Source organism: Lynx canadensis, chromosome F1, assembly GCF_007474595.2.
Source record: "Lynx canadensis isolate LIC74 chromosome F1, mLynCan4.pri.v2, whole genome shotgun sequence".
NCBI lineage: Eukaryota > Metazoa > Chordata > Mammalia > Carnivora > Felidae > Lynx > Lynx canadensis.
The window spans coordinates 13,461,242-13,532,298 of record NC_044319.2 but is presented as its reverse complement, the minus strand read 5'-3'; the positions used below and the strand labels follow the sequence as shown (position 1 = coordinate 13,532,298).

General features: G+C 42.5%; 2 protein-coding genes across 4 annotated transcripts; both read right to left on the bottom strand.

Annotated features, from left to right (window-relative positions):
* Window positions 1-11,112: 11,112 nt before the first annotated feature.
* FMO4 (flavin containing dimethylaniline monoxygenase 4) lies at window positions 11,113-34,003 on the bottom strand. Of its 2 annotated transcripts, none has more exons than XM_030303007.2 (10): window positions 33,690-34,003; window positions 31,760-31,899; window positions 29,596-29,733; window positions 26,211-26,399; window positions 24,913-25,075; window positions 20,666-20,808; window positions 19,234-19,433; window positions 17,546-17,898; window positions 15,066-15,135; window positions 11,113-13,160 (listed from the first exon to the last, which is right to left on the bottom strand). In XM_030303007.2, exons 3-10 carry the CDS (start codon window positions 29,725-29,727, stop codon window positions 12,713-12,715), a joined length of 1,698 nt encoding a protein of 565 aa, XP_030158867.1. In that variant the 5' UTR covers window positions 29,728-29,733; window positions 31,760-31,899; window positions 33,690-34,003; the 3' UTR covers window positions 11,113-12,712. The 2 variants fall into 2 exon arrangements, with proteins under 2 accessions (XP_030158867.1, XP_030158868.1); XM_030303008.1 differs by having other exon boundaries at window positions 11,165-13,160; window positions 31,760-31,895; window positions 33,690-33,905.
* Window positions 34,004-43,145: 9,142 nt separating this feature from the next.
* Window positions 43,146-69,051, bottom strand: FMO1 (flavin containing dimethylaniline monoxygenase 1). Of its 2 annotated transcripts, XM_030303004.1 has the most exons (8): window positions 68,911-69,051; window positions 59,289-59,477; window positions 55,810-55,972; window positions 50,935-51,077; window positions 48,214-48,413; window positions 47,015-47,370; window positions 46,424-46,496; window positions 43,146-43,914 (listed from the first exon to the last, which is right to left on the bottom strand). In XM_030303004.1, exons 1-8 carry the CDS (start codon window positions 69,040-69,042, stop codon window positions 43,572-43,574), a joined length of 1,599 nt encoding a protein of 532 aa, XP_030158864.1. In that variant the 5' UTR covers window positions 69,043-69,051; the 3' UTR covers window positions 43,146-43,571. The 2 variants fall into 2 exon arrangements, with proteins under 2 accessions (XP_030158864.1, XP_030158866.1); XM_030303006.1 differs by lacking the exon at window positions 59,289-59,477.
* Between the last annotated feature and the right edge of the window lie 2,006 nt (window positions 69,052-71,057).

The following is a 71,057-nucleotide window of genomic DNA, read 5'->3' as shown; positions in this document are numbered from 1 at the left end:
TGAATACATGCAAGCGGGGGAGAGGGGCAGAGGGGGAGAGAGAGAGAGAGAGAGAGAGAGAGAGAGAGAGAGAGAATCTTAAGCAGGATCCTCGCTCAGCTTGGGGCCTGATGTGGGGCTTGATCCCACGATCCTGGGGTCATGACCCGAGCTGGAATCAAGAGTCGGATGCTTAATTGACTGAGCTGTGTGGGTGCCCCTGAATTGCCTTTCAATCAGTCTACTTTCTGTTCAAAGAGTGCATAACTCGGAAGGATGTGAAGACATAATCACAAGTCTTTTCTTGTCTGGGGATTTGTTATCTGAATCTCGGAAGTTACAAGACTATGTAGGAAAGTGACATTGTCATAGTACAAAAATATTCACTGAATGTTTTCCTACTGGTGTGCATTTCCTTTCACTCTCTTTCCCCATCGCTTCCACTTTGCCACGTTTTCTCCTTGTGGGTATGCTAAATACAAAGCTTCCGCCCACTATGCTGAAGAAATTGATCTCATCAGCCACCCCACCCCCCGCCCCCCGTTTGGCCAGGTGAGACAGGGGCAACCGGAGTGCCTGTGCAGGACCCTGAGACGGAGAGCGGCCTGTCTGACAGCATGCTCTGCCTTGTCCCCCTCTAGTGGCAAGTGTGATGCGAGGGTGCTACGTTTGAGCTGAACGTCAGGCGTTTACTTTAGCAGGGCCTGTAGAGTTTGCCATTGCTCACCGTGGACAAGCGACTGTGGACTTGCTAGTGAAGTTGGTGGGGTGAACGATCAAAGTGGTGATGGTGGATGAGGTGTTGAGGGGGGTGGGGGTTCCTGGCAGGTGCAGCTCCCAACCGAGGGCTGAAATTCCTACTTTTACATGCAACAGCTAATTCTGTGCATTTGTGGCCAAATGTGCTCTTTTAGCTTAGCCTCCAAACTGCCTGTGGGGTGAATGCTCTTATCAAGCATGCCCCTTCTACTAATTTGAGCTATGGTTTTTTTTTTTTAATGTATTTTTTAAGTAATCTCTACACGCAACATGGGGCTCGGGCTGACAACCCTGAGATCAAGAGTCGGATACTCTACCAACTGAGCCAATCAGGTACCCCAATTTGAGCTGTCTTTTTTCGAATTATTTGTTTTGAAAAAGTTGGAATGGACTCGCATCTATTCGTATAATACAAAAACCTTTCAATGTTACGATTATCAGTGAAAGAAAAAAAGGAGGTGTTAATCTTTAAATATTTCAACTGTAGGGGCGCCTGGGTGGCTCAGCCAGTTAAGCATCTGACTTTGGCTCAGGTAGATCTCATGGTTTGTGGGTTTGAGCCCTGTGTCAGGCTCTGTGATGACAGCTCAGAGCCTGGAACCGGCTTCCGATTCTGTGTCTCCCTCTCTCTGCCCCTCCCCCACTCATGCTCTGTCTCTGTCTCTCAAAATAAAATGTTAAAAAAAAATAAATATTTCAAAATATTCACATGGGTGGTATCCTTACTTTTTGCAGGTATTACTAAGGACATTTCAAGAGTGACTTCTTCAAAGAGGTCTTGTCTGAGCACCCAGTTTAACCCCCCCATCACTCTCTGTCTCTTAAACTTACTCTATTTTTCTTCATGGCACACCTGTCACTATCCACCACTTTCTTGTTCATTTTCTGCCTCTCATACTTGATTATAAGTTCCATGAAGCCAAGGGTTTTCTTTCTCGTTAGTCAATTCCGTAGTAGCATCATGGTCTAGAATAGTGTTTGGAACATAGTAGGTGCTCAATAAATGTTTGTTGAATGAATTCATGAATCAGCTGACCACTTACAAGTTTATTTTCTCTCAAACACATGTACTTACTCAATAGGAGAGTCTACCCTGGGTATCATTTTCACGAATGTCTTTGTGGTCAGTCACTAATGATCATCTGATATCGCATACCAGACAAATGCAAAATATGTAACAGCAAGTGAAGTGACAGAACCTTCAAAACAAGAAGGACTTCATGTAGTTGATAAAGACAATATGGGAGAACTGCTAAGCCATTGGCAAATCTAGCAGAGTTATGTCAGGTAAAACAATTTGAGATTGAAATAGAGGTAACTCACAAGCATAATGACAAGACAGGAGTTTCAAAAGGGAATGATTTAAATGCCAAAGAATTAAGAGTTACATGGTAAAAAATTAAAAAAAAGATAGGGGCATCTGGGTGGTTTAGTCGGTTAAGCGTCGGACTTCAGATCAGGTCATGGTCTTGCAGTTCGTGGGTTCTAGCCCCGCATCAGGCTCTATGCTGACAGCTTAGAGTCTGGAGTCTGCTTCAGATTTTGTGTCTCCCTCTCTCTCTGCCCCCTCCCCCACGCGTGTTCTGTTTCTCTTTCTTGGAAAGATAGATAAACATTAAAAAAGTAAGGAAAAAAAGAGTTACTTGGTAAAATCAATGAAAACTTTGGAAATTTTTACAAAATGACCAGTCTTGTAATTTTGCTTTGGAAGTCAAACATGAAGTAAAAAATGTTAAGAGAACGAATGAGGTGGAAGATGTTCTAGCTTGCTCTTTTAAATTTTTTTTTTTCAACGTTTATTTATTTTTGGGACAGAGAGAGACAGAGCATGAACGGGGGAGGCACAGAGAGAGAGGGAGACACAGAATCAGAAGCAGGCTCCAGGCTCTGAGCCATCAGCCCAGAGCCTGACGCGGGGCTCGAACTCACGGACCGCGAGATCGTGACCTGGCTGAAGTCGGACGCTTAACCGACTGCGCCACCCAGGCGCCCCTAGCTTGCTCTTTTATAAATTGTCAGATAACTAGGCAATTCTTATTAGTACATAGTTACAATTATAATAAAATTTGGTTAAATACAAGGCTAAGAAATTTATTTCTCTAATTTCTGGTTTTATTTCTCAAATTTACCTCTTGATAAAACCTAAATTCTTACCTCCCCCAACTATTTACTATGACATTTCAATTCCTGTTTAAAATGATTCACTTGCAGTGGCCTTTTATTTCTTAATTTTTTTTTACTTTTTAAATTTGTATTTACTTATTTATTTTTAATTTTAAATTATTTATTTATTTATTATTTATTTATTTACTTAATTTTTAAAATTAACATCCAAATTAGTTAGCATATAGTGCAACAATGATTTCAGGAGTAGATTCCTTAATGCCCCTTAGCCATCTAGCCCATCCCCAACCCCTCCAGCAACCCTCTGTTTGTTCTCCATATTTAAGTCTCTTCTATTTTGTCCCCCTCCCTGTTTTTATATTATTTTTGTTTCCCTTCCCTTATGTTCATTTCTGTGTCTTAAAGTCCTCATATGAGTGAAGTCATATGATATTTGTCTTTCTCTGACTGACTAGTTTCACTTAGCATAATACCCTCCAGTTCCATCCACATAGTTGCAAATGGCAAGCTTTCATTCTTTTTGATTGCTGCATAATATTCCATTGTATACATATACCACATTTTCTTTATCCATTCATCCATCGATGGACATTTGGGCTCTTTCCATACTTTGGCTATTGTTGATAGTGCTGCTATAAACATGGGGGTGCATGTGTCCCTTTGAAACAGCATACCTGTATCCCTTGGATAAATCCTTGGATAAATTTTGGATACTAACCCTTTATCTGATATGTTGTTTGCAGATATCTTCTCCATTTCCATTGGTTGCCTTTTAGTTTTGCTGATTGTTTCCTTTGCTGTGCAGAAGCTTTTTATTTTGATGAGGTCCCAAGAGTTCATTTTTGCTTTTCTTTCCCTTGCCTCCGGAGACATATTGAGTAAGAAGTTGCTGCGGCTAAGGTCAAAGGGGTTTTGCCTGCTTTCTCCTCGAGGATTTTGATGGCTTCCTGTCTTACGTTGAGGTCTTTCATCCATTTTGAGTTTATTTTTGTGTATGGTGTAAGAAAGTGGTCCAGGTTCATTTTTCTGCATGTCCAGTTTCCCCAGCACCACTTGCTGAAGAGACTGTCTTTATTCCATTGGATATTCTTTCCTGCTTTGTCCAAGATTAGTCACACGTTTGTGGGTTCATTTCTGGGTTCTCTATTCTGTTCCATTAATCTGAATGTCTGTTTTTGTGCCAGTACCATACTCTCTTGATGATCACAGCTTTGTAATACAGCTGGAAGTCCGGGATTGTGATGCCTCCAGTTTTGGTTTTCTTTTTCAAGATTGCTTTGGCTATTCAGGGTCTTTTCTGGTTCCATACAAATTTTAGGATTGTTTGTTCTAGCTCTCTGAAGAATGCTGGTGTTATTTTGATAGGAATTGCATTGAATATGTAGATTGCTTTGGATAGTATTGACATTTTAACAATATTTGTTCTTCCTATCCAGGAGCATGGAATCTTTTTCCATTTTTTGGTGTTGTCTTCAATGTCTTTCATAAGCTTTCTATAGTTTTCAGTGTACAGATTTTTCACCTCTTTGGTTAGATTTATTCCTGGGTATTTTATGGTTTTTGGCACAATTATAAATGGGATGGATTCCTTGATTTCTCTTTCTGTTGCTTCATTGTTGGTGTATAGGAATGCAATCGATTTCTGTGCGTTGATTTTACATTTTGCAACTTTGCTGAATTCATGAATCAGTTCTAGCAGTTTTTTGGCGGAATCTTTTGGGTTTTCCGTATAGAGTATCATGTCATTTGCCAAAAGTGAAAGTTTGATCTCCTCCTGGCTGATTTGGATGCCTTTTATTTCTTTGTGTTGTCTGATTGCAGAGGCTAAGAGTTCCAATACTATGTTGAATAACAGTGGCAAGGGTGGACATCCCTGTCTTGTTCCTGACCTTAGGGGGAAAGCTTTCAGTTTTTCCCCATTGAGGATGATATTAGCATTGGGTCTTTCGTATATGGCTTTTATGAGCTCGAGGTATGATCCTTCTATCCCTACTTTCTGGAGGGTTTTTATCAAGAAAAGATGCTGTATTTTGTCAAATGCCTTCTCTGCATCTATTGAGAGGATCATATGGTTCTTGTCCTTTCCTTTACTGATGTGATGAATCACGTTACTTGTTTTGTGGATATTGAACCAGCCCTGCATCCCAGGTATAAATCCCACTTGGTCATGGTGAATAATTTTTTTAATGTATTGTTGGATCCAGTTGGCTGATATCTTGTTGAGGATTTTTGCATCCATGTTCATCAGGGAAATCGGTCTATAGTTCTCCTTTTTAGTGGGGTTTCTGTATGGGTTTGGAACCAAGGTAATGCTGGCCTCATAGAAAGAGTTTGGAAGTTTTCCTTCCATTTCTATTTTTTGGAACAGCTTCAAGAGAGTAGGTGTTAACTCTTCCTTAAATGTTTGGGAGAATTCCTCTGGAAAGCCATCTGGTGCTGGACTCTTGTTTTTTGGGAGATTTTTGATTACTAATTCGATTTCTTTACTGGTTATGGGTCTGTTCAAATTTTCTATTTCTTCCTGTTTTAGTTGTGATAGTGTACATGTGTCTAGGAATTTTTCCATTTCTTCCAGATTGCCCATTTTATTGGTGTATAATTGCTCCTAATATTCTGTTATTATTGTTTTTATTTCTGCAGTGTTGGTTGTGATCTCTCCTCTTTCATTCTTGATTTTATTTATATGGGTCCTTTGCTTTTTCTTTTTGATCAAACTGGCTAGTGGTTTATCAATTCTGTCAATCCTTTCAACGAACCAGCTTCTGGTTTCATTGATGTGTTCTACAGTTATTTTGGTTTTGATAGCATTGATTTCTGCTCGAATCTTTATTATTTCCTGTCTTCTGCTGGTTTGGGGCTTTATTTGCTGTTCTTTTTCCATCTCTTTAAGGTGTAAGGTTAGGTTGTGTATCTGAGACCTTTCTTCCTTCTTTACTAAGGTCTGGATTGTTATATATTTTCCTCTTATGACCACCTTTGCTGCATCCCGGAGGTTTTGGGCTGTGGTGTTATATTCATTGGCTTCCATGTACTTTTTAATTTCCTCTTTAACTTCTTGGTTAGCCCATTCATACTTCAGTAGGATGTTCTTCAGTCTCCAAATATTTGTTACCTTTCTAAATTTTTTCTTGTGGTTGAGTTTGAGTTTCATAGCATTGTGGTCTGAAAATATGCACGGTATGATCTCGATCTTTTTGTTCTTGTTAAGGGCTGATTTGTGTCCCAGTATGTGGTCTATTCTGGAGAACATTCCATGTGCACTGGAGAAGAATGTATATTCTGCTGCTTTAGGATGAAATGTTCTGAATTTATGTGTTAAGTCCATCTGGTCCAGTGTGTCATTTAAAACCATTGTTTCCCTGTTGATGTTTTGATTAGATGATCTGTCCATTGCTGTGTGGTGTTGAACTTCTCTACTATTATGGTATTATTATCAATGAGTTTCTTTATGTTTGTGATTAATTGATTTATATATTTGGATGCTATCACATTTGGTACATGAATGTTTACAATTGTTAAGTCTTCTTGGTGGATAGACCTCTTGATTATGATATAATGCCCTTCTTCATCACTTGATACAGTCTTTATTTTAAAGTCTAGATTGTCTGATATAAGTATGGCTACTCCGGCTTTCTTTTGTTGACCATTAGCATGATAGTTGGTTCTCCACCCGCTTCCTTTCAATCTGAAGGTGTCTTTAGGTCTAAAGTGGGTCTCTTGTAAACAGCATATAGATGGATATTGTTTTCTTATCCATTCTGTTACCCTATGTCTTTTGATTGGAGCATTGAGTCCATTGACATTTAGAGTGAGTACAGAAAGATATGAATTTATTGCCATTATGTTGCTTGTAGAGTTGGAGATTCTGGTAGTGTTCTATGGTCCTTTCTAGTCTTTGTTGCTTTTGGTCTTTATTTATTTGTTTTTTTTTTTTTTTTTTTTTTTTTTTGTCTTTTCTCCCCTCAGAGAGTCCCCCTTAAAATCTCTTGCAGGGTTGGTTTAGTGGTTACAAACTCATTTAATTTTTGTTTGGGAAACTTTTCATCTCTCCTTCTATTTTGAATGACAGCCTTTCTGGGTAAAGAATTCTTGGCTGCATATTTTTCTGATTCAGCACATTGAATATATCCTGCCACTCCTTTCTGGCCTGCCAAGTTTCTGTGGATAAGTCTGCTGCAAACCTGATCTGTCTTCCCTTGTAGGTTAAGGACTTTTTTTCCCTTTCTGCTTTCATGATTCTCTCCTTGCCTGAGTATTTTGTGAATTTGACTATGAGATGCCTTGTTGATGGTCGGTTTTTGTTGAATCTAATGGGGGTCCTCTGTGCTTCCTGGATTTTGATGTCTGTGTCTTTCCCCAGGTTAGTAAAGTTTTCTGCTATGATTTGCTCACATAACCCTTCTACCCCTATTTCTCTCTCTTCCTCTTCTGGGACCCCTATCATTCTGATGTTCCTTTTTAATGAGTCACTGATTTCTCTAATTCTTAAATTGTGCTTTTATGCCTTAGTCTCCCTCTTTTTTTTTTCTGCTTAATTATTCTCCATAAGTTTGTCCTTTATAACATTGATTCTCTGCTCTGCCTCATTCATCCTTGCTGCCATGGCATCCATTCAATATTGCAGCTCAGTTACAGCATTTTTTATTTCATCTGGACTAGTTTTTACTTTTTTATCTCCACAGAAAGGGATTCAAATCTATTTCCAACTCCAGCTAGTATTCTTATTATCATGATTCTAAATTCTGGTCAGACATCTTGCTTGTATCTATTGGTTAAGTCCCTGGCTGTCGTTTCTTTTTGCTCTTTTTTGGGGGGTGAATTCCTTCATTTTGTCATTTTGAAGGGAGGAAAGAAATTAATGAGGTAAAAAAATTAAAATTAAAAAATTAAATTAAAAAATATTAAAATTTAAAAAATTAAACAACACACACACAGACACACACACACAAAATAGAGTAAATGATGCTAGATCTTAGGTGTGTTTTGGTTTGGGTGTTGAAAGAGATTTGATAGATTAGAGAAAAAAGGGGAATAAAAAAAACAAAAAGAAAAAAAAGGAAATCATTTGAAAATTTGAAAAAATGAATGCAGTGAAGTAGAATAAAATGAAATGATGGAAGTAAAATAGAATTTGAAAAAATTTACACAAAAGTAAAAAATATGGTAGAAAAAAATTCAAGAAAAATATTTTTAATAAAAATGAAAATAAAAATAAAAATTTTTCTCTTTCTGTATTCAAGAAAAAGAAAAGAAACGAAAAAGAGGAAAGAAGAAAAAAAAAGAAAATTGAATAGATAGACCGGCGAACATACCGAAAGACAACTGAAATTACTTCAATTTCCCCCAGAAATCAAACTATGAAGCACTTTATAGTCCATAAAGTAAGCAGGCGGAGAAACTTGTGTTCCTGAAGAGCGAGGTTGGCCCAGTTGGCGGGGCTTAGTGTAACGGCTCCATTCTCCACTAGATGGCGCTGCTTAGCTTACTGGGGTGGGTTGTCGTGCCGCTTGTAGGTACGTATGCGCATGCGCGGGAGTGGTGAAAATGGTGTCGCCCAGATACCTGGTCTCTAGTATGGAACTCCCTTCTCCGGGATTAGCTTAGCAATTGTGCACCTGTCCTTTGTCTTCAGCTTCCCTCCACTCCCCGCTTTTACACAATCTGCAACCGAACCCCAGGCAGCACCTCCCTCCTGAGTTTTATCTCAGATGCGGCTGTTTTTCCCGACCCCTTACTTCTGAGGGACTGCGGCCTTGACCCGTTCTGCTCCTCTGCGGGAGGGTCTCACTGAGCGGTGGCCGGGTGCCGGCTGCACCCAGGAACGTTTGCTGGTTGCTGCTGCCGATGCCCAGATACTGCAGCCGGGTGCCAGCCTGCCCCAGAGAAAGTTCATGCAGTTGTGTAGCAGCGGCGTTTCAGGGATTATGGAAAATCACAACACGCATCTGGCACCGGGCTCCGCCCCCAGCGACCTTGTTCCAGCACCAGGTTGGTCTCCCGGGTCCACTGGGGCCTTGCCTTTGGGGGATCCACACAGCCTCTACCAGGTGTCCTGGGAACCACCTCTCCCATTCAGTCTGAAGACCCCCGGACTCCTCTCTGCTCCTGGAGATTCGCCCTTCCCACCCGAGCTCCGCCAGGTATGGTGCTGCAGAGTTTCAGCCTCTGAGCTCCCCCTGTTTATAGTCTTAATGGAATTTAAGCCCTCTCCTTTCTCCCTTTTTAGTTAAGTCCCTGCGGCTGTTTCCACTTTTCCACCTTCTCTCCAGCTGCTTTGGGAGGGGTGCTTTTCCCGTATTTCCCCCTCCCCCCGTCTCTGTCCTCTCCACACGGAAAAACAGCATCCTGCCCTCCCGGCTTCTCTCTCCCCCAGTTCACCTCTCCGCGCCGTGTACCTGCTGAGTTCTGTGGTTCAGGTGGTGCAGATTGTTGTGTTAAACCTCAGATCAGTTTTCTAGGTGTGCAGGATGGTTTAGTGTTCATCTGGCTGTATTTCATCAAAAAATTTTCGTTTAAATGTTTGTTTATTTTTGAGAGAGAGACGGAGCACAAATGGGGGAGGGGCAGAGAGAGAGAGAAACCCCAAATCTGAAGCAGGCTCCAGCCTCCGTGCCTGGATGGTCCGATGTGGGGCATGAACTCATGAACCATGAGATCATGACCTGAGCCAAAGTAGGATGCATAACCAACTGCCCCTGCAGTGGCCTTTTCATGATACATTTTTTTTTTTTTTTTTTCGGGAACTAGGGTCATGGCATGTGATAAGTAGAATATTCAGAAGTCTATTCAAGGTTCAGGGAGGAAATGTCCAGCTTGGAACGTCATCCATAAGCAAATCAAGGTGGTAAGGGGTGATTTGGAGGAGTTATCTCTCAAGGCAACTCAATCTCAAGGCCTTAGGGTTGCATATGTTTGGATTCAAATCTCTGTTCTGTCTCTCCCTTGCTCTGTGAATCGGGGCAAATTACTTCTCGGAGTTTGCTTTCTCATCTAAAAATTAATACATGGAAAAATAAATCGCAACATTACATGTAATGAGATAATAAAGACATCTCAGTTCTGCTTTCTTCTTCAAGAACTTGGGCATAGATAAATATGACATTGCTCTTGTTGGTCAGCTTTGAAGATTTGGAATTAGGTGTCCCTTCTACTAGGTGATGTTGTTAGTAAAAATCCAGACATATCAACAAGTTATGTCAGGGGCTCCACTCCTAATGATTGAGAATGATTCCTCCTTTGCTGACGTTTCCCTCTGCATTCTGGGGGGGGGGCACCGGAGTGGGGTGTGTGTGGTGATGACGGCAGCCATGATGGTGGCAAGGGGCCTCAGTGATTTGGTGGGGGTCACGAAGACAAAAGAGTGATCTTAGCTGGAAAGTGCTACCAGGGGATTCATGGAGAGCAAAGGCCATGCTTTCTGATTAGGCAAGAGGGAAAGGAGCCGGGCAACAGGTTTCAAATCCTTTAAGTCAGAGAATTGAAAATGTCCTCGGGCTCATCAGCTATTGATAGTTAATTTACTGGGTAGCTAACATCCTGTATTGTCTCACTGTTTGCTTTTAAGGTAGATGCCATTATTACCTTTCTCCTCATTTTCCAGATGAGGATACTGAGGCTTAGCCAGGCTAAGTCACTTGGCCAAACCCTCACAGCTCATGGCAGAACTGGGATTATAATCCAAGTCAGAGAGAGTGCTTTCAACCAGGACACATGGTTGCTAGTTATTGTATAGCCATATTGACTGTATTTGCCATATGGATTTCTTGCTGTTGGTGAACTGTTCTTGTTCGTTTGCATGGCTGAGGGAACCTGAGGATGTTTATCATGTTGGCAGGAGAAAGAATCTGGGTAGGAGAACACAGACAAGAAATGTCAGCTGGTGAGGCAACTGGTAAGCCACCAAATATTTATTTAGCAATATTTTGGATCAGGCAGTGTTTTAGCTGAACAAGACACAACTCCCCTCAGTAACTTCTCATTTGTTAGGAGACAGACACAAAAAGAATGTTACAGTTGATCCTTAAACAACACAGCACTGCCCAGTAAAACATCTGTATAACTTCTCATTCCCCCCAAAATCTAACTCTACTAGTACACTAATCACCTACTGTTGACTGGAAGCCATCCTGATAACATAAAGTCAATCAACATATATTTTGTGTGTTATTTGCATGATAGACTGTATTCCTATAAAGTAATAGAGAAAAGAAAATGTTATGAAGAAAATCGTAAGGAAGAGAAAACATACTTATAGGACTGAACTGTATTTATTGAAAATAATTTGCATATAAGTAGACCCATGCAGTTCAAACCTGCATGGTTCAAGGGTCAACTGTACATGACAGTAAGAAAAGGGCAATGACAAAGCAGTACATGAAGGGCAGTCATTACGAATGGGAGGTCGACTCTGCTTTAAGGATCCAGGGAAGGCTTCACAGAGGGAGATAATCGATCTGTCTCTCGAAAGAGAGTTGGGGTGGATTCGAGTTCCCAGTGGAGGCAATGCCTTGTGCCAAAGAGAGGAGGTATGGCGCAGCTGACAGTTTGGTAGTGTTGGATGGTAGGTCCAGAGTGGAGTAGGGGAAGCTGTAGGACAGGACTCTGGCGACCTGGGCAAATGCGGTCAGATCACGAAGGGTCTCCTCTTCCAGGTTCAGTAATTTGGACGATTATCTCTAATCAAAGGAGAAATTTTGAAGGATAGTAAACAGTCTGCACTGGGTCCTTTCTGTCTGCCCTTCCATATATGCTCTCCATTGTCTTTGCTCCGTCTGTACTTTAGGAGGCCGACTTCCGTGGATGGCATCAGTCGGTACGTTAGTTTCCTAGGATTGCCACCACAAAATACCACAAACCAGGTGGCTTGTTCATTCACCGTTCTGGAGGCTGGAAGTCTGGAACCCAGGTGTTAGCGGGATTGATTTCCTCGGGAGGTTCTGGGGGAGAGTCTGTTCATGTTTCTCTCCTAGCTTCCAGTGTTTGGGCCATCCTTAGCTTGTGGATGCATCACTCCGACCTCTGCTCATCTTCACACAACATTTTCCCCCGTGTCTATGTTGGTGTGTCTTATCCTCATTGATAAGGACACCAATCATATTGCATTTAGCTCACCCTACTTCAGTATGATCTCATCTTAAATTGATTACATTCACAAAGATCCTATTTTCAAACAAGGTATAGGTACCAGGGGTTAGGACTTGCATATAACTTTTTGAGGGGCACAATTCAATCCACAATAGTTGGTAACCTTGCCCTTTGAGTTTTGGCTGGGTTAGGCCATTGGGGAGCATGGGCAGGGGATCAAAGGGAGGGAAGAAAATAAACTTAGGGAACGTATTCCCAAGCTTTGCACTTTTGGGGTCACCATGGACTGCCTTCATCTGTCAGCTGAAGGCTGTAACTCTTGAGGTGTAGCCCTCTCCACAAAGAAGTCTCTCTGTCTCATTTATAATTGTTTTCTCCTCTTGCCTCATTAGGCCTCAGAATGGTAAAAATATCTCATTGTTACTAGTCTGGGAGTATTTCATTATCCCTATGATTTCCTTACAGTCTGCCCAAACCTTTTGTAGTAATCTCTATATTAAAATTTCCACCAAATTAACTAATTTGAGTGTCATCTTATTCCAATCAGCATTTTTATGGAAACAATGACAATATTTTTATTTCACATAATTGCTTAGGTAGCAGAGTAGAGTATGGATTGGAAAGGGAGGCAAGAAAGGAGGCACTGAGACTAGAGAGGAAGGCAGTAAGTATAATAATTCAGGTAAGAGATGACTGGACTTGAACTTGAAAGATAGCGGTTATGATGGAGAGGAGAGGAGGGATGCACAAATATTTGGAGATAGAATTAATATGGCTCGGGACAACCCTTGTAACCAATCAGATTCATCCTCACCAAATACTTACTGGTAAGAGGAAATTCTTGCACGAACTTCAGAAAAAGTGAAGATTTACAGATCAGCAGAAGAGAGGCAAGTAGGATAGGTACCCCCCAAACTTTTAAATAATGTGACATGGAGGCAGGCTTGGTGGAATCAGGGGCGATTCGAGTTTTTAAGGGTTTCAGTGTCCTGTCCCATTGGGTCAGGATGGCATTTCTGGCTCCATCCCACTTCCCAGGTCCCTTTAGGCGGTACTGGTAAGGAGTACACGGTCCAAAGAAAACTTCCCAAGCGAGTCTGGGATCCTGGAGGAACAGAAATGGGACACTGGGCTTTGTGCCTATGCATGCGGCAATGTCATCCATGTAGGTGATGTACTCAAGTTTGTCTTTACTGATGTCTTTCATCACACCCCTGCAGGGGAAAAAGATGGATCATTTTTCAGTTTCAAGTTATAAGTCACCCTTCCTCCCGCCATTTTGTTTCTTTTTATCACAGTCAAGCCATGTTTGGGAATGTTTTTCTATGTTGCAAAGCAAAAAAAATAAGAGTTTATCTACAGAAGGTATTTGGGAAGGTAATTTTGTTAAAGGAGCTGGTAAAAGGAGGCAATTGGAAGAGCAGTTCTAGATAATGTTTTAGGTTCTTGAATTTGATATAAGGGTAAAATCTCATCCAGTCTCAATACAGCACTTGTTGAACGAATGAACATGATCAGAAAGCATCACATATATGGCCACCTAAATTATTATTATTGACATTAATTGTGAGTTGAGAGAGCCATACATGGGGCCCTGAACATGACACAGATGTGGGTATCATGTATATGAAAGCTTTATTCCTACCTATTTCTGTGGTTAGTAAACTTTCATGATGTCCTAATGACATTCATTCATTCATTCATTCCTTCAATAAATATCACATGAGGCATCATGCTAGCTGCCAGGAGTCTAACAATGAATAAAACAAAGTCTATGTTGTCAAGAAACTTACCTTCTAGTGAGGAAATTAACAGGCTATAAAAACCCTCAGCCAAGCAGATATATAATAAATCAGGTGGTAATAGGTATTATGAAGAGATATAAAGGAAGTGGGGGATGCAATGAAGGGATTGAGTAGGCCGCCATATTTATACAGTGTTGTCAGAGAAGGCTTCTCTTAGAAGGCGATATTTGACAGAGTGAGTCTGTAGGTATGGGGGGAGGGGAGGGGAGAACATTCCAGGCAGAGGTTAGAGTAAGTGTAAAGGTTCTAAGGGGGCTAGGTTTGGGGTGTTTGAGGACCAGGGAGGAGGCTGCCTCGGACTGGAGCAGTATGGGTGAGGTGGGAGGACAGCAGGCAGTGAGGGCACAGAGATAGCTGGTTGCTCTGGAACACTGGGGAGCCCCAGGGAAATTTCTGGGAGTGAAATGGGAAGCAATCAGAGTGTTTTGACCAGAAGGACAATGTGGCGCTCCTCACTTCTGCCGCAGTGTCAAGACTTGACACTCTCTGTAGAAGAGCAGAGAGGAGGCCAGGAGACCAGATAAGTGGTGACAGTCAGTGTCCTAGTGAGAGGTGACAGTGGCCTGGTCTGGGGTGGCTGTGGGGGTAGCTAGAAGGGTCTGGATTTCTACCTTCTGTTCGAAGGTAGGAGCTGACAGTATTTGCTGATGTGCGGTATGGAGAGAAAAAGAGGAGAAAAGGATCACTCAGGGGTTCTGGCTGATCACCCAGAGTGAGTAGCCAGTGACTGAGAAGGGGAAGAAAAGTCTCAGAGCAGCCCGGGTGCAGGATGAGTGGGCAGGTGTTAGAGGGCTAGAGTTCATTCTTAGCTGTATTAAATTTGAGATATCTAAGTGGTATCCAAGTGGAGATATCTAGAGGGACTTGGATTAGGAGTTGGAATTCGAGGGAGAGACTTGGGAGTCATGACTATGTGATGGAATTGAGAGCCACAGGCCTGGGTGAGGCTGCCTAGGAGTGGGTGTTCGTAGAAGTGAGAAAGGATCTGAGGATTAAGGTTGGGGTTCACCAATTTTTAGGAGCGAGGAAGAGGTGACACCAGGAATTGCAGAGAAAGAGCAGCCTAAGAGACACAAGAACAAAGACACAAGGGGGTTCTGGGGGCCAAGTGAGCTCAAGGTTGCCACCTGTTGGGGCCCTGGCTCTGTATTCTGCTGAGAGGAGCTGGTACCCCCACCTAACACATCCGAGACCACACATCTAGTTGGTGGAACAGTTGGGATTAAAAGCATATTCTTCTGGCTCCGATGCAGGTTTGTGGATACGGAAATACATTGGTAGGTTTTCCCGAAGAAGCTGCATGTCGTGTCATACCTTTCTATGAGCTGCTCCTTTTTCGTAGCCTCAGCCATCAATTTGGGAGACGGAGGTATCTTACAGAGTCCTGTGAGAAACATTGGAAAGAACATTAACGTCACATGTGCCTTTTCCTTTGCGTTCTCTTCTCCCTCGTTTCTGGTCCCCCACTGCTCTATCCTTAGGACGTGTAATAGTCAAAGCTTAGACTGGAACTAGAGGTAATTTCTGGAAGCATAATGCGCCTCCAAACCCACTTAACCAGGGTTCGTGGCATTCTACTGCCAGAATTATGAGGAGGGACGCCCCTGTCATCCAGCCCTCAGCCTGCGCTGACCCATCGGTCATTGGTACCTGCTCCAGCTCATTTACCCGCTTGCACATTACATATATTCATATATACTGTTTGTATTGTATTGTTTGTATACCCCTGTTTGTATTTGTATGTGTGTGTTAAAGCTATTTGTGGGTTAAATGTAACTACTTAAAATGACCTTGTTTTTATAGCCCTGCTTTGACATGTCTTCACTCCTGTTGCACCGGAAGCCTCGTGTGTGGAAGTGCCTGGTGGTCCCTCAGCCTCACAGAGAAACTAGGCTCTGACCTCTTGAGTGGTTGTGGGCATGTGTTCCTTCTCGGTCTCTCTCCTAGACGGTCTCAGCTCTTGGACTCTGCTCTTCCGACTGGAGCCAAGTGCTGGCCCCAGAGTGGGGGGTTAGTATCCGCTTGAGATAGGTCTGACTTAGCCCCGTCATGTGCTTGCCACTAGAGTCACTTTACCCTGTAAAAAGCGGGCAAGACTTTACCTAGTGGTTCTCAGATTGCGTCTGGAGGCTCTCTGGAGAAGCATGTAATTCCTCCTGTGGCGTCATCTAATTGAGTTTTGTTTTGTCAGCTCTATCATTCTGGTGAGCATTTTTGAGCTCATTACAAAACATTAAAAAAACCCCAAAACACCACGTACTTAAGAGTCTTCTGAGATTTTAATATAACCAGATAATGTTGTGAAAGCACTTTAATTGGCCTTAAAGAAAGAAATATTTGTTTTTTTTTTAAATTTTTTTTTTTCAACGTTTATTTATTTTTGGGACAGAGAGAGACAGAGCATGAATGGGGGAGGGGCAGAGAGAGAGGGAGACACAGAATCGGAAACAGGCTCCAGGCTCTGAGCCATCAGCCCAGAGCCCAACGCGGGGCTCGAACTCACGGACCGCGAGATCGTGACCTGGCTGAAGTCGGACGCTTAACCGACTGCGCCACCCAGGCGCCCCAAGAAAGAAATATTTGTGATCATTTAATGAAAATGTGCGGAATCTGAGGTCTATTACATTTGTAGAGGGTGAACAAAGTCAACACAACTTAGTACTGTGTTATATACTGTTGATAAATTACTGGTGATTGTTTTTATTCATTAATGACACAATTCTGCGAAAGAACACCTGGTTGGCTCAATTGTGATTGCTGTTTATAGTTAAAAAATCAGGGGCGCCTGGGTGGCTCAGTCAGTTAAGCATCCGACTTTGGCTCAGGTCATGATCTCGCACTTTGTGAGTTTGAGCCCCGCGTCGGGCTCTGTGCTGACAGCTCAGAGCCTGGAGCCTGCTTCGGATTCTGTGTCTCCTTCTCTCTCTGCCCCTCCCCTGCTCACGCTCTGTCTCTCCCCCTCTCAAAATAAAATAAAATAAAATAAACATTAAAAAAATAAAAAAAAATCATGCAAATGCAATTCTTTAAAATGCTTACTAATCTAAAACCTGCCCTACTTTGGAGAGGTATGATAGTAACAGCAAGAGTAAGAATGCCAGTTACCAATTAGTAGAGTTCACTGTGTGCCAGGTACCACGATAAGTGGTTGGCAGACATTATCCATCTCACAAAACTGTTGTGAAAGAGGTTTTATTATCCCCATTTTACAGACGAAGGGGCTGAGATTCAGAGAGGTCCTCACAAAGATAATGAGTTTTAGAGTTGGGATCAGACCCTGGTAACCCCGACTCCATCATCTGTGCTCTTACTGTGAAAACTGACAGCAGTTAGTGTCTAGTGTCTAAAATATTTTTTTATAGGCATTACTCAAAGGTTACCATCTCCTCAGAACTCAACTTTATTCACAGTCTGCATTATTCCAGCAACTTCCTTTGGAAGGGATATAGAGTTCTACTTCTAGAAATAAATAGAAAGATTTAGAAGTAAATAAGCTAGAGTAGAACAGAATATAGGATCCCAAAGCTTCCAACAATTTCAGTTAATCTGAGAAACATGATTATATGTTGCTGTGCAAATTAATCCCATCCACACAACCAAAACCTTTTTTCCACCGTCATGTTAGTGACATAAGCACACCCATGACAATATTACTCATATATGAAATTAAATATTTCCTAAACTTGAAATATCTTATGGTACTTTAGCTCACATCTGTTCCATTTTGGCTGAATCACAAGACACTAATTGGAAACTCAGTTGATCACGTAGGGCTTTAAATAGAGTCAAGGTACCTTTGAATACTCTTGTGGCCCAACGTGCCTGGAGCTCTGTGCCTGATAAGATGGATCCTTTAAGGTTGATGAGGCCAATGATAGCTAACGTTGCCCTCTCCAGGTTTGAAGGAAAGACCTGCTTATACAGGAATATCTTCTTTGTACAAAGGCTTTTGAGAGGCTCTTCAAGGAAGGGAAAAGAAAATGTGTATCCTGTCGTAAAGATCACAACGTCGAGGTTTTCCTCCACTGTTCCGTCTTCAAAGACAGCAGAGGTTTCCGTGAACTCCTTCACGCTGGTTTTCATAGTGACCGTCCCACAGAGGATACAGATTGGCAGTTCATCATTCACAATGAATTTTGGTTTTCTCCTTTGACACAGAAGAGAAAATTATTCATTGTAGTTGTATCTGTGAGATGGTTGAGCAAATTATTTATTTGGTCAGCTCAGGGGAATTATCTGCTAAGCCAAGGGAGTGAATTGACCAATGTCTAGTTCAAAGTTGTCTACCCAACTTACTGTTTCAATAGCATCTTTTGTTTTTCTGCTTCCAGTAGAAGGCATGTGGAAAATGGCTAAACCTATTCTTTCCTGCCTGGGGTTTAAAATTCTCTGTCTCTTGAAATTCATTTCTGGAGCAATGCTTTTCTCGAAGAATTAGGACGGAGTATACAGCAATCCATTTAAGAATCAGGTCTCACATCACCCAGGCCTCAAAGGGTTGACGTTAGACAAAAAGGAAATTAGCAAGAAACTTTTTGGATAAAAATAAAAAAATCTGAACCAAGTTATGCTGAAAAATATTTTTTATTACGAACATCATTCCATCTAATCATGGCACATATAATGTCTTTATAAAATTGACATATCAAATCATCCACTGCCGTTAATTTTCTTTGTAAGTTGAGAGCTGTCTTACCAAAAAAAAAATATTTGGGTCAAGCATAAAATAGAAGTCACATTTAATGACCTTACATTCATTTCAAAAGTTTTCTTTTCCTTGCCATGTGCAGCTTCATACAGATGCATGTTATATTAAAATGTTTAATTTTAGGAACTCCTATTGGAAATTCATCCTCTAATCATTCAGCCAGAGAATCATTGGCAAGAGCTGGCCATCTGTACTCAAGATGCTGCAAATATTCCATTTGTAGATGGTGCCCATTTCAAGACTCCTCAAAGCCAATTTTAACGTCCTGACTTTCAAGCTAACATCCTGACTTTTCAAGAAATGAAAAGTTTTTATCTTTCATTATATTCTAGCCTCATGAATTACTACTTTTGTTACCAGACAGAGAATATTCCTATTTGTGGTACCTGATGGACATTGTCTTAAGGAACTAAGCCCAGAGCAGAATAAATAAAGGCAGCATAATAATTACTGAAGATTTGAGTTCTGAATAAAGTAGAATTAAAAATTATTGATTGTTTTTTAAAAATATGTTTATTTAGAGAGAGAGAGAGAGAGAGAGCACGTGCATGCACCTGAGTGAGTGGGGGAGGGGCATAGAGAGAGAGGGAGAGACAGAATCCCAAGCAGGCTCCATGCTGTCAGTGGAGAGCCTGACTTGGGGGCTTGATCTCATGACCTTGGGATCATGACCTAAGCCGAAATCAAGAGTTGGACACTTAACTGACTGAGCCACCCAGGTGCCCTAAAATTATTGGTTCAATAATTTTCCCATTAAATAAAAAATTTAAGTACCCCTTTGTAATACTTAATCCATAATTCTCATGGTTAAATCTTTTATTCATTTGCCTCTCTTGAATCCAGTTTAGTACACACGAGGGCAGAACTTGCGCCATAAAATTAAGGTATCTTCTTGTAATCACCATATTATAGGGGTAACCCCCATTTGAACAGCGGTGGATAACCCAGGCACCAGTTCTAGTACTGAGAAGTACCTAAAAAGTAAGGAAGGATAAATATATGTACATCATTTTGTAGTATGTTTGTTTGATGTGCTTCAAATGTTCTTATAACATCTGTCCTTTTTAAAGAAGTTTTTATCTTAATTCCAGTTAATTAACATCCAGTGTTATATTAGTTTCAGGTGTACAATATAGTAATTCAACCCCTGCACACATCACCCGGTGCTCATTGCGACAAGTGCACTTTTAGTCCCCTCACCTATTTCACCCATCCCCCCACCTCCCTCCCTTCTGGTGCTCTCAGCTTTGTTCTCTGTGGGTAAGAGTGTGTTTCTTGGTTTGCCTCTTTTCCCCTTTGCTCATTTGTTTCTTAAAGTCCACACGTGAGTGAAATCATAGGGTATTTGTCTTTCTCTGACCGACTTATTTCACTTAGCGTTATACTCTCTGGCTCCAGCCATGTTGTTGCAAATGGCAAGATTTCCTTCATAGCTTCTGTTTTTAACTGGTGAGTTTGTACATAGAACTACAAATGACTGTTTCTGTTGTTTTCGTTTTTATGAGTCACTTTTACCTGATCTATATATCTGTTAAGTATTTTTATCATGTTCACTATAAAAATTATAGTGCTAGTAGATATGCGCACTGTTGACCTGGCAATCTTTTACATATAAATAATACAGAATGTAAAGTGGAGTTTTGGGAAAGCAATTTTAACTGAGTTCAATACAAATCTTCAACATCTCTTTCCCAAATCTAATAATGTCCTATAATATATGTTAAAGTGGAACAGATTTCTAATTTGCGAATCTATGCTTGGACTTTCTAAAGTCATTCTGCACACTTCGTGGGCAAAGTGAAGGCTGTTTTTATCTGAAAACAAATTCTAAATGTGACTTCTAATAGAAAATTTGGACATGTTCAGAAAATAACTTCCATTTTCTATTTTTATATGGGGGTTTCGCCAGAATTATGAAGAGAGAGTGTAAAAACAGATCAGTGGTCTTGGTGGAGTAATTTATTCATTTGGTCTTGTTCCTGAAACAGTGCCTCTGAAAAAATGCCTCGTGGCCTGGCATCCACACAGTGTCCTTGACCCCTCTTGGAGATGTTTCAATTCTGTTATGTGTGGATTTTTTTTTTTTTTCACTCACGTTGGGTCCACATGATTTAGCAATCGGCCAATGTGCTTTATAGTCTTGTATCCCTCTCTCCAGCCACCAGAAATGATGATGGGGTGGGGGTGTGGATTCACCCTTGTGTACCTGAGCTGCCGTTCGACTGAGTTCCACTGCCACGTCCCCTCCAGTGTTCCCAAGACCGATCACTAACACGCGTTTGCCTTGAAAGCCTTCTGGGCTCTTATATTCCTGACTGTGCAGGATCTGGCCTTTAAATTTATGAATACCTGAGGGGAGGGAGGGATCAGAAAATCAGAAGCATCTAAAGTTTTATAACTCCCTAGTATGCAGGCATAGGGTCTGTAGGAAAAGGAACGTTCCAGAAATATGTCAGCCTTTTGCTCCTGCTGCTAATTGCAGGACATAGAAGCCACGTATCATTTTCTTCTCCCATTGGATTCTCTGAGCCTGGGTATAGCTTTAGTACAACCTGCAGGAGATTTAAAAATACGGGAGAATTTAAATTCCACATGAGTGCTCCCTTTTAAAGCAATTACCTGGGGAAATCAAGGTCACTGCAGACCATAAGAAACATCTCATGCACGACCCTGAACATCCTAAGCAAGAAGTAGATTGCCGACGCATGTTATTTTACCCAACAGATATATTCTATAAGAAAATGGTTTGCGTATAGAGCATATTTACAAGTGAATTTTAATTCAATTATAATTTTCCACAAAAGAAATTTTGTGGCAAGTTCTCTTATACATAATGACTTTTGTGGCTTAGGCTTGCTACTTATACTCTATGCTTATTTTACGTTATTCTTTATTATAGGCTTAATGCTTTATTATACCATATGCTTATCTATACTCTATTCTTACATTATTTACATTTGTGTTACTGACTGGTTTTTCAAGTTCCGAACACCGTTGATACAAGTATCACTCTTATGGTATTTGTATACATGAGAAGGACTCATGTATCCAAATATTTCTTCTCTTGATTTATTTTTGGTAATTATGTCCTTGGCATGTATAAAAGACATAAGCCATGGATTCATAAAAATGAAGACTGGTCGCAACAGCGGAAGTAGAGGTATTTCCAGCGGTGGCTGCAGAAATGGACATTATGAGGTGGCAGAGGAAACAAGAGTGATGGGGACAGTGACCATCAGTGAGATGAAACTCTGATGAAGAATCTGGAAGGAAGCCCTGCAGTTTAGAGAGTTTAAAAGCTTCTCACCCCAATACTTCAAGTACATTTGAAATTTTAATATAAAAAAATGAAACTGTCTCCTAGAATATATCAATCTTCTATCACAGTGATTGACTGATTCATTTACTCAGTAACATTTATTTATTTATTAAAAACAACTTTTTTTAATGTTTATTTTTGAGAGAGAGAGACAGAGCGTGAGTGGGGGAGGAACAGAGAGACGGGAGACACAGAATCCAAAGCAGGCTCCAGATTCCAAGCCATCAGTCCAGAGCCGGATGCAGAGCTCTCCAACTCATGCACTGTGAGATCGTGACCTGAGCTGAAATCAAGAATTAACAGACTGAGCCACCCAGGAGCCCCATGATGCCAATTTTTGTTTCAGTAGGCTTCATGCCCAGGGTGGAGTCCAACGCAGGGCTTGAACTCACAACCCTGAGATCAAGACCTGAGCTGAGATCAATAGACACTTAACCAACTGAGCCACCCAGGTGCCCTGATGCCAACTGAAAGGAACTTTGCATAAGACAGGCATCTATCTGCCCAGGCAATGAGACCCTAAAGACAGTCTGTGTGGAGATGACTGGGGGAGGAGCTAGGGTTCAAGGAGCTGTGCGTGGTCAGCGAGAGGGTGTGGCCCATGCTAAGGGGCTGCACTGAGAGATCCCCCTTCATGGAACGTCCCTCTGAAGCAGAACCAAGAAAGCACCCTGCAAAGTGTCAGTCTTAGGCACGTCTGCGGCCAGAGAAAACTAGCGCCTGCTTGGTGCCAGTCAAGAAAGACCCTCCCTGCCCCCTGTGACTCTAATTCCGGAAGGGTCTAGGGTTAGAGACTGTAGCTGGTGGGTGACGGGTTTGGCAAGAGGAGGCACTGGGAGAGGAAGGGGGAAAGTCATGGGTGCCTCCTGTTCCCACTGAGCGTCCAGCCCAAAGCAGGCTCCAGCCGGGGGAGGGGAAGCCCCACCGTTACATGTGGTTGCAAGTTTTGACTATTCCACGAGGCAAGATGTTTTCGTTAGGAAAATGAGAATTTTCTTGGGTGATTTTAAAGCGATGAGAGGGCTTGCCGTGATCTGACAGAAAAGCGGTGGGAATGGCCCGAGATTGCACGGCGGGGGAGAGGAAGGGCAAGCCCCACAGAGCAGGCCTGCTCTGAGAGACAGAGAGACAGAGAGAGAGAGAGAGAGACAGAAACAGAGATAGAGCGTGAGCGGGGGAGGGGCAGAGAGAGAGGGAGACACAGAATCGGAAGCAGGCTCCAGGCTCTGAGCTGTCAGCACAGAGCCCGACGCGGGGCTCGAACCCACGAACCTGAGCTGGTCAGACACTTACCTGGCTAAGCCATCCGGGTGCCCTGAACTCATTTAATTCTTAAACCACTCTCTAAATGGAATCACTGGGTTAAGTTTGCCCAGGATTATGCAACTAGTGCTGGCATGTGGTCCGGGCTTCCAGACTTTAGACCTTTGCTCCTAGGGGCACCCGGGTGGCTCAGTCAATTAAATGTCTGACTCTTGATCTCTGCTCAGGTTTTGATCTCAGGGTTATGAGTTAAAGCCCCATGTTGGGCTGGGCATGAAGAACTTTGTTCATAACTATTATGTTAAATGCCACTTATCACCAAGGGCCAATGTCCCCGGGGGAACTGTAGCAGACCAGGACTCTTTGGAAACCTGAAAGCATGCCTACTCACCAAGATACCCCATGCTAGGAACACAGAGGACATTGGCATATTTGGCCTGGTGTCCTCCTGTGACAAATCCTTCTGAAGTCTGGTCTTAAACTAAGACCTCCTCAGGAGGAGTCTCTGACATCTGTATGTGTGGATTTCTTCCTTCTCTATAATCTGGGTTTTGTGGCAAAAGAGAAGGGCACACCGATATTTCTACTGCAGTCAGCCGCACCCCCCTGCCCCAGAGATCATTAAAGTATGCAGAAATGTTTGCTCTTGTATTGATCCCAAACTCCCTTGTCATTCTCCTTTGTGTTTGCCCAGTCTCTTTCCTTCGGACCAGCTCTCCCAGATTACGTACATTATACTGCCACAAGGATCCTCGCCTCTCAGCTCTTGGTTGATCTTTTACAACAGCATCTTTTAGTCAGAGTCTAAGTACAACTGAGGGCGAGCCAACCCAAACCTGACAAGATACTGTATTCCAAAACATAGTATCACATCTTGTAACACATCTCCCCATAGAAACATTGCTATAACAGGCGGTTCTATATTTCTTTACTGCTGTGCCATTGTGGATTGAGCCCCCAGACTAGCTGCAAGCTGGACCATCATTTACAATATTGCTTCTTTGCAATAGTATGCATTGAGGTCTCCCGCTGGGTCTCTAAGACATTTTTTTGAGTACGATATTTTGTTAATTTGATTATAATGAGATTATGTTTATAAGATTTACATTTCATTTTCTTCATTGGCCCAGGTTTGCAAGCTTTATTCTTCATAGTCTTCCTTGAAAGCTTCTTTCTTTCTTTCTTTCTTTCTTTCTTTCTTTCTTTCTTTCTTTCTTTCTTTCTTTCTTAAATATATATATTTAAAGTTTATTTATTTATTTTTAAAAAGAGAGCATGGGAGGGGCGGGGGTTGGGGGGAGAGAAGCCCAAGCAGGCCTCACACTGTCAGTGCACAGCCTGATGCGGGGGTTGACCTCACAAACCGTGAGATCATGACCTGAGCCGAAGTTGGACACTTAACCAGCTGAGCCACCCAGGTGCCCCAACTGCTATGTTTCTTAAAAACAAATCTGTGAAGTTTCTTTATGCTCTCACTTTGTTTGTTTGTTTGTTTATTAATTAAGTTATTGATTTGCAGTTTACTCCTGACTCAAATGACCTGTAATTCAATGACAGAATTCAAAAGCTTGTTTTTTTTTTTTTTTTTTTTTTTTTTTACACATCTGATAGGGTTATGTGATTACTGAACTTGAATCAGATCAGGTACGATAAAGCTTAAATAATAACAACAGCATTTATATTAATAAGTAAGTAATAAGACCTGACACCTCCATAGCTTCCTACCTTTCCAAGTTATTTTGTACACACTTTTTCTGAGGTTGAGCATCAAGTCACTTATAATCTCATGAATTATCTCCAATGGCAAATAAACAACTTTCTTCTAGAATAACCCAGCAGAGTAGGCACAATCTTGGGTAGAAGTGACTCACCAGGAAAGGACTCCAGAGGCAAGTGAGGATTCAGGAAATGTCCAGTGCAAACCATGACAGCATCAAAGACACCTCGGTCCTGCTTTCCCTCTGTCTCTGTGACAACTTCCCACTGACCAGTTTCAGAGAAGTCTGGACGCTTCGTGACACTGCATACTGTGGTCTGAAAGTAAAAGACACGCACTCACTTAAAAAAAATGTTTAATTTATTTATTTTATTTATTATTTATTTATTTAATTAATTTATTTAATGTTTGTTTATTTTTGAGAGAGAGACAGAGACAGAGAGAGACAGAGCACGAGTGGGGGAGAGACAGAGAGAAAGGGAGACACAGACTCCGAAGCGGGCTCCAGGCTCCGAGCCGTCAGCAGAGAGCCCGACGCGGGGCTCGAACTCACACACCGCGAGATCATGACCTGAGCCGAAGTCAGACGCTCAACCGACTGAGTCACCCAGGCACCCCCAAACACTCACTTTCTATCAATCACCTTTGGACTTCATGTAATGACTGGTATGGTAACCATGCTTGTTACTTCAAGCGGGCTGAGTGAGTCTCAGGATAGGAGGTCTGTCAATATTGGTTTATCTCCCCCCTAAAGAAATTAAGCAACTTGGGGCACCTGGGTGGTCAGTCGATTGAGTGTCTTACTCTTGGTTTCGGTTCCTGTCATGATCTCATGGTTTGTGAGATCAAGCCCGGTCTCGGGCTCTGTGCTGACAGTGTGGAGACTGTTCTCTCCTCATTTGTGCTCTCACGCTCTCTCTCTCTAAATAAATAAATGTTAAAAAAAAAAAAGAAATTAAGTAACTTGTACACAGTCTCAAAAGTAGTCATAGAGAGCATGACCCAAAACATCTGAATGACTTCACTGGAAGGAAGAAACATTCAGTTTTTACTCCCGGCGAGAAGGAGGTGAGTTACAACACTGAATGACTTGGGAAAACACAGGAAGATGAATTTTGGCTCATTATAATTTCTGTGGTCCAGATTCCTAGTCACTTCTTCCCAGTGGGTTTCATGGGCAAAATTTATTTTTCCTTTCCTCTCAAAAAGAAAAACATTCTAAATTTCATCCTGAATAAGAATTTGGATTCAGAAGAGGAACCAGGATATTCAGTATTTTAATGCCTTATTTGAGTAAAACATGAGAAGCAGGAGAAGTGAGGAGTCTTTATTATCTGCCTTGTTCATATAGAGATAAAATCAGGAATGAATTTACTTAAATATCCCATTTGCATTAGATTGCCGAATGAGCAGTCCCCATTCATTAACCTTCCGTGACCCAAGGTGTCTTACCCTAAACCGAATGTATTTCAGAAGGTCAAAGTGCTCAGCAAATTCTTGGAGATAGTCCCAAAATTTTCCTTGGTTCATGTAATTTGGATAATCTTCTTGGAAGGGGAAGTCGCTGTAACATGACATCTCTTTGCAGACGTTTGTCACTAATGACCTGTAGACCCTGGTCATCCCATCTTTAGAAGTTTCCTGTGGTGAGAGCACAGTTAGCTTGATGGGGTGGGGGAGTCAGGAGGAAGAGAAAAGAGATCGTTAGCAGTCAGTGTTCCACTCACCATTCCAAAGAATTCCACGGAAATGCAGCACTGGGTCTGTATGCTATAGTTATCAGAAATCGTTGTTGGGATTGGACTTATTAAACATAGTATCTTTATCAAACTACAAAGAAGTTAACACATTTAACAGGGTTCTCCAAGACTAACAATGCCATTAAGCGATTCCATGAACATGGGGCCTATGGTCTCCCTTGCTTATTTTTTTCCCCTTCTTTGCCATCCTCACTCCCTCAACTCATGCCCTAGACCTCTTTCTCTTGACTTTACTCAGAGAACTCCTCACTGATTTTTGTATTTATCGTCTATGTATATTTTCAATCACTCTCTCTTTATTGGCTCCTTCCCATCAGCACTTAAAATACTGAAGACTCTAATTTTTAAAAACAAAACAACACTCCCTTTCAACCTATATCTATTCCCTTTCCAGCCTTGTCTCTCTGTGTCCTATATCAATCTTCATGAAAAAAAATCATCACATACTGGCAGCCTCTTTTTTTTCATCGACTCTTCAACTCACTGTTGTCTTGTTGCAACCTCACACACTCAAAAAACGTACCAACAAAACAAAAACATGCATATTAAATTTTTTTTTTCAACGTTTATTTATTTTTGGGACAGAGAGAGACAGAGCATGAACAGGGAAGGGGCAGAGAGAGAGGGAGACACAGAATCGGAAACAGGCTCCAGGCTCTGAGCCATCAGCCCAGAGCCTGACGCGGGGCTCGAACTCACGGACCGCGAGATCGTGACCTGGCTGAAGTCGGACGCTTAACCAACTGCGCCACCCAGGCGCCCCAAAAACATGCATATTAAAAGCACCGATGGGGGCACCTGGGTGGCATAGTTGGTTGAGCATCTGACTCTTGGTTTCACCTCAGGTCATAATGCCAGGGTCACGGGATGGAGCCTCACATTGGCCTCCGTGCCGGGCATGGAGCTTGCTTAGGATTCTCTCTCTCTCCCTCTCTCCCTCTCTCTTCCCCTGCCCCTTCCCCAGCTTGCATGCTCTATCAATCTCTCTCTCTCTCTCTCTCTAAAAAATAAGGCCTCAATGAACTTCTGATGGCTGAAGCTAATCTCTATTTCTCTTTTAAGTATCTTTCTTAGCTGTCAATATCCATAAGACGCCGTGTCTAAGGTAGCTATTCCCGCCGCATAGCACCCTGCACTCCCAACACAGCCCTGATCACACTGCACTGTAACAATGTGTTTTACTGTTTTTGTTCCCTACTAGACTGTAAGGAGGGCAGGGTCCTTGTCTATTTTGTCCCCATCCTGGTAGAGGGACATTATAAGCACAGGTACTCAGGTACTTGGTGAATGGGTGAACATTAATACTATCACTGCATTTTTGAAAAAGAAATAGTATATATATGACTGAAAGAAATTACATCGAAATTTATTATTATTATTATTTTAATTTGAGTATAGTTGACACACAGTGTGACGTTAGTTTCAGATGTACAACATACAGAGAAATTTTAATAGTGCAGGTATATAATTCCCATGGGTATTGATATTATATTTAATTTGTACTTTTCTTTTTGTTTAACTCAGTATTATTTTCTAAAATTTATCTATGTTACTTTATTTTTTTGAGAGAGAGAGAGAAAGAGAGAGCGTGTGTGTGCACGCATGCACACACAAATGGGGTGGGCCAGAGGGAGAAAGAATCTCAAGCAGGCTCCACACTCAGCACGGAGCCCAATGCGGGGCTCGATCTCACGACTGAGATCACGACCTGAGCGGAAATCAAGAGTCAGACGCTTAACTGACTGAGCCACCCGGGCTCCCCTATCTATCTTACTTTAGGGGAAGAAAACCAAACAAACTGTGGGGTCAAATAGCAGAAGGGACACAAACCAGACCCAGTGTTTTCTGTCCACATTGACATTTGGCTCCATTTGGTTCCATCAGGCTCACGGTACAACAAGAGAAACTTTTCTCCCCTAGTACACTATAATCACAGGGCTGTGACCATTTCCGCTTACATATGTTTGCTTATTCTGTTTTCTTCACCATCTGTCGATGAATGGCAAATGCCACCTCCTCCATGAAGGCTTCCCTCATTCATACCAGTTTGAAGTACTCTCCTCCATGCTGAGCTCCCACTGAATGTTGCTTTTCTCTTCCCCCCAAGGCCTCCTATCTTCTGACATTTTATACCTCACTGCTGGGACAGATCCCTAGGTCCCTGCTGAAGGCCCTGTGATGCCCAGGACCAGCCAGAGGCAGGTGGTATTGAGCCACTTCCAGCCCCTACTTCTGTTGCTCAAGTCACCTAACAGCTGGCCTAACCCTAAGCATAACCCCCCAGGATGCACACCCCTCTCCTTAGAAGGATTGATCAGCATCTCGACCTTTTTTATTCTGATACTGCTGCGAAAGCTTCCCACCCCCAACTCTACAAGGTCCGGATTCTTGCCTCACTCTTGCCAGTTCTCTTCCCAAAGACCCGAACAATGCCTGGGGGCTGGGGCTTCACTCCCTGAGGCCAACCTCCGTCCTTCTAAAAGTGTCATTGCTCCATATTCACCAATGCCATTCAGTTTAACCTATGTGACACTTTGTTCCTTTGCCTCAGAATGTGGTCCAGAAACCACTGTAACTTCCAGTCCTATGTGTAGCGGACTTAACTCTTCCTTCTTCCCTCCTCCAACTGTCCCTGCCCTGCCCTGCTAAGTCTCCGGGTTCATCACCTGTCAGACTGCATCCTGCACAGTATTGGCACCTTATGTGCACAATCCTGTGTTGTTGTAGTGAGCTGCTTTCTTTTTTTGTTTTAACGTTTATTTATTTATTTTGAAAGAGAGAGAGAGAGAGAGAGAGAGAGAGAGAGAGAGAGAGAGAGAATCCCAAGCAGGCTCTGTGCTAAATGTGAACAAGAGCCTGACACGGGGCTCGATCTCACAAACTGTGAGATCATGACCTGAGCCAAAATCAAGAGGCAGCCAGCTTAACTGACCGAGCCGCCCAGGCTGCCCACCCCCACCCGGTGAGCTGCTTTCTTATGTGGTCCCCGAGATAGGCTGAAGTCACCATGCCTGAGCAGGGACAGAGCCGACAGCCGGATTATGATTGAGAGAGGTGGGAGGGCACAAGCTACGCACAGTAAACTTCCATAGTCCCCCGATGTCATTACTTCTCTCAAAGCAGGTGGGCTCCAGATCCTCATCCAAGCAGCACTTGATGGAGGACAGGCCGCTCACACCCGCCCCAATCACTGCGACTCGCCTGGCCATGGCACCCTGTTGGAAGAAGGGTGGCCTGAGCGTCCTCCTGTGACAAAACTGGAAGGAGCCTCCTGTCGTAGCATTCAACTTTCATGGTGGCGTAAACACCCTCTTGTCATCTTTGAGCTGGGGCAGACTCACATTGTGGTTAAACATGAGGGCTTTGAAATGGGACTGTTCTGGTTTAACTCTTTGTGTCACTTACTAGCAGCGTGACCTTGGGCTAGCTTTTTTTTTTTGTCTCCGGGCCTCGGTGTTCTCTTTAGTACAGTGGGGACGGAAATAATAATAATAGCTCTTAAATACTTGTTATGGAATTAAATGATTGATATGTCGGAAGGATTGTAGAAGTGTGTTGCCTACATAGTAAGTGCTCACTTAAATTTAGTTCTTATTATTAACTAGTATAGTCAGGACCTTGATGCCCTTGGGACTTTAGATCCCCTCAGTATGAAAAGGACCCTCTGCTTCCACTTTGTCTCTCTGGACCTGAGGAATTGTGGCTAGCAAAAAAGATTAGTTTTTATTCATAGCCTCTAGAGTCCTGAAGAACGGCTGGTCATGGGTCATCCCCCACCATGCAATGGTGATATTACACGAATTGAGTGGGGGGTTCTTAACCTCGCACAGAGGCAAGACTGGCTGACCATAACGCAGAACAAAGTCCCCAAGGAAAGCTACATGGGGCATTCTGGATGAGGTCTTCTGGACATGGGGATGTCTGTGGCAGTCAGTAGAGACTGGAGGAGGTAAGTGTCATAGGGATTGAGAACCAGTTTTTCTTGGTACTACAATTTGGGCTTCTGTCAACACCAATGTAGCTTTTGCTTTGACAGATGGGCGAACCACTCAGTTGATTCCAGCAAATCAGACATGTCACGCTGAGGCCCTCGACATGTCAGGTGGATTCAGTAGCCAGTGCTGCCTTTCCCTCAGCGCCCCCTGGCCAGTCCCAAACACACACAGAGCAGTCAAGACGTCAAAGTATTTGTTTTCTAAAAAATATATATGTATAATTGATTTGGCTTTGCCTTTGAAGACATGGTATTTTTTTGAGGGGAGATCTTGCTGTGTAACCCTTATGTGATTTTTGTAGCATGATGCTGCTTATTCTAGTGCTATTTGCCTTGGGGAACCAAGAGAAAAAATATTTATTGAGACCTGAGCGCCAGTAAATGAGAAAACAAAGAGCGTCATCGTGTGACATGATTTGCGGCCACACTGCTAATAAGGGGCTGAGTCTGCAGCGACTCTAGATCTCTGACTCTGAGGTTGGATGTGCGCATCTCGTTGGTCTGAGAGGCTAAGGTGTCCTGTGGTTCCCATTAGTAAGCCCCTTCCCTCACCTGTGCTCAGGTTTGCTGTCACATTTTTGTGATGGACTTGGGGGAATGTGTCGTATGCCTTTGCAGCTTGCCTTCTAGATCAAATCAGAGTCCCCAGGCACAGAGTCAAAGTGTATTTATCAACTTTACAGGGGGCAGAGGAAGACTTCTGAGCCCTTCAGACCCTCGAACTCACCTGGTCCTGGAGCAGATCCAGGGACTTGCAAGGAGATACAGAGGGATTTCTTAGGGCTGTTGCCAAATCTTACTTGCCAACCTGCCCTTTGTAGGGTTGAGACCTCCAGGTCTGGCTTCCATTATTTACGACAAAACTGGCACTTCTTCCCCTTAGACTCTTGGTTGACTTGGGAGTCTCTATTGAATTGAAAGAGCTAGGTAGGCTGCAATCAGAATGGACTTAGAGGCAGCAGAACTGGTTTGAACCCTGTGTCTGCAACTGATTGGCCATGTGACTCCAAACAACCTACTTGAACACCTTAAGATTTATTGCTTATAAAATAAGAAAAAGAGCTATGTAGAATTGAGTTTTAAACAAAGTGACATTACTCACACAAAAGTGCCCAGCACCAAATATTTATCAGTGTTCATTCCCTACCTCCCTAATTATCTCCCTCACTTCCTCTCTTTTCCCTAGAAAAGACAGCTCACACAGACAAAAGCAATCAGCGAGTTTGGAAATAAGGAGGCATACATACCTGTAGCTTCCTTTGGGGTGAGGAGTAGGATTTTTAGACAGCTTTCAAACAGAAGTAAATGGCCTCTGCCAATGAGGACACTGGAATTTCTAGGCCACTAGGTAGATGGCTGAAGTCGGTAGATCTCAACTGTGTTCTGTCTTTGCAATCAAAACACAAAAGAAGTGGTTGCTGATTGAACTGGCAAAGTGCAAAACATGCTCCAGTGAACAGGCGAGCAGCAAATGAATCCATTCTGTTGAGTGGATGGATGCATCCGGGTACCTCGAAGTGCAGTTAGAGAGCCAAGGGTGGGGACCCAAAGATGATGAAGGCCCAGTGACTAAATAATAGTAATAAGAAAAGACCCCGTAACAGGAGACGCTGCCATATGGAGAGATGTGGACACACATGACATCATGTGGTGCGTTCCTGTAACGGTTGTGTGCTCCAGGTACCAACGTTCGCAGGCCCTGTTGGGTTGTTTGGCTACACAACACAGCAACACAGAGCAACACAGAGCAACAATGTCTCTGTTGGTTAGAGACACAGAGTGGGCTTTGTTTTTCCAGGGCAAAACACCTTGTCCTTTATAGAGCCACTTAAGAAACTGTACAGGCAGCAAAAACAAATTAGGAATTAACACCTCTTGGAATTACACAACACTTGCAGATTATGAATTTCTGAGTGGGGGCAGCCATTTAAAAAATATGCTTCAAATAAAAAAGTTTAAATAAAAAAAAAGGGGGGTGGGCGCCTGGATGGCCCAGTTGGTTAGCGTCTGGCTCTTGATTTTGGCTCAGGTCATGACCCCAGGGTCGTGGGATCCAGCCTCGCATCGGGCTCTTTGCTGGGCAAGGAGCCTGGTTAAGATCCTCTCTCTCTCCCTCTGCCCCCTCTCCTCCTGCATGCACACCCACATACTCTGTCTCGTTTTATCGCTCTCAAAATAAATACGTAAATGTAAAAAGTATGCCTCGAGTCAATGAGGGGAGTTGGTGAGTGAACTAGAAATAGGAAGATCTGGGTTCTGGTTCTGCCTCTGGCTCTGACCGGCCGCAGGAACTTAAAATTCTTTATTTCACCGTGAGATTGTTCCTGCATTTATAAAACAGAGGGTTCTAGTAGTTTTCCCTTTGTCCTCTTCCAGCCCAAGAGAATTGTTTTTAATGTCTGAATGCCAAGTAATTGGTACCAAAATAGGTGTGATTTGAAAGGGAGGAGAGATTCCGCAGGCATGAAGGGCAGGGGGAGTGGTGGGACATAAGGTGTGTGTATGCTCTCTCTAAACTGTAACGTGTGTTATGACTGTAAGGTCCTCTGTAGCTCAAAGGTTGCTTCCAATCGGAGTTCTTTGGTAAATGAGCCCTAATCTATTGAACTGGACTTTTGAACGACACGAAAACCCCATCCCAGACCTGCCAGACCAGAAAATGTAGGAATCATTTCTGAAATATGGAGAGACTTGGGTGATCTGCAAATCATGCGATCGATCATGGTTCATTTGGGTTTGGAATTTGATCTGTTTATATTTCTTATTATCACTCACCAATGCTATAGTATTTCCTAACACCTGTGGAGTATTTTATGTTTCCCAACGCTTGGCACTCCTATGTCATCCGTAAGATGACATCAGAGGGGAGAAGAGAATTACAGAAAGTCCTGGGATGCTGTTATTCTCACTGACAGCTTTCTTTCAGATGGTTTCTCCCGACCACGTAACTTTGTTTCCTTACAACAGCTCCTTTGCTTTCTGACTTTCTCCTTAATTCTGTTGCTTTCACCCTGATCAAGAGGCTCTTGAAGAAGACATTCATCCTTAAGGAAGGCACTCAGCAGGGGGAATATTCATCCTCTGCAAAAGAGGTTTCTGGAAACATTTCCCCATTTAAAAAAAAGAAAAGAAAAGAAAAAAAGACAATGACAATGAAGAATAGCCCAGCACACTTACCTTATTGGCACAGAGCAGATACTCTGACAACTTATTTCTCAAAGCAAATAGACAAGATAGTGCTTGCCTTAAAAAAAATTCGCATCTCAAACTCTTTGTTCTAAAAGAAAAACAACAACACAGGAATGCAGACTTTGATCAAGTTCTCTGTTTCCAGGCTTGCTGGTGACAGCAGAGAGTATCGTCCTCACTGAGGATGAAAAGTTGTGTGGGACAAGGGCTTGCTACTTCCGTGATATGAGGGGAGGGCTAAATGACGAGTTAGATCACTGGCTCTGGATTCGAAGAACATACACGACCTCTGCCCCCCTCCCTCCCAAACGTCACACTTCCGGCAAAGCCCGAAACTTAAAGCACGTGGTAAGCGGTTGCTTTTCTCACAGTAGCCTTTAGAGGGCGCCAGAGTCACCGCCAACATCACAGCCCTGCGTGAAACAGGCATTCTGCTTGCTAGATTCTTCTGTGTCATTTAGTCCCCGGAGCCATCCTAGGAGCCGTCCAAACGACAAAGTCATTTCGGTGACTATCACCTCGCCAAGTTCTTTCATGTCTACAGGTCTCTAACCCGAGAAATATGATTTTAAAATCCAGAACTTGTAAGGAATTTAAATACTGTCATCCTTTCAGAAAGGGTCAGCCGAGAGAGCTGGTAAAATGAGTTTGAGAAAGCACAAAATTAGTTTTAGATCTTAGCGTAGGGCACAATGAAAACAATAATCCCAGAAGCAGGAACAGAATACTAAATAGGCACCATCTTTTTGTTTTTTGTTTTTTTTTTTCCTTCTCCATTGAGTGCTTGGAAGCTAGCTAGCATAAAAGGCCATCTTGAGTTCACTGAACCCGTTTCTGGACCCAGAGCTCAAATGCAAATGCCCACAGGGGTCAAGAAGGTAACTCAGAGGAGGAAAGAGGGCCAGGTTAAGACTGATCGGCAAGCACATCTCCTGTCTGTTAGGTTCAGGTAAATGGTGTTTTTTGAAAGCATGAGTCCGAAATTGCATTTTTAGGCTTTTTTCAATAGAAAACGAAAATCCAGATTTTTACATGATATCTTCTGTTGGCCACAAGTTAATTTTTTCCTTTTTAAAAATATTAAGCTCATAGAAAAGTTGAAAGAACAATTTTGTTAATGAAGACCAATATATCCTTTCCCCCCTCCCAAACGTGTCCATGCGTGCACGTGCGTGCGCACACCCACGCACACACACACACACACACGAGTGTAGCCTTTAAACATCAGGATGCCATCAGGATATTTTAGCATATATCTCACAAGAATATGGGCATTTGCCCACACAATCACATTACCATTACCACATCTAAGAAAATCAATATAAATTCAGTGATATTATCCAACACATCCAGTCTACTTTCAAATTTCTCCCGTTGTCTCCAAAACGTTCTTATCCAATGGCATGCTGAGGCTGGCTTGTACAGTGACAATGTGTGCATCTCTTCCAACTTCAAGTTCAGTGATCTCACAGTAGCTTGACATTGGTCGTAGTGGGAATATTTATACCATGGAAATTGGCAATTACTAGAAGTCTGAGATCCTCCCTACCCCTGGCTAGTTGTTAAACAAAATTTAATGACACACCATTCTTCCTTTTTTTTTTTTAACTTAACAGCATATATATATATATATATATATATATATGTATATATATGTATATATATATATATACACACACACACACACACACGCACACACACAAATTCTACATATATTTAATGAAGGTAATTTGACGAGTGTGGATGTATGCAATATGCTTATGAAGCCATCACTGCAATCAAGATAATAAACATGCACATCACTTTCATTAAGTTTCCTCACACCCTTTCATTTGTTTGTTTTTGGTAAGAATACTTGATGTAAGATCTACCCTTTTAACATTTTTTTATGTGCACCGTTCGTATTTTAACTGTAAGCACTGTGTTGAACAGCAGACTGTCAGAATTTATTCATCTTGCTGAACTGAAAGTTTATATATATTGAACAACTCCCCATTTTCTCCTATCCCCAGTCTCTGACAACCACCATTCCACTCTTTGCTTTTTTGAGTTTAACTGTTTTGAAGAAGAATCATATGATTTTTTGGTGACTGGCTTATTTCACCTACCATAATGTCCTCTCCAGGTTCATGCATGTTGTCACATATGGCAGGATTTTCTTTTCTTTTCTTCTCTTCTCTTTTCTTTCTCTTTTTAACACTGAATATTCTGTTGTATGTGTATAGAACATTTTAGGTATTCATCTGTCAAGATCCTGATTTCAATTCTTTTGGATAAATATCCAGGAGTGGGATTGCTACTTTTCATTTTTTGAGGACCCTGCATACCACTTTCCATAGCAGGTACCCCATTTTATTTTCCCACCGACAGTGTACAAGGGTATTAGTTTCTTCACATCTTCATCAAACCTGTTACTTTTATTGTTTTTGATAATAGCCATCCTATCAGGTATGAGGCAATATCTCATTGTGTTCTTGATTTGCATTTCCCTGAGGATTAGTGATGTTGAGCACCTCACCTTTTTATGTATCAGTTGGCCATTTGTATGTCTTTTTTAGAGACATTCAAATACATTGCCCATTTTTAAATAGGATTATTTGCTTTGTTTTGTTTTAATTGTAGAAATCTCATGTATTTTGGATATTAACCCCTTATGGGGAATATGGTTTACAAATCTTCTTCCCATTCTGTAGGTTGTCTTTTCATTCTGTTAATTGGTTTCTTTGCTGTGAAGAAGGTTTTTAGTTTGATGAAGTCCCACTTGTCTATTTTTGTTTTTATTTTCTGTGCCTTTGGTGTCATATCCAAGTGATCACTGCCAAGACCATTGTCAAGAGGCTTTTTCCTGGGGTGCCTGGATGACTCAATTGGTTAAGCATCTGACTCTTGATTTTGGCTCAGGTCATGATCTCAAGGTTTGTGAGTTCAAGCTCTACATGGGGGCTCTGAGCTGACAGCATGGACCTTGCTTGGGATTCTCTCTCTCTTTCCCTCTGCTCCTCCCCTGCTCATCCTCTCTGTCTCTCTTTCCCTCTCCCTCTCTCTTTTTCTCTCTCCCTCTCTCTCTCTCCCTGCCCCCCCAAATAAATAAATAAATAAATAAATAAATAAATAAATAAATAAGAGGCTTTTTCCCTATGTTATCTTTTAGGGGTTTTATATTTTCGGTCTTATGTTTAAGTCTTTTTTTTTTTTTTTTAGTGTTTAAGTCTTTAATCCATTTTAAGTTGATTTTGTGTGTGTGGTGTAAGGTAAGGGTCTGATTTCATTCCTTTGTATGTGGATAGCCAATTTTCCCAGCACCATTGTGTGCTCTTGGCAGCCTTGTTGAAGATTAATTTCTGGGCTCACGATTCTGCTCTGTTGGTCTATATGTCTGTCTTTATGCCAGTACTCTCTTGTTTTAAGTGCTGTAGTTTTGTTTCTTAGTTCTAACAGGGTTTTTGTTTTCGCTTGTTGGAATCTTTAGTGTTTTCTATATGTAAAATCATGTCATTTGCAAACGTATTATTTTATTTCTTTCTTTCCAGTTTGGCTGCTTTTTATTTCTTTTTGGTGCCTAGCTGCTGTGGCTAGGACTGCCAGTACTATGTTGAATGTAAGTGGCAATAGTGAACATCCTTGCCTTGTTCCTGATCTTAAAGGCAATGTTGTCAGTTTTTCACCATTGAGTATGATGTCAGCTATGGGCTTGTCGTATATGGCCTTTATTATATTAAGAGAAATTCCTTCTGTACCTAGTATGTTGAGAGTTTTAATCACGAACATGTGTTGAATTTTGTCAAATGCTCTCTCTGCATCTACTGAGATGACCATGCGACTTTTATCCTTCATTTCGTTAATATGGTGTATCACTTTACCTCATTTCCATACGTTGAACTATATACCACTCTTTACAGTTATATTTTTTCCTGATTAAACAGCCAATCAAAGTTTACAAGTTGCATTTACCTGTTAGGCCTCTTTAGTTTGTCCTATTCTGTAGCAATCTTCCAGCCTCCAAAGGGCCCAATTTAAGATGGGCTGATATTATCTAGTTTGCTACCACAGAAACTATTTTTCTGAAATAGCATTTTATTAAAAAAAAATTTTTTTTTAACATCTTATTTATTTTTGAGACAGAGAGAGAGAGAGAGAGAGAGAGAGAGAGCATGAATAGGGGAGGGTCAGAGAAAGAGGGAGACACAGAATCTGAAACAGGGTCCAGGCTCTGAGCTGTCAGCACAGAGCCCAACACGGGGCTCGAACCCACGGACCACGAGATCATGACCTGAGCCAAAGTCGGCCGCTCAACCAACTGAGCCACCCAGGCGCCCCTGAAATAGCATTTTAATTAGTCTCCTTACTTTCATTTGCTCCCCTATAATCTATTCTCCAGAAAGAAATCTATTCTTTTAAAATCATAAATTAGATCATGTCACTCTAATACACAGAAGCGTTTGCTGAATGTGTGGTCAGGGAGGGTTTTCAAAAAACAGGAATATTATACCATATTTATATATTGTGAAGGATGGTCCAGGAGAGCGAGAGAAAGATCAGCAACTTGGGAGAGAAATTGGACAAATTACGGGAGAGGTCTTCTTGGGTAAGTACAAAAGGATGAAATCGAGAACACTAGCTGGAATTGCCCGTCAGAGCATAGGTAGTCACCCTTGGTGACAGGAAAGAGAGTTTATGGGCACAGTGGCAGGTGGGTTAGGAAGTTGGTGGCAGGGAGATCTGATGACGTTCCCCTCGAATTGTTACTATTTTCTCGTCTGACAGTGAACCAAGAAGGAAGTGGTAGAGATTGGGGGTGAGAGGAGATGATATAAAATAGTCATCCAAGAGATCAGATTGGGGAGTGAAGGAATTAGGGAAATCTAGCAGGATTTGGGGGCAGTCGTGTAGGCTTGAACTGAAGAGTGATCCATTAGGTACTACTGAGTGTTCTTCCTCCATCTAAGGTCAAGTGCTCAAGCAGAAGTTTGAAGAAGGTAGAGAGTTGGATTTTGACCAGAATTGCAGTTCTGTCATGCAAATATGAATGAATGAGAGAGGGCAATGAGTTGAGAGCACACACAAATGTGACACCATAGAATCACGAAGTCGAAGCTGGATGATGAAGGAAATGAGAAAATGAGGGGAGATGGAAAGTGAAAGATGGCAGGATGTTTGGATCGGAAGTCCCAGCAGTTTGAAGAGAATATTGTATTAGTAGGGGTTGGCTGGCAGACCATGACACGATTGGTGGAGGACGGGATGTTTGTAATTCAGACTGTGGACAGCTGCTCTTGCTGAGAGTGACAAAGCCAAGGCCTGCCCTGGCTAGTACAATAGCCACTCGCCATCTATAGCTGTTGAAGCTGAGACTTAAATGAACATTAAATAAAATGAAAAATGTAATTCCTTATTGGCACTAGCTGCCTTTCAAGTTTTTAACAGCCACGTGAGGCTAGCGGCTACCATAGTGGAGAATGAAGGTGAAACATTTCTGTGATGGTGGAAAGTTCTTCTCTTGGACAGCACTGGTCCAGAGTGTGAACATAGTAGTGAGTGGCTGAGATAGGTGGAGGGTGTGATCGTTAGAGGTAACCGGGTTAAGGAATAGAGAGAACGTGACACTTGATTTTGAAATCACTGAGAATTATGAGAGAAGTAAGGGTGAAGAAAGAGACACTGAGTCAGAGATCTGTTCACGCTTCCACGCAGCTCTGAGCCTGAGGATGCTGGCTCCTCCCCCAGCTCCAGGTGTGGGTCGTTTGGTCAAAGGAGAATCCTGTCCCCGATGCGATGCAGGCCGTGAGGACTTGAGACACAAGGAGAGCTCTGCTGGAGACTTCAGGATACATACCTATTAGTAGTGTGAATGGGAAGCTGACCTAACAGGCTCCTACGCACAGTGGAACGAATAAGACAACATTTTATTTCTCTGTCATGTGACAATCAGACCACTCTAGGCTGGTAAGGCAGCTTTGTTGCTTGGGTCATGCAGGGAACCTTGTTGCTTCTATGTTGTTACTTAGTCATCTCTGAGGAGTATGGTTGAAGCTGGTTTGCTTCGTGCTCCATTTCCATGGCACCCTCTTGCAGAGAGGAGTGAGGAAGTCCTCAGAGTAAGCAGTTCCCTTGCAAGTAAAGCAGGGATAAATGACACACATCGTTTCCATTCACATTCCGTTTGCAAGAACTTGATCACATGGCCACACTAGCTGCGAGGAAGGCAAGGTGGGCATATGACCTGGAAGAGGAGGGAAGCAGACTCTGTGGATACGAGTTGCCGTCTGCCATTTTCTGCTTCTGGAAGAATTCTGGAAGCACTTCTCTCCTTTTCTACAGGCGGTAGACTGGACTTGGAGCCACCATCCCCTTATCGTGCTGAGGATGATGCTGGCCTAGGGATAAGAGTGGATCAGGGAACCATGGAGAGATGGCATTGAAACTCCTGGATTCAGTCCACCCCGAAGCCCATCTCACTGCTGGACTCTGATTACATGAGCCACAGACTTTCCTTGTTGTGTCAGTTTCAGTTGAGTTTCTGTTTCTAACAGTTGGGATGTTCCACAAATTATGTAACCATTCTGCTACTCTCAGTGCAGTGTCTTTTTGCCGTTGTTGTGAACAATGAGATAACCGTCCTCATGTACGTATCTTTGAACGCACGACTGTTTCTACAGGACGGATTCTGAGATGTGTAATTGCTGTCCCAAGGGATATGCACATTTAAAACTTTGGTAAATACTGCCAAGGTGCCTCAAAACGCACTTAATAACATTCTCATTCCACAATCACTGTCCTCCTCCTCTGATGTCTTGCGACATCTCCCTTTGCCTTCTTCTATGTCCTGACTTTATAAAGACCATTTACAGAAGAGCATTTGGGGACATGCGTTCTCTCCCCTGATGACATTTGCACTCAGCTTCCTTCCATAGCCACATGTTGCCCCTGCTGTTTCTGGCCGGAGCTCTAATTCCAGCCACTCTCTTTATAAAGGCTGCTTGCACTTTCATGGAAACAGATGCCGCAAATAACAACATCGCATATTTAAATAGCATCAATTTTACTTTGTAGGGAAATTTGATCAATTGTCTTATCCTACTGAAACAAGTTGATCATCTCATGTTTTCCCTTTTAGCTTAAACTTGTTAGGTTTGCTTTCAAATGTCTAATCGAGTTCTTTTTTGTAGAGAAAGAACTAAGTGCAGACTTTTTAAACATCAAAATGTTCTGGAGTTAGGCTATTCACTTTATTAAAACATTTTAAAATGTTTATTTCTTTTTCTCTTTTTTTTTTTCTTTTTGAGAGAGGGAAAGAGCGAGCGAGCGAGCCAGCAGGGGAGGAACAGAGAGAGAGGGAGACACAGAATCTGAAGCAGGCTCCAGACTCTGAGCTGTCAGTGCAGAGCCCGATGCGGGGCTCAAACCCACAGCAATGAGAGCCACCCAGGTGCCCCTGAAGTTAGACTTAAATAATGTAAATTATTCTTAAATAATGTATCCTATCTTACTAAGGACAGGACAACCCTGAAGGGTGTTTTTTTTTTGTTGTCTATGGCTTCCGTGGGAATCTTCCTAAATTGGGAGAGTATTCAATGGAGTATTTTTTCGTTATGTTTCTATTTTAAGGGTTTTGTACCCAATTCCAAAGTGTGTGGGAGGTTTTTTCCCTACATTGCAACGCAATTCTTGGACACCAGTTGGGTATCCTACAACTGAACTCAATTCTGGTCCTTCCTACCTGGAGACAGCATCTGATTGCACAGGTTAGGGGCTCAGTCCTACGAGGTGCCCCTCTACTTGAGTTGCCTGCCCAGGGTGTCACCCATGCTTCTGATGACCGGCTATAGATGGAGGTTCTGTGACCCCTCCTTCGGTTTGATTAATTTGCTACAGTGGCTCACAGGACTCAGAGAAACATTTTGCTTGCTAGATGATCAGGTTATTATAAGAGGATATAACTCAGGAAAAACTAGATGGGAAGAGATGCATAGGACAAGATATGTGCCTGAGTGGCTCAGTCCGTTGAACATCCAACTCTTTAATTTTTTAAGTTTTTAAAAACTTATTTTGAGAGAGAGAGGACATGGGGTAGGGGCAGAGAGAGAGGGAGAGAGACTTCCAAGGAGGCTCTGTGCTGACATAGTGAAGAGCCCAATGCAGGGCTCAAACTCACAAACCATGAAATCATGACCTGAGCTGAAATCAAGAGTCAGACCTTTAACCGACTGAGCCACCCAGGCGCCTCAAGCATCTGACTTTTTTTAAAAGGCATTTTAATTTTATTTAATTAATGAATTTATTTTCAGAGAGAGCAGAGTGTGGATGGAAGAGGGACAGAGAGGGAGACACAATCTGAAGCAGACTCCAGGCTCTGAGCTATCAGCACAGATCCCAAGGCAGGGCTCAAACCCATGAGCTGTGAGATCATGACCTGAGCTGAAGTCAGATACTCAACCGACTGAGCCATCCAGACGCCTCAAGCATCTGGCTCTTGATTTTGGCTTAGGTCATCATCTCATGGTTTGTGAGTTTGAGCCCTCATGGTTTGTGAGTTTGAGCCCCATGCAGAGCCTGCTTGGGGTTCTCTCTCTCTCTCTCTCTCTCTCTCTCTGCCCCTACCCCACTTGTGCGCGCGCTCTCTCTCTCTCTCTCTCTCTCTTTCACAATAAAAAAATAAAGACATTGGGAAGGGGTGTAGAGCTTCACATATTCTCTGAGGACATCACTTCCCCCCAACTTCTCTGTGTTCACCAATCTGGAAGCTCTCTGAACCCCATGGTTTTGGTGTTTTATGGAAATTTCATTTCATGGAGGCTGGCTCCTTGCACTGGTGGAGGGGGTATTTTTCTGTGGGGTAGATCTGATCTGTATGGTCACTGTGCCAGCTGGAGCACCCCATTTTGTTGTATAGGGCATTTTAGGGGAATAAGCCCTTACAAGCAGGAACATCCCTTTACTTTTATTAAGAAATTATCTTTCAACATAGTGATTCGATGATTACATACGTTGCAAAATGCTCACCATAAACGTAGTTACAGTTACGTCTGTCAGCATACAAAGTTGTTATATTATTACTGACTACAGTCCCCATCCTGTACTTTTTACCCCCATGACCTACTTATTTTATAACTGGAGGTTTGTGCCTCTTAATCCCCTTCTCCTATTTTGTCCCTTCCTCCAACCCCCTGTCCCTCTGGCAACCACCTGTATTTATGAGTGAGTCTGTTTCTGGATTTTGTTGCTGTTTTGTTTGTTCTTTATTTTGTTTTTTAGATTCTATATATAAGTGAAATCGTATGGTATTTGTTTTTCTCTACCTTTTTTACATTCTTTTAGAAACACTCCAGTGAGTTTACTGAACCCCCAATTCTTTTATGGTCTTTATGAATAGACACTTCATCCCCTTATCTCTTTCCCCCTACCTTTACCCCAACTTGTAAAAAAGAGGTTAAAAGACCACTTGAAACAATCAGTTTTATTGTTTTTTTTTCCTTTCTTTTTATTTTTAATCATCTGATATCACAAGAGGATTATTTTAGTACAACCAAATCTTTTATGAAGTAGGGAGTTTTAGTTGAGGCCCGTGAAAATAGTTTATATGAGAAAGATAGAGGAAGGCTCAGAGGGCTGTCTTTAATAGCTCGCTCTTGTAAAATGAACCTGGAACCTTCCAGCAGCCTTCAAAGGCATCGAAATCTTGGTTATCTGACTCTAGCACTGGAAGCAGGTGGAGCCTCGAGAGGCCCAGGAAGACCGGCAGGAGGGGAGAGGAAGTGGCTTTCACCACTTGCACATGGCTTATGGCTGTGAATGCAATGTTGTGTCAATGGCAGAACAGAGCACTGTAAATCTACGGTGTGCATCTGATGAGCCATTTGGGTAATCTTTTATTTATAGGAAAATTAGGAAAATGGCCATAAGCAAAGGCAGAAGGATTAAGAGTTTAAGTAAGCTTGCAAAGGGAGATGGGGATTCTTGTACACTTCGAGTTTTGGTGACTTTGAATGTTCGATCCCACTGGGTCAAGATGGCATTTCTGGCTCCTTCCCATTTCCCTGGGCCGGTCAAGCGGAACTGGTATGGTGTGGATGGGCCGAAGAAGATGGTCAAGCCCAGGCGTGGGTCCGTCAGGAGCATAGAGAATAGGTTGGGTTTTGCATTGATGTAGGTCAGGAGTTCATCTATGTATGGGATATAATCTTCTTGTAAAGCTTTGCAGTAACACAAGCCAAACCTTTATAAAAGGAAAATGGGGGATAAAGAGAAAGACACAAAGATAAAATAATGATAACCCAGAGCAAGTCAACATGCCAAAAGTAAACAATGATGCTAGAAAATTTGAAATGTTCTCTTTTGCTTTTCTTTTTTATTTGAGAGAGAGAGAGAGACAGAGACAGAGAGAGAGAGGAGCCGGGGAGAGGGGCAGAGGGGGAGAGAGAGAGAATCCCAAGCAGGCTTCATGCTCAGCACAGAGCCTGATGTGGGGCTCGATGCTATGAACCTGGGATCATGACCTGAGCCGAAATCACGAGTCAGATCTCAACTGATTGAGCCACCTAGGCACCCCTGAAATGGTTTTTGTATTATTCTCTCCAAGCCCATAGCTGTCTAATGGTCTCATTGCATTTTTTTTTTTTTAATACAAGATGAGTTCCTTGACAAGATACTCTATGCATATGGTGCTCCAAATGCTTAAAATGCATCTAGTATTTCTCTGCTTCTTTTGTCAAATATTTAGGAATTTCTAGAAAAAAATTTATTTACATAATTTCACTATTCCTAAATTTTTCTAAAACTCAGTTATTGCTAGATTTATATAATGTAAAGTCCACAAGAATCAATAAGGTGGAATTTCCTGTAATGCTGGTGTTGGTCCTAAAATCACCAGCTGACCTATGTGACAAGAAGCTTTTCCACTGTGCAGCTCTAGTTAATTATCTATGTTATAGCACAATTCCATAATGGAGATCAAATCACATTCCAGGTTGAGGGTGAAAAAGAGGCATCTAAAATGTTTTTTTGTTATTTTGGGATTTAGCACTTTGACAAGGATAGCTCAACATGAAGTTTGGAAATATATTTAAATTAGAGAAGTGATAAAAATAATAAAAAAATAAGAATTATTTTTTAATGTTTGTTTATTTTTGAGAGAGACAGAGGCAGACCATGACTGGGGGAGGAGCAGAAAGAGAGGAAGACACAGATTCCAAAGCAGGTTCTAGGCTCTGAGCCATCAGCACAAAGCCTGAAGCAGGGCTCAAACCCATAGACCATGAGTTGAAGTTGGACGCTCAACCGACTGAGCCACCCATGTGCCCCAGTGATAAAAATGTTTAAATGCAGTGATTTATTTATTATTATTTTTTTAAATTTTTTTAATGTTTATTTTTGAGACAGAGAGAGACAGAGCATGAACGGGGGAGGGTCAGAGAGAGAGGGAGACACAGAATCGGAAACAGGCCCCAGGCTCTGAGCCATCAGCCCAGAGCCTGACGCGGGGCTCGAACTCACGAATCGCGAGATTATGACCCGAGCTGAAGTCGGACACTTAACCGACTGAGCCACCCAGGCGCCCCTAAATGCAGTGATTTAAAAACTTTCTTTTGGTATCAGAAAGCATTTTTCAAGTGATAATTTATATTAAAGCCCAAAACAGACTAACAGTAAACAAAACCAGAGATGTTTTAGTTGGGTTAGGAGTGAGGATGAGAGTCGGTGGGGTTGGGGGCGGGGGGGAGGCCAACACTCCTTTCTTTTCTGCTGCTTCCCTTCTGTAATCCCGGGTTCCTTGAGTGTGAGCCAGAGAGCAGAGAATAAGTGGAAACTTCTCTAGGGAAGAGGGTCAACAAACTTATTCTGGCAAAAGGTCAGATGGTAAGTACTTTAGGCTTTGAGGGCCATGTTATGGTCTCTATCTCAACAACTCAAAAGCAGCTACATGTAAATAGGTACATGAATGAGTGTGGTTAGGTTCTCATGAAATTTTATGTATGGCTACTGTGATTTAAATTTCATATGAGGCACCTAGGTGGCTCAGTTGGTTAAGCGTCTGACTTCGGCTCAGGTCATGATCTCATGGTTCTTGAGTTCAAGCCCCATGTGGGGCATTGTGCTGGTGGTTCAGAGCCTGGAGCCTGCTTTGGATTCTGTGTCTCTCTCTCTCTCTCTGCCCCTCCCCTGCTCATGCTCACTCTCTCTCTCAAAAAATAAGTAAACAAAAAAATTTTAAAACAATAAATTTCATATAATTTTCACATATCACAAAATATTCTTTTATTCCAACTCTTAAAACACATAAAAGTTCAAGTGGTCGGCAGATTTGACCTGCAGGACATAGTTTGCAGAATCCTGACTAGAGTAGAATCTAAATAAAACAATAGAATTGAATACAGATTGGTTGAATGAATGAATAAACAGACCCTTCTAGCATCAGAGGGGATAAACACAACTCTTTGCCTGCTGATTATGAAAAAGGCGTGGAATAATGTATCTGGTAGATGGGAGTTAATTGTATTTGGTTTAGAATCCAGACTCCATGTGGCGCTAGATAATTATGGTCTGAAGTGACGATTTTGGGACCTTTAAACTTTTCAGTTCCCCTTCTCCCCACTCTCCTTAACAGGCTATGCTAGTTTCCCCCCCCCTCTAAATCTCAGGCGCTGCCTCATGTCTCTCTGCTATTGTTTTGCCAATTTGAGTCATGATTCAAAAAGATGCATAAGGAGTTAACTAAGTTAACTCACCCACTGGGTTTGTTTTCTTTTCTTGCATTGACTTCCTCAATCATGACACTTTGCGGTGGTAACTTATTTATACCTGTGAAACAACAAAAAAGGCAATTTAACTTCAGGCCTGCTTGCTTAGTGGGTGAAGATGTTTTATTACTGCTTATCTTTATTCCTGGTACCCAGCGACTCATCTGTTCTCCTCCTAAAAATATTAGCTGCCTACAGGGTGGATGGTAAGTTTTTGGTAATAATGCTACCAGCTGAAAAGTTATAAGCATCTGGTCATCTCACTAGTTATCTGATACAACATAACCTCAGAACTGAATTCTGTCACTTGATTGAAGTTTTATACTTTAATTGAACCAGTTAATTCAGTGAAAACAACAGATAGACACAACTTGTATTTTTTTGACCCCCGATTTATCTTTTGTGCTGGTAATGGCTCAAATTCATTCTGATAGTGTAATTCCATGAAGAATAGAATGAATCCTGCTTTTAAAGATTCTGTTGTTTGAGATAGGAGCTGGGGACGCTCTCAAAATTTCTAGTATCCAAAATAACATAGTAAACAGAAAACATATGCCCCGGAATTTCTCATGCACGTACCTTTTAGGACTCGAACAACCCATCGTGCTTGGGTCTCTCCAGTGGGTATCATGGAGCCCAAAGGTTTGATGAGGCCAATAACAGCCAGGGTTGGCTTTGGCAGATGTGCAGGGAAGATGTACTTGTACAGTGATGCCTGGCCATTTTCGACTTTCACTATGGACTCATCAAGGAAGGGGAAAGCAAAGGTGTATCCAGTGGCAAAGACAATGATATCAATGGGCTCTTCCTTTGGGGTGTTGTTAAATATGACAGAGTTTTCCTTCACCTCTTTTATACTTGGCTTGATGAGCACTTTCCCAGTGATGATACAGCCTGGGAGTTCATCATTTAGCACAGGCTCTCTCAGCTGTGTCCTAAAGAGAAACATGGGCAGGGAAGAGATGTGCCGGTGACCAGTGTGGCTGGCCCTTCCACCTCCTTCCCTTCCCTTCCTCATTCTGGGGCTCTCCCCTTGGCCAGGCAGGAGGTGCCAGTCTTGGGAGAAGTGGCACTTGGTAGGGAGCTGTGTGCCCTCAGTGGTGGCTTGGGTACACCTGATCCATGTTGGTCCAGAGTGGAACCTGGAGGAAGATCAGATGAGATATCTGGGCTACGATGCCAACCCCGGGAATGGAGTATCCTTGTACCGACTCAATGAGAAAGTAAAACCGTCTATTCTTAATGGGATAAATTGTAGGCTGTAACTCAGATACAGACTGAGTTAAGTACAGACTGAGGTCAAGGTCGTCTTGACAAGGGCAAGAAGGCACTGCTGCTGGAGAGATGGGCAGGGGCCACTACAACATTTGATTCTTCCCACACAGAGAAACAAGCCAAGCGTGTTGCTTCTACCAAAAGAGTCGTAGACAAGTCATTGTCTTTCGAGCGCTGCAGCTGAGGGCCACGTAACCTGCCTAGGTCATAGAGCTCACTTATCACTACATGAGCTTGGGCAAGTGGCTGAACTTTGCCAAGCCTCGGTTCGCCCACAGTAAAAAGAAGATTAAGTAAGACTTTAAAAAAGGGTTGTTGACAAGATGCAATACCTAGTTTCACTTACCAAGAACTCAAAATAGCTAGCTATTAGGAAATACACTGGGATGAAGTTTTCCTTCACGTTTGGTCGATATGATGTGTTGTTGCCTGGTTTGGAGGTGCCAGTGGAGGCACAGAGCCTCCTCCTTCCTCACAGCCCTCAGCAGATACCCTCCGTTTACCTGTCTTCCGGTACCAAGCCGTAATTTGCATGATGGAACCAGCTGTTCATCTTTCTTGCCAGCAGCCAGTTCACAATTGGAGTTGGGAGAGAATTTCTGAACATGGTCTGAAACCGAGTCGTGAACACCATGTCCCACGGGTACCCTGAGTCGAAGACTCGACTGATCACCCACGCCCCGCTGGTGGTGCTGAGGAACACCTGGAAGCAGTCAAAGAAGCCACTCAGTTTGACACGGTGAGCCCGGCTGGCTTCGCCAGAGAGTCAAGAGGTCTCATCATTGGAATAGCGCCTGAAAGTCTCCCTCCCTCAAAATATATCCTCCACAAGATGGTTTTGGCTCCTCCGGCTCCCGCTGTAAAGTTATTCATTTGAGATAACGGTTTGGGCACTTAGAGTATTAAAATGCCTTCGAACATATAACTGAGCTCTTATTATCTGCGAGATACAGTGCCAGACACCTCAGTGAGTGAGCTACTGTGGCAACCCAGAGCGAGCTCAAAGTCTCGTGTGAAAAAGCAGCGAGCGGGTGGGTACAGTTTTGCATGCTAGTAATTGTAGGGCATAAGAACAAGGTGTGGCAGCAGGTGAATCTTGTCTATAAAGGGTTTCAATAGAAACCACTGTTTGAACTGACAATAAATTTCAGTAACACAGTTGGTTTTGGTGAATTCCTTAAAAAACACTTTTTTTTTTTTTAACAGGTTAGCTGTTTGAGTTCACCAGCTGACTGAGTTTGAAATTTCCACATGATGAGAGAGATAGAAATAATATGAATGGAAATAGAATATGCTACCCACATGTCTCCTGTGGGGGTCGGAATGGATGGGACTGTTAATTTTTATTTCAGGACCTCCTTTCTCTTCTCTCGGGATGTCTCCACCAAACTGCGAAGTCTCTCCAAATCAATCAACCAGTCAATCCTTTTTTTGAAAGTTCCCGAAGGGAATATCAAAATCACATTCCCAATCCTTTTCCTTCATAGCTATTTTTGCTCTTGCAATTATTATTTTTAAAGCTTTTATTTTTAAGTAATCTCTATATCCAACATGCATCTTGAGCCTACAACCCCCAGATCAAGAGTTGCATGCTCTACTGACTGAGCCGGCCAGGCACTCCTCACTCTTGCATTCATTCATTCATTCATTTATAGAGCAAGAACAAGAGAGAGAGAGAGAGAGAGAGAGTGCACAACCCAAGTGTGAGCACAAGCGGTAGAGGGGCAGAGAAAGAGGGAGGGAAAGAGACAGAATCCTAAGCAGGGTCTGCACTGTCAGTGTTAAGCCCGACATGGGGCTTGAACTCACAAACCATGAGATCGTGACCCGAGTTGAAATCAAGAGTTGGACACTTAACCGATTGAGCCATCCGGGTATCCATGACCTAATTATTTATACTTATTTAGTTGGCATCTGTGTCCGCCTCAACTCTATGCCCCATTATGGCAGAAATCTTGCTTTTTTTTTTTTTTTTTTTTTTTGAGAGAGAGGGCTCAAGTGAGTGAGGGGCAGAGAGAGAGGAAAAGAGAGAGGGAGAGAGGGAGGGAGGGAGGAAGAGAGAGAGACAGAGAGAGAGAGAGAGAGAGAGAGGGAGAGAGAGAGAGAGGTGGGACTCTCACCCGATGCGGGACTCAAACTCAGGAACCTTGAGATCATGAACTGAGCTGAAGTCAGATGTTTAATTGACTGAGCCGCCCAGGTGCCCAGAAATCTTGTTTTTATTGTATTTTTCCGTGATTCCCCCTGTGCCTGGCACAACGTTTGGCACATCAGAAACCAACAACTAATATGTATTTGTTTTTTTTTTTTTAAATTTTTTTTTTTCAATGTTTATTTATTTTTGGGACAGAGAGAGACAGAGCATGAACGGGGGAGGGGCAGAGAGAGAGGGAGACACAGAATCGGAAACAGACTCCAGGCTCTGAGCCATCAGCCCAGAGCCCGACGCGGGGCTCGAACTCACGGACCGCGAGATCGTAACCTGGCTGAAGTTGGACGCTTAACCGACTGTGCCACCAAGGCGCCCCAATATGTATTTGTTTTTAACAAGTGCCAGCTGAGGAACGTTAATTACAATTATTACATAAACTTTACTAGGGAGAGATCACTGTGTTGGGGCAACATAGCTGGGGAGGTACAAGTGGATTGTAATAAAGGGGAAAAGAGCACCGAAGGGAGGGGTGTGGTATGAGCAAAGGGGAAAAACACAGGAATTGGAAAAGGCTCAGAGTAGTGGGAGATAAAGTTGAAATGGCACATTTGAACCAGATTAAGGAGAACTCTATAAAGCAGGGCTAATCCATCTGCAATTTATTATTATTATTATTTTCGCTTTTGTTGCTTTTATTTTATTTTACTTTATTATTTTCGTGAAAAGAGTTTCCCTGTACATTTTGGCAGGATTGAGGAGCCAGAATAGCTTTTCTAGCTTCTGTTGTTTCACAAAGTGATTAAACGTGGCCTGTGCTTTCTCAGATCTGCCTCCTCTGCTAACAGCACAGAGACTCTTTCTCCCTCTCTCTGTCCCTCCCCTGCTCTCTCTCTCTCTCTCAAACAAACAAACAAACAAACAAACAAATAAACATTAAAAAATAAAATTAAAAAATCTGTTTTTTTTGTATGTGTGTGTATTTTAGGCATTTTTATTTCTTTCATCTTTTGTCACTGTTTGCCTGAGGCATGCATCTTAAGCTACAGTTTTTCATTAGGTAACATCAGGGTACCTTTTCTGCCAGGTGGCTGGCCTCCACAGCAATGTCTGTGCCCGAATTCCCCATTCCAACCACAACGACTCTCTTGTCCTTAAATATATTTGGGTATTTATACTGTCGGCTATGAAAGTACTGGCCTTTAAAGGTATTTATACCTATAGAAAAAAAAAAGTCAAATGAAGAATTTTATAGGATCAGTAAACGAAACATATGCATTGCTCCATTAATAATATCCCTTTGATTGGGGCGCCCGGGTGGCTCAGTCGGTTGAGCATTTGACTGGCTCAGGTCATGATCTCACTGTTCGTGGGTTCGAGTCCCACGTTAGGCTCTGTGCTGACTGCTCAGAGCCTGGAGCCTCCTTCAGATTCTGTGTCTCCCTCTCTTTCTGCCCCTCCCCTACTCGTGCTCTGTCTCTGTCTCTCTCTCAAAAATAAATAAACGTAAAAAATTAAAAAAAATAATATCCTTTTGATGGATTATTTTGGTTGTTTTTAATAGCATGCCCAATTTTAAGAAAATCCAAAATGTGAATACATGACTTTGTAAGACACAGAAATGAGTGATTATTTATTTAATGGAGGTACTTATTCCATCTCACTAGATAGGCCTCTGGGTTTATTTGCTACTAAGTTGAAATATCATGGCATAAAGATTAATTAAGCCATTATTACCAATTTTATTTATTTATTTATTAAAAAAATTTTTTTTAATTTATTTTTAAGACAGAGAGAGACAGAGCAGGGGAGGGGCAGAGAGAGAGGAGACACAGAATCCAAAGCAGGCTCCAGGCTCTAAGCCGTCAGCACAGAGCCTGACACGGGGCTTGAACTCACAAACTGTGAGATCATGACCTGAGCTGAAGTCAGAGGCTTAACCAACTGAACCACCCAGGCACCCCTATTTATTTTTTTAATTTAATTTTTTATTTTTTTAAATTTACATCCAAATTAGTTAGCATATAGTGCAACAGTGATTTCAGGAGTACATTCCTTAGTGCCCCTTACCCATTTAGCCCATCCCCCCTCCCACAACCCCTCCAGTAACCCTCTGTTTGTTCTCCATATTTATGAGTCTCTTCTGTTTTGTCCCCCTCCCTGTTTTTGTATTATTTTTGTTTCCCTTCCCTTATGTTCATCTGTTTTGTCTCTGAAAGTCCTCATATGAGTGAAGTCCTATGATTTTTGTCTTTCTCTGACTAATTTCACTTAGCATAATCCCCTCCAGTTCCATCCACGTAGTTGCAAATGGCAAGATTTCATTCTTTTTGATTGCCGAGGAATCCTCCATTGTGTGTGTGTGTGTGTGTGTGTGTGTGTGTGTGTGTGTGTGTGTGTGTGTGTATACCACATCCTCTTTATCCATTCATCCATCGATGGACATTTGGGCTCTTTCCATACTTTGGCTATTACTGATAGTGCTGCTATAAACATGGGGGTGCATGTGTCCCTTCGAAACAGCACACCTGTATCCCGTGGATAAATGCCTAGCAGTGCCATTGCTGGGTCATAGGGTAGTTCTATTTTTAGTTTTTTGAGGAACCTCCATACTGTTTTCCAGAGTGGCTGCACCAGCTTGCATTCCCAAGCCGTCATTACCAATTTTAAAGTGGATGGAAATCAGTGATAGAATTAGTTTGTTCTATTTACTAATATTTGACTATCTAGAGCTTCTCCCAAGCAAGGAGCAAGAGCAGAGAAGCTCAAGGGAACTATGAGTCAGCGCCTCCACTCTTTTCAGCAAACTGTTTTTGGCATCTATGTGCTTGGACCTGGGCTAAGTTGATATTAGAGAAATAAGATAAACAAAATGTGGTTCCTATTCGAAAAGATCCATGTTGGCTGGGGAAGTTCACCGATAGCTCACCTTGGTGACTGACTATAACGCAGACTGAGTTTGCTGAGGCAGCAAGAGTTGGCTCTGAGAAAAAGGGATCATGTTCGCCACGCTGGGTTTAGCTCTACTGTTCTAACCAGAAAGGATATCTCAGGCGGTTGATGCCAAATGTCTCACTGAAACATTAACTGTGAATGGAGAGTTTTGGAAAATACTCTCAGGGTTGCATAACACAAAAGTTAAGAGGTGCTGTACAAAGAACCTTTTTTTTTTTTTTTCCAGGAAAAGTGATAAGACACCTAGATTCTCAGGGGATAAATATCGATGCTTGTGGCAAACAGCCTTATCAAGGTTTGGTTCACCCTTAGTTCACCTTGAAACATTAGAAATCTGACATGAATCTCAGTTAAAACCCACCACAATCCCGAGCACTTAGAATTTAATAATCATGCAGCCAAGTTCAAATATTAATTCAGACAGGACTCATCACAGATCAGAGAATGGCTGACAAGGGAGAGCTAGGCAAGTTTAAAAAATTTTTTTTTCAACGTTTATTTATTTTTGGGACAGAGAGAGACAGAGCATGAACGGGGGAGGGGCAGAGAGAGAGGGAGACACAGAATCGGAAACAGGCTCCAGGCTCTGAGCCATCAGCCCAGAGCCTGACGCGGGGCTCAAACTCACGGACCGCAAGATCGTGACCTGGCTGAAGTCGGACGCTTAACCGACTGCGCCACCCAGGCTCCCCAAGGCAAGTTTAAGGAGAATCATAGAATTATTATCCCTGGATGTTAAATTACCTTAGATTTTTCTCCAGATCAGGGTCTTTTGGATCAGAAATGAACAAAAATGAGACTGTGTCTGAGCCACCTATCACACTAATATTTTCCCCCCTTTTATCACAGGAGGATAGAGCAGGCACTTTTTTTAGGTGAATGTGGTTGTGTTAGTAAACACACCAGAGTGTATATATCTGAATGATTGATTACAAGTAGTTATTTTGGGAAGTTGTACATTTATTCTGTGAAGTTATGCATTTATTCTGTGATACCTATTATTTTTACTAAGACTTTTTGGAACATCTTTGGAATTGACTCCAGACAATGTGCCTCCAGGGGTGCCTCAGTGGCTCAGTCTGTTGAGCGTCTGACTCTTGATTTTGGCTCAGGTCATGATCTCATGGTTTGCGGGATCAAGTCCCCCGTCAGGTTCTGCGCTGGTGGCGTGGAGCCTGCTTGGGATTCTCTCTCTCTCACTGCCCCTTCCCTGTTTGTGCTCTCACTCTCTCTCAAAACAAACAAACAAAGAAACAAAAAAGAACAATGTACCTCCAGACACATGTTTTCAAATGTCTTCAGTAAATCTGAATTTTTCTAATAGTTATGATGACCCCAGGAATTACGTACAGACTAAGTAAGTCTGTTGTGAGGCAGAGAGAGAGTTTGTGAGATTTCGAGGACTCTTTTTCAAATCTAAAGTCACAAAACCTTAGAACTCAAAAGCTCCTTAATAGTTACCTACCCAGGGATTTCAAATGGCCAATTGGTAGTAGCCGGTCAGATATTGAAAAGGTCTGCAAGTCCCATAGAGCTCTGTTTGCTTGATTTGTGATGTATGCTGTTGGATAAGGTGGTCAATTTATGGGCAAAACCCCAGAGGCTTAGAAAGGTTAACCGGAAGGCCCAAGGTTGTATAGCTTGTTAGCTGTGTAGCCTAGAATCTGTACCTCCTGGGTCTCAAGCCCATCCTATTCAAATTGAGGACACTGGTTCAGTTGCTTTCGGGGTACACCTTATCCTAATCTGACCTGACCTGAATGACGTCTGGAGGGCAGACCCAGCACCAATGGATGTACGTGAGTTGTTGTAAAATAAGCATTTGTATCATTTTCAGGTCATGTGTAGACTGTGATTCCTCTGCTGGACTCCTATAAAACTCTTTTCATTCCTTCCAGACAGGCTACATGTTGTCATATCCACCCCTGTATTTTTAGCACTTTGTGTAATATGGCACTGTTGGTGCCAAATAAATTCAGCGTATTCTCTATGTCATGGAACTTTCTGGATTCTTAGGGTGATCTAGTACCAGGCACTCCTTCCTAGGAGTTTGGAGGGGCTTGCCTACTTAGGGATTTTCTCTGTGGACAAGAGCTGAGAAAGGATTGGGTTGTCTTGTGGGGTGGCTATTGATCCTCTCTCAGGGATGTTGGGGAATAGTTCCTTATATCGTGGACTTGGGGCTTTTTGATTCAAGATTCAATTCCACGGCAGTTTTCAGGATGTGCTTCGTCCTAACTTGGCCGGACTTGCATAAGCTCTTGGGGCATGGGAGGTGTGTGAGTTTATTGTAAGACGAGACTTGAGATCACTCCAAGTCATATTTAGATGATGAAGAGAAAAATTTCCTAAAGTTTTAACTTCTTGAAAACTTACTGTGGATAAAATAAACCAAATCATTGTGTTTTTTATTCCCTCTGCATTGTAATCCAATGGAAATTTGACATAGATTAACATGAATCATGTTTGCAAAAACCAGATAAGGAAACTGGGACTCAAAGATGACTTAACTTGCCTTCTAAGATTCTTTTCTCTGTTGACTACTGACCCAGTGCTATAAACGTCTGATCTAGCTAAACCTCTATGGAACAAACGAACAAAAGTCACACTACTTTTTTAAAAATTTATTCACTGATCGACCTTTGTGGCCTCTAAACTCAGCTTTGGTTGTGTGCTACTGCTGAGGCTAACAACTTTGTAAGCATCCAGTGTCTTAGAAGACTTTCTGAGTGTTGCCCATCGCTTAAGGAGGGACATTGAACCCCAGTGAAGCATAAAACTGCTTGCAAGTAATTTGTTCTATTCTTTGGCACTTATAAATTGTTTGGAACAAATGAAAGTCAAAAATTGGTCAGAAATGCTGGTTAGAAAAAATCCCTGTTACCTTACAACTTTAACTATTTAACGGAAGAACCATAGAAATTCATTCCCGGACCAAGCCAGTATCAGGATGGCTCCCACGAGACGAATTAAGGTCAGTTTCAGAAAACCGTACCTGGGAAAGAGTCCAGTGGCAAATATGGGTCAGTAAGAAAACCAGTGCAGACCATGACAGCATCAAAGATGGCAGACTCTTGCTTTCCTTCATGCTGAGTGACCACCTCCCATTGGCCAGTGACAGTAAAATCTGGGCATTTTGTTACACTGCAGACTTTAGTCTGAAAAAAAGAGTCATAGTCACAATTAATTGTTGTCAAACTTCTAGTAAGGGCTTGCTGGCCGAGGTACCAGTTGACACTTCAAATGTTCTAGAGCATAGGCTAAACATAATCAATAAGCATAAACTTAGAAATAGAATCAAGTTATCAGATTAACCGTAATTTTCTGGATGGATGTATTCTTTTTTAAAAATATTTATTTTTGAGAGAGAGAGATTGAGAGAGGGAGAGAGAGAGAGGGAGAGAATATGGGTGGGGGAGGGGCAGAGAGAAAGGGGGACAGAGGACCCAAAGCGGGCTCCACCCTGACAGCAGAGAGCTGGATGTGGGGCTTGAATTCACCAACCGTGAGATCACGGCCTGAGCTGAAGTTGGATGCTCAACTGACTGAGCCACTCAGGCACCCCTGGATGGATGTATTCTAAGGGTTGTAGAGGGTTACTTAAGAGAAGTGATGCGATCCAAAAATTTTGAGTGATTTGTTCAAATTCTCATAGTAAGTGATAGAACCAAGCATCGCGGTCTTCTGAAGTCTTTTTCATTTTTTTTTTTTCTGTTACGTCTATCTCTCATAAAGCTGTGCTTTGATAAAAACATGGATGATATAAATTGGAAATATGAATTTGGTCCCAAGGATCTTACCTTATGAAAGGTCCTGTAGAATATGTTGTTGACGTTTTCCCACATCTTGATAGCTATTGATAAGTACTAACTTGATGGCCTGAATGATAAGTACTAACTTGATGGTCTGATAAGTACTAACTTGATGGCCTGAATGTACTAACTTGATGGACCATGGGAGTGGTATTTGTTTCAATAGAGTATATATATGTTTATGCATGCTAGGTTCTGATTCAGAAAATATATAAAATAAATTTACAAGATAAATTTATTAATTTACTTATTTGTTTATAGTTTATTTATTTTGAGAGACTCAGAGAGAGACAGTGTGCGCAGGGGAGGGGCAGAAAGAGAGGGAGAGAGAATCCCAAGCAAGCTCCGCGCTGTCTGTGCAGAGCCCGATGTGGGGCTTGATTTCACATACCCTAAGGTCATGATCTGAGCCGAAATCAAGAATCAGATGCTTAACCACCTTAGCCACCCAGCGGCCCCCCAAGTCAAGTTTAAAAGCATAAATGCCCCACTGGCCAAGAGACTTTGCTGCTTTTCTTTCCTTTTAAGTTTTCAGAGAAGACAGGTGTCTCAAGTCTTACCTCATGGGTTCACAATTTGGTTTATAATATTTGAAGTGCTTATTGGATTTCAACATTTGTATTAGTAACTCTTCCTTTTTTAAATATAAATTTTCAGTTAATTAAAAATTAATTTCAAAGTAGAATTTACTTTCAACTTAAAAATAAGAAATGTTCATAATTAAAAACTTGGAATGCACAGAGAGGAAAGAAATCTCTTATAAACAGCTGCTTGTGTGTACTCTCTTAAAACTTTGGTGAACATCTAGCTTTAAAGTTTTTTTTTCAAGGTAGGCCTGGGTGGCTCACCCAGTTAAGTCAGCATCCAACTTCGGCTCAGGTCATGATCTCGCAATTCGTGAGTTCGAACCCTGCATCAGGCTCTGGGCTGACAGCTCAGAGCCTGGAGCCTGCTTTGGATTCTGTGTCTCCCTGTCTCTCTGCCCCTCCTCTTCTTGTATTCTCTCTCTCTCTCTCTCTCTCTTAAAAATAAATAATAAAACGTTAAAAAATTTTTTTCAATTATTTTAAAGCAGGCTTGGAGCAGCACCTAGTAAAGAAAATACTTCAGATTCAGGAGCTCTGATGCATTAAAAATACTTCTGTGGATTATGCCCATTCACTATGGTACTGTTTCAATTTTACTGTGTCCCTTGAAAGATATGGGAGTGGGGTAAAATACTCTTTAGAAGTTTTTAAAAAATTTTTCTCCAGTTTTTTTGAGATATAATTGGCATATAACATTGTATAAGTTTAAGGTATACAACATAATGATCTGATATATGTATATACTGCAAAATAATTATAATAAACAATAAGTTTAGCTCACATCCATCACCTCACATAGTTATAATTTTTTGTTTTGTGATGACAACTTGTAAGATCTACTCTCTTAGCAACTTACAAATATACAACACAATAGAGTTAACTATACTCAGCATGCTTTGCATTATATTCCCGGAACGGATTTACCTTACAACTGGAAGTCTGTACCTTTAGAGCACCTTAACCCATTTCCCCAGTCCCTACTCTTCACCCCTGGTAACCAGCAATCTGTTCTGTTTATATGAGTTGCTTTTTTTTTTTTTTTTTTTTTTTTTAAGATTTTACATACAAGTGAGATCCTACAGTCTGTGTCTTTGTCTGACTTATTTCACTTAGTATAATACCCTATAGGTCCACCCATGTTGTTGCAAATGGCAGGATTTCCTTCTTTTTTATGGCTGAATAACATTCCAGTATGTGTGTATGTGTGTGCCACATTTTCCTTATGCGTTCTTTATGCATGTGCCCATCGATGGACACTTAGGTTGTTTCCATGTCTTGACTATTGAAAATAATGCTGCAGTGAACATGGTGGTGTAGATATCTCTTCAAGATAGTGGTCTCATTTTTATCAGTGCTTTTAAGGTTGTGAATATGAATCTTATTTGCTACTAGTGTTGGTCATTCATGTTGTTTTCAATTCCCTAGGAATTCCTTACTATCCCCATCTGTAGTAGGGAGAGGGGAAGAGAGGAGAAAGAAAACATGTGGATTTTTCATGTTTCTTGGAGAGGGGAAAAAAAGAAGATATATTTGTCCCCATCCTTCTACCTTCTTCCTGTCTCTGTTCTTGGAAATGGGAAGGGAGGTGGTAAGGCCTCTATAAAGAACAATATTCAAAGATCTTTCTATTCCCAAGGATATCTAGAAAAGATTTCCTTCAGATCGTGGGGTTCTCTTATGTGTGGGCCCCTGCACATGCTTATTCCTATAGAGGGATAGTCCAAAGGAGAGTGCCTAGGTATGGGTAGAAGTCATCAGTGTCACTATGTGCATTTGTTCCGAGCCGAGAATGTGGCCTGATATTTTTAGGTCCCTTTGGGTACTTGGGTGAAATTATTGCAAACTAAAAATTTATTCATGTGAATCCTTACTGAAAGTATCCATTTCCACCTCCAGATTTACTTAAGGCGGCGGGGGTGGGTGGGTATGAGTACAAGGGGAAAGGAATCCAGCCAGCTGTCAACAATCTTGCCAGTTCATGATCTCATCTGCAGAGCCAAGGGCTAGGCTATGGAAAGAAATAGGAAATTGGTAGGAAATACTTCCTGACTACTAACTCATGTTTTGTGTCTTACCTTGAACTGAATGTGTTTCAGAAGGTTGAACCGGTTTGCATACATTTTGAGATATTCCAGGAATTGAGAATTTGGCACATAGTTTGGGTAATCTTCTGGGAAAGGAAAGTCTGAGTAACAAGACATCTCCTTGCAGGTGTTGGAAACCACAGACCTGTAGAGGCTGGCTCTTCCTTCTTCAACATGTTCCTGTACAAACGGTACACGCACATGAGTGTGTCTGCATTCGTGCATGTGTGTGCACACACGTGAAACGGATATTGATTTTTAGACATTTCAAACATTGATAAAGATTAAGGTTACCCTTTATCTTTTTATTTCCTTTTCTTTCTTTCTTTCTTTCTTTCTTTCTTTCTTTCTTTCTTTCTTTCTTTCTTTCTCTCTCTCTCTCTCTCTCTCTCTCTCTCTCTTTCTTCTTTTCTCTTTAATTTAAAGCATGGAGCTTGAACTCATGACCCTGAGATCAGGACCTGAGCTGAGATCAAGAGTAGGATGCTTAACCAACTGAGCCACCCAGGCACTCCAAGATTACCATTTCTTTTTTTGTTTGTTTTTAAGTTTATTTTTTATTTTGAGATGGGAAGAGGGGCAGAGAGAGGAGAGAGGGAGAGACAGAATCTCAAGCAGGTTCTGTGCTGTCAGCACAGAGCCTGAGGTGGGGCTGGAACTCATGAACCACGAGATCAGGACCTGAGCCGAAATTGAGGGTCGGTCGCTTAACCGACTGAGCCCTCCCAGGAGTCCCTCAAGGTAACCCTTCCTAATGGGATTTGTTACCCTGCACTTGAGATAGGGTGAACACTGAATAATTTTATGATCAGAATTACTATTTCATTCACTACATGTTAACAAATAAACCCAGGATGAACTCCCTTGTCCAGATTGATATGGCATCACTCCAAAATGTAGGAAAATATGCAAATAGACCAGAGCCAGGAAGTACTATCTGGATGATGGACAGTTGCTAGGTAGTTTGGTTTCCCAGGGTATTGTTGAAAGAATCACGGAGAAGAGGGTTCAGATTATTGAAGGACTCTGCGTCTAAAGTTAAGGAATTTGCATTTAATAGGAAGGTTATGGCAGTCTTCTGAGTTTTTATGTGGAAGTGATTCATATTAAATTTTGGAAAGATAATTCCAGTTCCACAAAAGAAATAGGAAGTCTGGAAAAGAAGGAAGGAGGCCAGTGAAGAGCCTAAAACACAAATCCACTTGATTGCTAATGGCAGCCCAAGCAGAGGCAATGGCGGTTGCCACAGAGAGGCGAGATTTGTGAGGTAGCAGTAAGTCAGAATGCGCAGCATAGGGAAGCTGTTTGGATTTAGGACTTGGGAGAAGAAGCACGTCAAAGGTTTTCAGAATGGACAACTGTGCACTTAGTGAGACACTAATTTTCCACTCCTAGTTTTGACATGAATAACTAGCACATGTCAGTGTCTCAGACAACTACAACCAGGTTGAGTAATAAGCACTTTTGGTATATTTAGTCTTTAATATACATTGCCTCTGTGTTTTGAATGTATTATGGAGGATTGTTCTGATTTTAATGGGAATGTGGTCCTTAGTATTTTAATATTATTTACCATTTTGGATATCTACAGTTTTTTTTTTTTTTTTTTTTCTCTGTGAAGCAAAAATTATTTTGTTTGTGTGAGCAAGTGGAAAGACGAATGTAAGCCTCACCTATGGAGAAGGGCTCGCTTCGTTGCCTCAAGTGGAAGGGTATAGTGAGCACAGAGAATAAACTTATAAACATGTCTTTGTGGTTTGAATTAATGTTACTGATCTCATCAACTAAGGAGCAAGCTGTATCTTGTTTGTCTGGGGCCTCACCTCTGCCAGTCTCATTTATACAGCACAAATCTATAAACCTGGAATCTAAAGGCTCCTGAGAAAGATGACTATTTAAATCCTGATCTTTTATTCTGCAGGCAGATCTAAAGCACTGTTACTCAAAGACGTATTGCTCGGCGAGCAATATGGAACTGGATTCTTTGTTAATCCTCTATGACAAGTACAGAAATTGAGAGTAAGCATCTGGAAACTTTACTAGCAATACTTCACCATTGCTCAATATCCAAGCACGTGGACTTCTATGTGTTGAATGGGACTTAGATCAGTCTCAGTGTTGCCTTAACTCGTGTGATGAGTGGCCTGGGGTTCGAACTGTGTGCTAGTCATGGATCACTGATGTTTTAAGGTTAGTTTGAAAACTGTTAGCCAGAAATGCATAAAATTTGTCATTATTTTCTTTCATTGAAAGATAACTGGGGGCACCTGGGTGGCTCAGTTAAGTGCCCGACTCTTGATTTTGGCTCAGGTCATGATCTCATGGCTTGTGAGAGCCTGCTTGGGATTCTCTGTCTCTTCCTCTTCTCCCCCTCTCTCTTTCTCTCTCAAAATAAATAAATAAACATTAAAAAAAAAAAAGAATCACCTGGGGAATCTTACTCGTATGTAGATGCTGATTCAGTAGGTCTGGGTGAACTTGAGATTCTGTATTTCTAACAAATTCCCCTGCAGATGCTGTTGGGCACAGACCATACTTTGAGTAACAACACTTTGGAGCAGTCCTACCAAAGTGGAATTTGGTGGAGGCCACTTATGCTCTTTAAAATTTTCTGGCAGTCATATTTAAAAAGGTAGAAAGAGCCAGGTGAAATTAATTTTAACAGTATATTTTATTTAACTCAACATATGTCAAATTTTATACTTTCAACACGTAATCACTATAAATATTACTAATGAAGTAGATTACATTCTTTTACTCATAGCAAGTCTTTCAAATATCAGTGTATATTTTATATTTTATTTATTTGTTTAAAAATTTATTTTTCTCTTTTTATAAAATTAATTTAAAAGATTTGTTTTATTTTTAGAGACAGAGAGAGCGTGAGCAGGGGAGAGAGGCCATGGGAGGGAGAGGGAGAGGGAGAGGGAGAGGGAGAGGGAGAGGGAGAGGGAGAGAGAGAGAGAGAGAGAGAGAGAGAGAACCACAAGCAGGCTCCAAGCTCAGTGTGGAGCTCTGTGCAGTACTCATTCCCACGACCCTGGGATCATGACCTGAGCTAAAATCAAGAGTCAGATGCTCAACTCACCTGAGCCGCCCAGGTGCCCCTTAGTGTATATTTTATACTTCTCAATTCAAATGCCAAATTTTTATTGGAAAAAGGGGATTCACATACCCAAACTGTTAGCAAATATGCTTAAAAACACTCCAGTAACTGAACTGAGTATTGGTTTTAAAATTAAAATTAATTACAATTAAGTGAAATAAAAAATTCAAGTTTTTAGTCATATGAACCAATTCCATAGTTACATGCAGACAGTGGCTACTTTATTGAATAGTAGAGCTTTAAAGTTGAAGCCAGCTATTAGAACAAAATTTAGTGTTGGTTTTATTTAATTAAAAGTGATGCTTCCTCTGGGTTACAGGAAAAAAAGAGACTAGGAACAGCTATAAAGAGATGTAATGTGGAGCAGTGAGAGCAAACAGCAGGGGAAGAAGCTATAGTATAATAAGAGAAACATCAGTTATGAATGTTTTGGGATCAATTAGGCCAAAACTCCCTCACTTTTCTCTAGCATCTGAAAACATCACATAGTGAATCATACTTGGTTAATACTGGCAATTTCTAGTTAACAATAATAAAAGGGTAAGTTAGGACTATATACTGTTTTAACAGGGGAAGAGATGTGCATAATACATGTTGTAAAGATTTCCATAAAAATGGCTCAAAAATTTTTTCTGTATGTTGGAATGGCACATTTAAACAGCAGAGAGTAATGGGGCTCAGTGGAGTTGCATAAGCCAGGAACCATGTATTAATGGGACCTTAGAACAGATGAACAAAGAAATATAAATAGAAAAAAATGCTGTTTTGTAAAACTCTGGGAGATAATTGTAAAGGCAGGGAGAAGAGAATCTTCCCGGAAAACCTGAGGCCTATCTTGAAACAATGTATCACAGATGTTAGCCAAGGAGGCGCTATAGTTTAGAGGGAAACTTAGCCCTTAGGGCGGAATCCAAGACCAACTCTTTGCTCTTTTCTTTCTTCCCACTGATTGTTCCTCCTAGAAAGATATAGAGAGTACTTCTGTATGCGGCTCCTGCCGCCTGCCCTCCTGTGTTTGCCCCAGTGATTCCCAGGTCCTGTTGGGACCTCCAGCTATACACACTCTTGGCATCGTCCCTGCGTGGGTCTGCCAATTGCCCTGGTGCTCCAAGTCACATGCCTCACGAATTGGTGGGGCCATGTAGGGGAAAGGTTTTTGTCTTGAAGGGAAAAGTGGGAGGGGAGGAGGGATGGACGGGGACAGAGAGCAAAGGCTAAAAGCATGCACTGAGCGGTTCTGGCTTCCCGGTCTACTTTGGTCCTGCAATGTAATGAATGGAAAGGTCACAGTCATCTGCTAAGACACTTGGGTGGGACTCCCTGAACTGTCCAGAATTTACATGCTCTCATTCTTTTTTTTTTTTTTTTTAATTTTTTTTTTTCAACGTTTATTTATTTTTGGGACAGAGAGAGACAGAGCATGAACGGGGGAAGGGCAGAGAGAGAGGGAGACAGAATCGGAAACAAGCTCCAGGCTCTGAGCCATCAGCCCAGAGCCTGATGCGGGGCTCGAACTCCCGGACCGCGAGATCGTGACCTGGCTGAAGTCGGACGCTTAACCGACTGCGCCACCCAGGCGCCCCTACATGCTCTCATTCTTGAGCCAGACTCTGGAAATGCATGAAGTACAGTTCTCGACAGCACAGACCCAGACCCAGACTGCCTAGGTTCATCTTCAAGCTCTACAGTTTTATCTGGGTAATCTTGGGAATTTTCTTTTTTAAAGTTTATTTATTTTTGAGAAAGAGAGAGAAAGACAGAAAGAGAAAGCACGCACAGAAGCAGGGGAGGGGCAGAGAGAGATGGAGAAAGAGAATCCTAAGCAGGCTCCCCACTGTCAGTGCAGAACCGGGCAGAGTCGGGGGGCTCAAACTGAAACTCACAAACCTTGAGATCATGACCTATGCTGAAATTGAGTCAGTTTCCTCAGCTATAAATAGGTATTATAATAATAGTGTATATCCCCTAGGATAAACTGAAACGATAGCTGTAACGTGTTTAGGATAGTGTCTGCTAAGCTCTCAATAAATGTTAACTGTTACTCATACTATTCCTCCATGATTATTATGGAGATTTACTTTCTGAAGCTTTGTGTCCTTCAGAGAGGATAATAGGTGATGGGAAGAAAGCTTTGACAGTTCAGATGTCTCTCCTGTCTCATATTAAAAATAAATGTAAAATGATAGTAAAAGTCACTCCTAAATAGAGACATTCTCTCTGTACAGGACATTCATACCTCTTGCTCTCCAAGAACAATTACTGCCTTCTTTTCCTCTCCTTTGAGCAGCCAGAATCCGTTTTTCTTTGTCTCCTCCTCTCCCTAGCGAGAGTTGGAGTCTCACTGGAGGCCAGAACATCATTCTGGGAGGGTTAGTAGGCCCTGGAATATGTTTCAGGGATGTGAAGGATGAAGCCGAATGTGTTTCTACCAGTATAGTATAATTTCCTCTAGATAATGTCAGTGTGGTTCTATAGGAAGGCTATCCCTTAAGATCCCTTCCTATACTAAAATTCTCTGAGTAAAATTCATTTTGAGTGATGGGACAATTCCTCACATTTTATTTCAATGTTACTTTATAATTGAAGTAATCAACCTATGGTGTTACTGCCCTAAGCCTCCCTTCCCTCTTAGGAGCCTAAGAGAATTGGTTGTAAGATAGACTTTCCATACATCTCGCTTGCCCCCACTTGAGTTAGTGGACAGAAGTGGGCTCTTTACCAACGTATCCCAATTATTACCAATTTATTTCTCATTAAAGATCACCACCTCTCTCCCACCCCAAGGAATGATGCCATTTCTTTTCCATTGCAACCTTTGTTTCCTCTTTGCTTGAGGCTATGGTAGCTGGAAAAGGCCAGAGAAATGGGTGTCTGAGTTGCAAATTAAGCACAGTGGTTTCTAATCTCTATAATCTTTGGGGGTGTCTCCCTATTTGGAAGTGGAGGCAGTCTCCATACGTGTTGTCTTGAGTTTCTGCAGATGGCTTGTCCATTTTTGCCCGGTGATCCCCGATGCCCAGAAGGGGAACTAAGGATCCCCTATGGGCTTTCTGGTAAGCACAGCCCTTGGTCGAGCACTTTATTTTTTTCATTTTAAAATTTTATTTATTTATTTATTTATTTATTTATTTATTTATTTATTTATATTTTAGAGAGACAGAGCAGGGGAGAGGGGCAGAGGAAGAGAGAGACAAAGAATCCCAAGCAGGCTCCATGCTAAGCGTGGAGCCTGACATGGGGCTCAGTCCCATGACCCTGGGATCCTGACCTGAGCGGAAATCAAGAAATCAGGAAGTCCAGCACCCTGGAGCAGACACTTTAATCTGCAAGTTTTGAGTTGGCCACTTGCTTTGAGTGCAGAGACAGAGACACCCTGTAACCAAGCCTGTGTGCGCATGTGCACGTGCGCTGAGGTAGGAGAGTGGGATGCCTCTAGAAAGACTCAGAAGGCTCATAGCATGTTGGAGCTGAAAGGTCCCTTTAAGGGCACCTTAGTTTAGGGATTTTCTCTCAGGCTTTCGAGAAATCTCAAGGTGGTACGGTTATCTCAAGAGGCCACTGTGTCAAGAGAGGGCTGCTGAATGAAGGTGGGGTGGTTTTCCTGGCTCCCAGTCCCCGAGCTTTTATCTATATTTCAAATTGGTTCTGTGTTCTCATTGAAGACAGAAAGCAGTGGGGCTGGAAGGACTTGTTACTTGGGCTACTTCTGCTGTATTATCCTCTTTGCCATCCTTTCGATGCCCTATCATGTGCTTCGAGATAGGTTTCCCCGACCTTCTCTATTTTTCTTACTTCCCTCCTCCCTTCCCCACTCCCACTCCTTTATCCTCCACAGAGGCCGTATTTTCCTGATGGGATCGGGGCCTCTCCACCTTTCCGAGGCAAACCCTTCTGCTGGGCCTACAACGACACCCCTTCCCTTGTCTGTAGGATCTTGTTCTGTTTGGGCTCAAGTAATCAATAGTCCCCCCCCACCCCCCTACCTCCCCTGTCCAGGTAGCTTCTCTTTGCCTGTAAACATGTCTGGGTCTTCCCATCATGCCAACATAAGCAAATCGATACACTAATAAAAAGTACCTCCTTTATTGCGTTCCTCATTATCGATTGCTTTCTAAAAATTTTTTTTTTTTTCAACGTTTATTTATTTTTGGGACAGAGAGAGACAGAGAATGAACGGGGGAGGGGCAGAGAGAGAGGGAGACACAGAATCGGAAACAGGCTCCAGGCTCCGAGCCATCAGCCCAGAGCCCGACGCGGGGCTCGAACTCACGGACCTCGAGATCGTGACCTGGCTGAAGTCGGACGCTTAACCGACTGTGCCACCCAGGCGCCCCTAGATTGCTTTCTAAATAATACCTTGCCAGAAAATTCAGCCACCCTCATCCCCTCCCATTATTTCTTATGCACGCCACGTACACCAATGAGCTATTTTTATTTTCCAAGCCTGCTCAGTACCTTTTCTTTACTGGTTTCCTCCCTGTAATCTCCCACTCAGTCTCGTCTGCCTGTTGAAATCTTTCCATCGCACACCGTCTCCCCCATGAAGCCTTCCCTGACTTTCCTCCAGTGGATACAATCCTGACCTCATTTATTTATTTATTTATTTTAAGTTTTTTTTTTTTTAATTTTTTTAACGTTTATTTATTTTTGAGACAGAGAGAGACAGAGCATGAACGGGGGAGGGGCAGAGAGAGAGGAAGACACAGAATCGGAAGCAGGCACCAGGCTCCGAGCCATCAGCCCAGAGCCCGATGCGGGGCTCGAACTCACAGACCTCGGGATCGTGACCTGAGCTGAAGTCGGACGCTTAACTGACTGAGCCACCCAGGCGCCCCAATCCTGACCTCATTTAAATACCCACAGCACTGTGTCTAATTTGTAGGATCCTACTCTCTTCTCATTACCCTGGCAGCAGCCTGGGGGTTTGATGTATTATTCTCATTTCTGCGTCCCCCACGGTGCTCATGCATAGGTGTTTGACCTGCCCAAGTCACACGGCCGGTTGGGCACAGCTGGGTCTGGAACTCATTTCTCTTGATTCTTAGGTCAGTGATTTTTACATGTGAATAATTAAGTGTCTGTGACCTATATAAGGTACTTTTTTTTTTTTTTTTGTCCAGTATCCTCAGGTCTCTGGGCTTTTTTTTTTTTTTTTTTTTCTTTCTGGACTCACCTTTGCTTTGACTGAAATTCTGCTATTTATCCTTTTAACTGGGAACTTTCATCTTGCAAGCCAACTCCCAGCTGTGATAGATTAATCCTATTTATCTTGAGTATGTGTTCAGAAGGATTCTGAGGCTTATCAGGGGAAGTGTATCAGGCTTGACTAGCAAGGTCTTCAGTGGGCACAGGAGGGGAGAGGTACAGCAGGGCTGTTAGGTTTCTGCTGTCCGAATGGAAAGTATGCACTTTGAAACATGGGAACAGATGTGCTCTTTCACTTAGTGCCTTTGGAGGAGGTTTCTATGTATCGATGGTCACATTTCAACACCTGCAGTTCTTTATGTGGGCCAAGCGGACCTATGCTAGGGGAACTGCAACTAACCAGCAGCCTTGGCCTCTCGGGAGCTTTGCTCACAGAGTTAGGAAATCCTTTATTCCAGTTCCAAATTCCATTCTTCTAGGGTAGAGGAGTGCTGCATCTTTCTCTTAGCCCCTTATGGGCTCTGAGGCCCGGACGTCTGACACCTTGCTCCTTTTCACTATTCCCGACAGCTTTCTCATCAGCATGTTTAAAGCTCTAGAGAAGGAGGGCCAGGAGGAGGCTTGGGAACTCTAATGCAAATGCTTCCCTGCTCAGACACAGGACTCAAAGGGTTTCAGTGGCCCCAGCAGTGCCACTGCGATCCCCTTTGGCCCAGGCCAGCCAAGGGCGGGCTGTAGAGTCCCCTCTTCTCCTTCTTCACCCCATTCTCCTCTCCAGTCTGGACGGTAGCCCTGCTGAGACTTGAGGATATTACTTTCTTTGCCTCAGGGAAAAAAGGCGCCTAACTCACATTCTTTACTTCTGGTTGTTCTCGGCATAGATTGGCATTGTTTGGACAGCAGCTCCTTGAGTATAAAACTCATCATCCAGCAAGCCCTGCGCTGTTTCACGTCAGGGGCAGCAGGACTGGGGAAAAAAGAAGGTGAGCAGTTCCGCCCAGCAGGTGGAGGCCAGCATCCCTCGCCCCAAACACTACAGCCTCTGGCCTCACTTCACACCCCTTGGCTCCTGCTTCCCTTGTTCCGGGCTGTCCCAGCCACTCCATTCTCTCCCACCCTTTGTGGGCATCTTCCTTCCTCTTGGCTTTAGATAAAGTTGTAGGGTTGCTTCCACACTCCCCACCCAAGCTCAGGCTGTGTCCTGCTTCTTTCTTTTAAGAATTTCATTAACCCTCCTGGCCCCTGTTCAGCAGATGCTTCTAACTCCTCCCCCCGCCCCAGAGCAGCCTTGGGAGAAATGCTTTCACACCGTCGAGCCTCATCCATTAGACGCGTCGCACAGCTGCTGAGACCCCTACTTACGGTGAACCTCCACAGCCCCCCGAGGTCGTCACTCCTCTCAAAGCATGTGGGCTCCAGGCCTTCCTCCAGGCAGCACTTGATGGAGGCCAGGCCACTGACCCCGGCTCCCACAATCGCAACTCGCTTGGCCATGTTCCCTGGTGCAGGGGAAAGCAAAACTGAGCCTTTTATTCACAAGTGAAAGCCCCACCCCAGCTTGGCTGCTCTAGCCAACCAGGAAACAGAACCGGGGAGGTTAAGAAATTTGCTCCATTTGACCCCTCTGTGGCTGGCCTCTGGTGTTGTGAGTGCAAAAAGAGAAACGTTCAGGTCCCTGGTTTAACCCTGTGCTCGTAAGCCCCTGCGCCTACACTCGGAGCTCGTGCCTGATGTTAGCACATTTGTTGCCAAGACTGTGGCTTCTGGCAGAGTGGCTGAAATTAGACCCTCTCGTGGAGAGTTTTGCATTCAGGATGGGGCTGCTGCCTCTGGCCTCCCTTCATGGGTCCCAGAATGGCATAGAGTAGTGGACCAGAAAGAATCACCTGGTCAAACATGTTTTGTTTTTTAAGTTTATGTATTTATCTCGAGAGAGAGAGAGAGAGAAAGAGAGAGAGAGAGAGAGAGAGAGAGAGAGAGAGAGCATGCAAGCGTGAGCACACAAGCAGGGAAGGGAGAGAGAGAGAGAGAGAATCCCAAGTGTCAGTGCAGAGCCCGATGTGGGGCTCGATCTCACAAATCGTGAGATCATGACCTGAGCTGAAATCGATAGTTGGAAGCTTAACTGACTGGCCACCCAGGTGCCCCTAACATGTTTTTTAAATAAACATATGAAACTGGAGGTCAGATTAGCATGGTGGCATGAGACAAGGCCACATGGCAGTGGTGGAGCGGAGTTGGGACTAGAAGCCAAGACCTGTGGCCACTGCAGGTGCCACGGCAGCCCTGGGAGAGTCCCAGCCCCTGGCATACCGCAGGGTCCCGGCTCGGTTGCCCATCCTTCTCCTGTCTGCGGCCAGTGGATGGCTGCCAGTGGAAGGGTGAGGGTGCGAGGCTTTGTGTGGACATTCATCCCTCCTCTCCCCTTCAGATACTGATGCAGCTCAGGGAACATGGCCCTGTCCCCACTGGCACAGGCGGAGGGTCATCTGTCCCCAGGCCATGCAAGAATGCTGAGAGGCAATATAGTGTATTGGTTACGCAACCAGGCTGTAGACCAGATTGCCTGGGTTAAAGCTCAGTTCTGCCAGTCACTGCCGTGTGATCTTGGGCAAGTTATTTAACCCCTCTGTGCATCATAAAAATTGAGGAAATAGTGGGAGTTTCTTTGTAGTGTTTGGTGAGAATCAAGGGAGTCAACACGTCAGATGATTTAGAACTGTTCCTGGCATGTAACAAATGCTTAACAAATATAAGCTATTATAACTATGAAACCATTTCCCAAAATTGGTGTCCTCCTCTGCCTTTCCCATTAGTAAGTTTCTGCTCTTTTAATTCCTATACGTTTTGGCCAGTTCATCCACATTTAACAGTGAATCATGTGATTTAGAGTTGTTCCCTAATACATTTTTGTGACAATTGTACCTCCTCACGTTAGTGAGTTTTGAAAGCGCATGGGTCCCAGAGTCAATGTAAGAAGTGCCCCCGAAGGCATTGTTTTCCTGAACATTTGCTATTTTCTCGTTGCACAGATGAGCTTTTTCCACAAAACTGGACATACATCTTTCGTTTTTGAGAGAAATAGCTCAACTATAGAGACTTCATCTGCTTTGCTCTCTGCTGGGGCCTCTGTGGCCAGGGAAGTCCTTGGAACAGAATACAACAGGTGCTCAATAAATAGTTCTAGAATGAAATGGAAAGGCCCATTTATTTTCAGGTGTTATGTAAAAGTTTCTTCCCCGAAGCTACTAGCTCTGATTTACTGGGAGAGAGCTGGTAGGTCCCCTTTAGGGGAAGTCACGCTCTAGATCCTAACGGATACCATAGAAACACAACCTCATACAATTTTCCCTGCCTTGCGTCCTAGAGAAATAAAATGACCCTACATTTAGAGAGACAGCTGATGTAATGAAATGAATATGGGTGTTGGGACCAGACACATCTATTTCAAATCCCTGCTCTATCAGCTTGGCGCATAGGAAAATATCCCCTCTGGGTCTCACTTTCCT

What these genes read in the sequence shown, in the direction of transcription:
- FMO1 (XM_030303004.1), bottom strand. Translation starts at nt 69,042, where the DNA reads ATGGCCAAGCGAGTTGCGATTGTGGGAGCCGGGGTCAGTGGCCTGGCC. An exon ending in TGAAACACATTCAGTTCAAG is followed by an intron (nt 55,973 to 59,288) that starts GTAAGACACAAA and finishes TCTTTTTTTCAG; the next exon opens with ACTAAAGTCTGCAGTGTAAC. An exon ending in AAAGAAAACAAACCCAGTGG is followed by an intron (nt 43,915 to 46,423) that starts GTGAGTTAACTT and finishes CCTTTTATAAAG; the next exon opens with GTTTGGCTTGTGTTACTGCA.
- FMO4 (XM_030303007.2), bottom strand. Translation starts at nt 29,727, where the DNA reads ATGGCCAGGCGAGTCGCAGTGATTGGGGCGGGTGTGAGCGGCCTGTCC. An exon ending in GGGGACTATGGAAGTTTACT is followed by an intron (nt 26,400 to 29,595) that starts GTGCGTAGCTTG and finishes CTCTCACCACAG; the next exon opens with GAAACTTCTAAAGATGGGAT. An exon ending in TCAGTCGAACGGCAGCTCAG is followed by an intron (nt 19,434 to 20,665) that starts GTACACAAGGGT and finishes CTTACTTTTTAG; the next exon opens with GTACTTCTCAGTACTAGAAC.